This window comes from Dermacentor variabilis, chromosome 3 (genome assembly GCF_050947875.1).
Source record: "Dermacentor variabilis isolate Ectoservices chromosome 3, ASM5094787v1, whole genome shotgun sequence".
Classification (NCBI taxonomy): Eukaryota; Metazoa; Arthropoda; class Arachnida; order Ixodida; family Ixodidae; genus Dermacentor; species Dermacentor variabilis.
In genome coordinates, this window is record NC_134570.1 from 142,480,269 (window position 1) to 142,530,794 (window position 50,526).

Below are 50,526 nucleotides of genomic sequence, written 5' to 3' on the forward strand. Positions count from 1 at the left end.
AAATGAGACGCATACCGGTAATAAAGAACTGCGGCACATGCCACTTCACGCACGATGCGCATGAAATAAATGTGGTACTTTTTGCAATTTTGAACAAATCAACGAAAGTTCACAGCACAACGGATTCAGACACTGTCAGCGCATAGGTAGAGCAAAGGACGAGTGCTTCCTCCCATGGCTAAAGTGTTACCAGCAGCTGAATGGAAAAATGACTGCAAACACGTCCATTAAATCACTCTAGACATTGCAGAATACATTCACAAGCTGGACAATCTGTAATTTCCAAATTAACAGTAATTTACACGGAAAGTGAAATCGCGGCATCCTGGGCCAACGATGTTGTTGAAAAGCAGGTGTAATCAGTTCGGTAGGTGCACGTAGGTAGCTGACGGTAACGCTGGGACATTGTTTTAAAAACGTGAACATGCTCCGGTAGTCCCAAATCTACGAGTCGTACCACTCCAACAATTTTGAGTGTGGTTAAAAAGCCTGTGCGTGGCAGCAAGAAGCGGAACAAGGGACACAGAAAGATGACGAGAAGCGCTTACTGCCAACTAAGATTTTATTGTCTGATACAAGGTTTTCTATAGAAAACGACAGAATGAAAGAAAACATAAAAAAGATGCCATCACTGCTCACTGTCCGCACTGGCGTTGCCTAAGAATGCCAACTCCCTTCTAGATAAGGCCTGGGAAGGGTTACTTATGCATGGGCATCCTGCACGTGCTAAGCTAGCTGATTCAACAAAGACGCACGCGCGAGTTCTGAACAGACGTTACAGGAAAAGAAAGTCGATGGCAATTACAATTACTTCTTTCCAAAATATAATTGATTTCCGTTAGTAATTACCGGCTGCAAAAGTAATTGCGCAGTTACAAAAACGTAATGGATTCTTTAACGTTACTTTCCACCTTATATTTTTGACAATGCACAAATGCAATAGCACGAACTGCAGTGGCTCTTTCAATGTCTCCTTTGCAGCCTTTAACACGTTGCTTACCTTCACTAAGCGTTCCTTTTGAAAATTGTATTCGGTAACCTTCCCTCATTCTCTTGGGGACACATCTGGCAGCGAAACTGAGAACTCGCTCAATGTGCCAGCTGGACAGAGGACCTTGTATTATAGTGTGGAGACCTTGCTCAAACGACTGGGATTACTCAATACGGGGATGCGTGGCGCTGGGTTTCATGTGAAACGCAGAGCTTCATTTTTGCTGGGGATAGGAGAAGGCGTACGCGACAGGTCCCCTGAAAAACTGAAAACAAGAATTGCCTGTGGTTTATCTTTGGTTAACCCAGTGGCGTAGCTGGGTCGTCTGGCACCCGGGGCCCATAGGTCTTCTGTCACCCCGTTTCCCCATCCACTCTCCGGGGTAGATTTGCGTCGCTACTAGAACTAGCCCTGGTTGCGTTAGCGAGCACCACCACTCACAAACCTTGGCGGCAGATGTGGAACATCCTTTCTGCCGTAGGCGTCACGAGTACGTTCTCGTGAGGTACGAAACAATTGCGGCAATTAGACTAATCTATATTTTTCATTTTCAATTAGTAAGTGCAAGTAATTTCTATGTGTCCTTGGTGTCTGTTTGTTAGCTTCTTATAATATGATTAATAAAAATTGGGCCGCAATTTTCCTCTCGTTCAATGACCGACATAGGTGCACAAAGACTCAGGTCGGCTAATGCTCGGCGCATGGCTGCATGACAGGGAGATGGCAGGGGCTAAACGGTTATTTAAGCGCGGTCGGAACTGAAGCGGGACAGGACAAGCAGCTTCAAGATCGTGACAAACGATGCTCGTTAGGTTCTCGCAGGAACAAGGTGCAGTCACAAAATGGGCACAAGATGACGTATCAGCCGTATTAAGCAGACGAGAATATTGAAGAGTTACACAGCGCCTCTTGGACACTGTAACTGCTGTCGTCTCTTGGCCTGCTTGAAGTAGCAGCATTCCTGGATATTGGCTTGGATGGTGGAGACGTTGGTGTAGTACATCAGTAAGCGAAAAGCTATAGCCGCTATGCTTTTTAATATGAGACTAAGTGTGTCACTCTAGGCTATATTGTTCTCCATTTCTTGGCAGATAGCGAGTACGTCTTATATGCAGCAGTTCACGACTCGGTAGAAGACTGTGCACGCGTAGCGAGCTCGTTTCGTGCGGCCAGCTGGCGATCTGGAAAGTTAAGGTTTCGAAGCTTCTAATCGAAAGCTGGCCAGCTGTTATTTTCGTCATGCGTATGCAACGATACATGTATTCAAGCCAAGTTGAAGATTGCATAAGCAAGCATGATGGTAGAGTCTCTCTGGTTCGAGTGCCTGACACATTTGTTGTGGGGCTAACACACTCGTTGTGCTGACTCCTGTGTCTTTCACCAAAGGAGACCGCTGCTATACGAATGCTTGGTTTACTTTAACTTACTACACCTCATTCTTACGTTCTATTTCCCCACGCTGACCTGTACATTTTACCTTTATTGGATAATATTTTGAAGCCAATAACGCGCTGATTGCACAGCACAGTATTTAGTTATTTATTTATTTATTCATTTATTTTCATACTCTCAACCAGAGGGAATTACAGAGAGGAGTGTTCTAATCATAAATTGTTAATCGCATCTATCAAGGCGGCAGTGTTTTCGACTGCAGCGACGGGGGCGGGCAGGTGGTTCCAGTCACTGCTTGTTTGTGGCAAAAAACAGGAATGACAAGTGTTAGAATTTTAACATTGAGTTTATGATCGATCCGCGAGGACATGTAAACTGGAGGCAGGAAAATATTGTTTTAAATGTTGGGTTAGCGTAAAAGAAATTTTGATAGAGGTATAGGCGGAAGTAATGGCGGCGTGACCGAAGTGCGCCAGACTTGAGATAGCTTTCATTGAAGAAACGCTGGCGTAGCGAGAGTAATTAGAGAGCAGATATTGGGCAGCCCGGTTCTGAACGGATTCAAGGGCGGCGATTAATGCGGAGCTAAAGGGGTTCCAAATACAGCAAGCATGTTGTAATTTTGATCTAACTAGAGTTGCGCACAACCTAATATTTAAATATGAAGGTAAATAACGAAAAATTTGCCAAACTCGCCAAAGGTCATAGGTCTTAATTTCGCCTCAATTAACGCCGCATGCCGTAGGTTCGACTCCCACAAAAAGTAGAGGGTTCGACTCTCTATAAATTTTGGTGTATGACGCTGGACATCGGATTTGGCGACCTATGAGCCATCTGAAGCTTTCGCCTTCATGCTCTTTAGCGAAGACGCAAGCCTGCGCGCTCACGAGATATTCATGAAATTCTTTATATTCTCATTCGAATGCGTTGTGACTCCCTATTACTTCTTTTGTTCCACCAATAATCGTGAGTTAGAGTGCCTTAATTAAGATTGTTATAATTAACCATGCTTATATGCTTCGCCTTAATAAGACGTACTCGTAGACGTTGGACAAGACGTTGAACTCGTAGAGTCCGTCTGGTGTTGCAAAGGCTGTCTTGTCCTTGTCCGTTTCGTGCATGGGGATTTGCCAGTACCTGGATCGGAGGTCTAGACTAGAGAAATATTCTGCACCCTGGAGGGAGTCAATGCCGTCGTCGATTCTTGGCATCGGACATACGTCTTTGCTCGTGATCTTATGAAGGGTTCCGTAATCAACGTAAAATCGTACAGAGCCGTCTTTCTTGCGAACTAACACAACAGGAGATGACCAAGAAGTAGACGATGGCCGAATTATGTCTCTTTTGAGCATGTCATTGACGTTATCCGCAATGATTTCCCTTTCTGCGGAAGACACGCGATACGAGTGGCGGCGTACAATCGAACCGCCTTCGGTTTCGATGCGATGTACTGCGACGGAAGTGCGCGCCAGAAGCTTGGAGTGAACGACAAATAAGGCACTGTGTTTGAGCACGAGTGCCAAAAGGTCTTCCTGCGCAGCCATCAGATCTCGATTTATAGCGGCCGTTAAAGCAGTGGCGGCAGCATGATCATCAGTTGTGGTAGACAAAGGTGGTGATTCGGTGTGAAGCGATGCCAACGAAAGAGGTTCGGTGTCAGTAAAGCAAGTCACAGTAGTGCCCTGGGAGAGCACAACTGGCGAAGAAGTAGGGTTGCGAACAGAGACGAACACTCTACCGTCCTGAAACCGCAAAAGGCTAGGAATAAGGCTAAGCCCACCAGAAATGCAGCGACCGCTCGGCGCAAGGAACACACTGACTTCCGACACCATTAACGATTGTGTCGGAAGTCAGTGTGAGAATATGCTCATGGCGCGCGGAAATGAAACAGTCGGTAGACGTGACAAAACCTAGGCTCTGAGCATCGAGAGCGGACGATGATTCAGTATCCCTCATATGAATAGTTTGCTTACGGCAGGAGATGAAAACTGAGGCGGAGGACAGGGCGTCCGATCCAAAAATCTTCGTATGTACACGAAGACAGCACGCCAAACTGAATGTGGTGATGGATGCCTTCAATGAAAACACGCGCAGTGCAAACACCGGAGGGCTGAACAAAAACTGCATTGGCACAAGGAAGGGGAGGGCCATTAAATGGTGTCTTCACTTTTCGCAATCGAGAACACAAGTCAGTACTTATAACTGAAAGCGATGCGCCTATGTCAACCAAGGCTTCGGTTCGGACACCTTCAACACACACCATAAGTACATTTGATGGGCGCACCGGAGGAGTTTCACGTTGACCGAAGAATGCAGCTTTCCCTCCTGAAGCGGCACAATTTAGTTATCCGGGCGGCAATCGGAGGACTAAGTAGCCGGTCGAAGAGGCGAAGAGTAGCGCCGCATCGGTGATGGAGAGCGACAACGCGGGAATCGCAATCAACCGGCAGCGTTGAAGTCCTCTGGAAATGGGGAACGTCGTGAATAACAATCATAGTAAGAACGCCGACGTTGTGGTACAGGGCCAGAAAACGCATCCCTTTCAAACCCGTCATAGCCACGCCTTTCATCTTGCTCACGGCGTCGGCAAAACCTGAAAATGTGACCGCGGACGCCGCAATAGTAGCAAACTGGTCGAGGTGGGCTCCATGCTTCGTAAGACGGAGGAGGTGGTGGTCTTGTGGTGATAGGATTCAGGGAAATGTGTGGTGCAGGTGCCTGTTGTGGTGGCTGCTGTGAGGGTAGCACTATAGAGGCAACCTGAGCGTATGTTGGCGTAGGGGTAGGGTGCGGGCTCGGGCCTTGCAGGATAGTCAAGGCAACGATGTCTTCCCTCACAAGGTGGCGTAGGCCGCCACCAGGAGGCGTTTTATGGACCTCAGGAGGGATTGACCAACCTTGGCCGTGCAGTTACTCACGGACGATGGAGCGAATCAAGGCACATAGCTCGCTGTCGTTGTACGCCTTGAAATCAGAAGTGTCTGAGTTTAAGCGGAGCATGTGAAGCTCATCGAGACGCTGACACGTACTGATGATGTACTGACGGTAGTGAGGTTCAGCACTACAAGAGCATTGAATGCCACAGTCCTAATACCCTTGAGCAGGTGGCGCACACGGTCACTCTCTGCCATCGAACTTTTCACGCGACGGCAGAGGGCGAGGACGTCCTCTATGTACGAAGTGTACGACTCGCCCGAGTGCTGAACACGATCCATCCGCAAGCTCCTTCTTGGCGGACAGACGAGCTTGCGAAAATCTGGCGTAGGTGGTGTTTAAGGGTACTCCAGTGGTCGAAATCGAGCTCATGATTGTAAAACCAAGTTTTCGCACCGCCCGTTAGGTAGAAGGCGACGTGAGCAAGTTTTGCAGATTCCTTCCAGTGGTTAAAGTCACTCACGCGCTCGTATAGCTGTAACCAGCCTTCGACGTCATCACCTGGAAGTCCAGGAAACACCGGTGGATCCTTCTGAGGGGTGGTGACCGTCCAAGAAGGGGTTCCCGCAGGAGCAGGCAAGGTGGATGTCGTGGCATTGGTCTGCTGGTCTTGGGACATGGTCGAGTGCAGTTGATAGAGGCGGCGACCCGAGCGGAGCTCCAGGGATACAGCGTATGCGAAGCTGAAGGGAGATCGGGAGCGAGATGACGAAGAAAACGTACAGCACACTCCACCACATGTGAGACAAGGTTTAGGCAGCCAGCCTCTTCTCTATTAGCGCGAGTGAGAGCCCCACATCCAGGCGCCAAAATGATATATATATATATATATATATATATATATATATATATATACGTACGAACGTTTTCTTGGAGTCGGCGATTGATATTCCTTTTCAACACGGCGACTAATCTACGCAAACGACGTATTTATTTCCGATGTTCCGGCGGCCTAGGTCCTGCCTTTGGTCGGACTTTTTCCAATTCAAAAATGGCGAGGAGGTATCTATAGATCAATAATTCACACAACATGGCGTGATTCCACCCGAAACGTCGAAAATGAGCCCATTGTTTCGAAAGCACAATGCGCGCGAGTACCGTGATCGGAAAGTAATGTTTATTGCAAGAACATGGCGTAACAATAGCACTAGCACTAGCACTAGCGTAACAATAGTCTAGCAAAATCTGTTGAAAGCGAATACGATGCACGCCTTCGGCACGTGGCGCGAAAACAAAATAATGTGCTCACGCAAGAGCAATCGTTGCTAAATTGAAGGGAAACACGGCTATATACGGTTTTACAAAACTTAGCAAAACACAAGAAATCAGAAAATGTCTAGCGAAGGGGTCCAGCAGTGTTCCACTACTGGGAGTTATGCCGTCATATGCAAGGCCCAGGCTCCGCGAGTCATCCGAGATCAAGTTACTTTCCGTACGTGCATTCACTATGTTGTGGTCGCAAGAAGAAAGCTGTCAATACTATTTGGGCAATATAAAACACGCACAGTGATCAGGAGGAAAGACATTGAATTTCCCATTCACTCTTCAGCACCTATAACTGGATCAAAGTTGCCTTCTGTCCCAGATGTCATAGCTATGTATCCTCCGGGCTGCTTGGAATCCCAGTGTTCACAAGGAAGCGTCGAGGGTTTCTTAATCATGAAAACCTTTGCCCCCACTCCCCAAGCGCCTACCATCTATGAGTTTATCGGCGTCGTCACTCGTCTACACCATCCACAGTTTAGCAAGCACCGCGGAACTGTAGAACACTTATGACATTTGATGCTTTATCATTTGGATAACAGTTGTACTGAATCTGTTATGCGACACGGTTTTTAATGAGTCACTTCATAGATTAAGTGTATTGTGTTCTTATACATCATATGAGGGAGAGAAAATTTCAGGAATACATAGAGGCCTTTGCAGTAGTAAGTACGACGCAATGAGCGTTGGAACAAGAAGTGTTGGGTGACAGGAAGACTAGAGCTGGGGTTTAAAGATCAAATAGGGGTAGCCAATGTTCCAATTCAGATTAACAGGGAAAATGCAGCTTGGAAGACCATGTTGTGCACAGGGTGGTAAACTCGTGGTCTATCAGAGTTACAGAGTGGCTGCTAAGAGATAGGAGGTGACCAGCAGAGATTTATGTTGTTTTATAAAATGAGGAAATGTTCTCGCATGAGATGGGTTGAGTTAACCTTAGACAGGTAATTGGAGGTAGCTTGGAGACATCTCCATACTGTTGTGGAAGTAAATATGTTGATTTAATTATGATTTAAATTGCCTAAAAAGCGAACTGCAACAAAATTTTCGACTGGGTTTAAAGCCCAGTTTCAAGTAATATAAACATAGAGTAGTCTTTGTGTGAAATTTTACCCTTGAATCGTGTGTCGGTGCGGCACAACACCCTTCCAAAATGAATGTCTTACGCGCAAGCATATCTTGCCAGCTAGTGCAATTGGCGAATGTATGCTTGAAGCCAGGAAGGAAGCGAAGGAGGAATGCAGTCGCTAGCAGGCAAACCGCGAGGTGCGGGAAGGGCCGTCGCGAAGCGCCGGGAACAACCTGAACAAATCTGGCAAAATGCGCAGGCTTCACATGCCCAGCAGACTCCTGAGGAACGTTCTAGACAGCTTGCGACAATGCCGATATATCAGGTAAGACGCCGTACCTCAAATCTCTTAAACAGGGTGAACCCCGTTTGGAAGCCCAGCGCTGTGTCTTGCGCGAATCCCGATAGCGCAACACCAGGCAGGGTGTAATGATTGCGATATGAAATTAGTAGACAGCTATAGGAAGTAAGGATAGTAGATTTATCAGCCGTAAGCATGTCTAAGCATTCACTTGCTAACTAAATTACCAAGCAGAGTGTGAGCACCCACAGGCAAACATGTGCCCATCACATTCGATGACCGCGGGCACTCGCTGTCAAAACGCTGCCGTGAGCAAGCGCGGCAGCAGGAGCGAGTGAGTGCCATCTGTGCTGTCAATCGCTTCAAGGCAAACTAAGCGACGAGAACACAGCACCCATGCACCTATGAGCCGTCGGCGCCGTCGGTACGCCTGCACTCTGCCGAGCGCTTTGAAGATAACGCACGCGCCCCTGAAGGCGCAGTGACTGGTGGAGTACAAAAGCTCCCCAACTACCCTATACGTACCTTCCATCCCCCCGGGACCACGTACACGACGGAAGACAGCGCACAGCGCACTGCCTCCACGCTTACCTCTTCTGCAGACGCGAGATAGAGCCGCGATCGTCGGCTCGCCGTTGCACTCTTTCACTCGCACATACAGGATACGGCGCATGGGGTCGATGTTATCGCCCGTGGACATTGCGCGGAACATCGAAGCAACGACGACGGTAGCAATGTGGCTCGAATGCGTATGCAATTATTATGGTAAATATTTAAGGAGTACACCCATACACTTGCATGTAACCGGTATTCACGAAATGAATCATCACTGTAATTTTTTCATAGCAAAATTAAAAAAAACGTCGCTATTACTACTTGCAGTAGGTCACGTGCCACTTGATGTGTTCAAAGCTAGTGCCCATTTCGCCTACTTGCCTTAATTGTACAGTTCCCGTGTATGAACGAACAAGTCCCGTGTGTATGTTAGCCACAACAGTTACGATCACACTATGTACTCGTATTATACTCTGTTAGTTCCTTCGTATGCTGTGCCAACGCCGTTGCGTGCCCCCGACGCTACGTATTATCTGTGTCGCGTTGTTTCTAAGTTCAACAAGAAGAGCCCCAATGTGTTCTGTCTCCGCTCGGAGATGAGCTCGTTGGCATAGAGAAAGGATTAAACAAGAACGGACCCTCCCGTAGAGCCTAGAGGCCAAATTTACTTCAGCGCACGAAGCCGTCGACATGAGCACCTGAACCACATATCCGGTTTCGGTTCTGGCCGCGCGTTTTCAATGCTAGCTGGAGCGCGTTACGCCGGCTGCGCTGATCAGCGCGGCATTTGTAACTCCCCGTTTCGCAATAAATCCGGCGTCTAGCGTCTGAATGTTATTTCGGCAAAAAAAATTTCGAACCACCCATACCGAGGCCTTCCATGTGGCGCAAGGAAGTTACTGTTCTAATTGTATTTATCAAGAGGAAAGACGTAGAAAAATCCTAAATTCCGACCTACACACAACCTGCAGACATGATAGCGTCAGATTGTAATTTGAATATATGACAAAACATATTTATGTTACACCAAAACTGAAATTTCTTTTAAAAATTTCGCGAGCCGCAGCCGCGAGTCGCGGCTGCGGCTCATGTCATGGTGTCGTTCATGGCGTCATGGTGTCGGCTCATGTCATGGTGTCGTTCTGCAGGCGACTACGTGAAGTTGTCTCTCTCTCTCTCCCAGCGTTTCTACCATTCGTATACCGGGCAAGGCGTCCGCAGTTTGCGCGCCCCGATGCGTTCACGGAGCGACGCGCCCGTTTCCTTGACACACTTCGAGGTAGCGCTCGCCTCCACCGCATCGGGACCCACGCACGAGCGCGTGTTTCTACCGGAAATGCCGCGTTCGTACGTAGCGTTCGCCACGAGCGTTTTCCGGAAAACGTTATGGTGACATGCGCTGTAGTTGACGTGAAGCGTGAGAAGCAGTCAGGGATGTTTGAGTGCTATCGGCGTTCCACTCCTAATGGCGAAGGTTAAGCGTCGTTCAATTTTTTTTTATTCTACTGTTAAACCGCGTGTCGCCTTCGTGCGGAATCGCTTTTTCAATAAGTAAAAATGATTGCGAACAATCTTTAGAAGCCTCCATCACGTGCAATTTCACAAAGAAGACGAAATACGCCTTGTCAAATGAGCAAATTTCATTTTGCTCTGTATGAATGCCCGTTCTGGGATTTTTCTGAATTTATCCAACGTTCTGGCGCCAGGGAAGCATCAGTAGTTCCCGTACGAAGCTTCACCGGAAGAAGTTTGTTGAAAAAATAAATAAGAAGCATGTGTCATTTTGGTATTAACAACTTATAAGAATAATGCGTCTAGGGCGACATTATAAATAAAATCAATTCGCTTTTACATACATGGCTTCGAAAATACCCGACTAATTCAAAGCCATTCAATAAATCATAAAAAAACACCTGATTCCCAAGCATTTTCCCCTTCCCGGGCATCATTTCCTGCACTGTAAGAGTACAAATGCACGGGCGCCTGCACGTTTCCAAAATAACTAGGCCTCAGCCGACGCGATAGTACGCTAGATACACAGAGATGGCCACAACACAGGCTCCCAGCCAGACCGCGCTAGACTCTCGCAAAATGTCTTCTACTCGCAGTCAAAGGTACTTCGTGGGCGCCAAGCCTTTTTTCAGAACACAGAATTTTCGTGTTCTGGAGTTTTGAGCTCCTCGGCGTTACCTTTTGCGCATTCTGCCGGTGCGAGCAACACACGCCAATGTTATCACCCTTGGCAATTGCTCGCCGCGCCTTCGACAACCGTGAGTACCGTAAGAAGATATATGTTGCAGGGCCACTTAAAAGCGTCACAAATTTGTCTCACTAAGATTCAGTACACGGCTAACTGTCCTTACGGCAGGCTTGCTTTTTTGCTAACTGCTTCGCAGCCCCACGTGCGGCGAGCATGCCTCAAAAGTATTCCAAAAATTTACAAAATTATTCACAATAATTTTGGCAGTCAGAAAAAGCGCAAAAGCTTGTCCTGTTGAGATTCAGCACGCGCGAAGCTGCGTCACACGGCCGAGCTGCTTTTCCCTAACTGCCTCGCAAAGCCGGGTGCGGCGAGCGTGCCCAGAAACTACCCAAATAAGTTATAATAACGTTAGGGCTCATAGAAAGGGTCGCCAACATCTCCCAATACGAGTCATTAACTCAAATCAACTACGCCAGGACGGCGGAGCTGTTTTTCGATAACTGCCTCACAAGTCTCGGTTGCGTGCCGTAAGAAGCTAAAATTGCTTGAAATGTGATGCAGAATGCGCAAAAAATTTCTCACCTTGCCTTAGTCCAAAAGTGCAGTGGTGTCGTGTCCAAGTGCAGAAGCAATGCAAGAATATGACGGGAGGCCAACAAACAAGCTACATCAGCTTGTTGATAGGTAACGCAAAAAAAAAGTCTTAAAGTATGATTTGTTTTATGCTCAAAACTTTTTAGTTTTAACGGGAAAGACTAAGAAAATAAACGTTGTCTGTAAGTTCATTTCCCATTACGTTTTTACGATGCTCGCGTCAAACAAAGGATGCGATTTACGCTAGGGTTGACGTGCTTCCTGCTGCCAGTTTTCTCCGAGTGTCCCCACTGGTTGAATTGCTTTCTCTATGCTTGAATGATGACATGTGTTGAGAAATAGTGATCAAGCACGTCGCGACATGTGCTCGCAAGAAAAACGTGGTCTATAAGGGCCTGCCGTGACTTTGCGCCGTTCAGTCGGCTTAGTTCAAAACTGCGTTTCACTTTTGACAAGGGGCGTTTGCCTCGGCTACGATAGCGATTAGTTTCTTTAAATAGGTGCAATCTTCAAATTTGGTAGTAGAAAGGTGCATTAACATAAGACTGCTTCCAAATTCGCCATGTGAACAAATTTCTTCGATGTTCAAATAAAAATGTATTAATATTTCTGGTAAATATGTTTCTCAACAGTCTTTCCGTCTCGCTTATGAACTTCTCGGTCAGAAAGCTTCGCTCGCTAGCTCATAGCCTTTTTATAAAAACAAAATGAAAAAAAAAACGTGTAATCTAAGAAAATACCTTGTAATTATGCTAAGAGGGTGGTTCAATGTTGAGATCCCTGCAAGATCACGTTGCAAGTATGAGTGTTTGTAATGCCTTTACGGTGTAATCATTTTTAGGTTTCACGCAACTTTACACAATTGCTTGTGGTAAATTGCGCAATTCTTGCCCTTGAGCTGCATTATTCGGAGAAGGAGACATTACTAGCACGGGAAATCAAAGTACATATTCAACTAATTACAGAAAATTCACGAAAGCGCTTATACTTTACGGCACATATTGCATTTGAAGAATTGTAGCCGGTGGGTTTCCACGATGTATCCACTTCAAATGAATTTCCAGCATTACATAAGTTTCGTGATATTAGTTCCAAAACTGTGAGACGAAACACATAGGCTTTCCAGATAGTTCCCTTTATCAAACCATAAAATAGCGTTTTGTTAAAGTGAAAGGAACTGCAGTGCATTTTTTTCATCGAATTTGGTGGCGCATACTCTTCAACTGGCATAATTCTGGAAATTTGAAGCGGATAGGCCTTGCACTCACCAGCTACAGTTCGTAAATTGTCCCATGTAACGTAAGTAATATTCAAGAAATTAATTAATTCAGTTTGGCAATGAGACCAATATATGCTTAGACTTCTGGTGCAAGTAACGTCCTCCCTGAATAGTTCAGCTCAAACAACTGGAATTAGGTTATCTGCAACGGGCGATTTTTAAAATGTACTATAACGCTTAAAAATGCTCACCCAGTACAGTTCCTCTAAATCACAGTATAAGCGAAATTGCACATTATTAGTCCCGCAGGCATCGTTCGCTTCCGCTGCTGCCTTTCATATATGGCGCGCTTCGGCGCTTGTGTCTCGTCCCTCATGCTGTGAGCTGCGAGATTTGAGGAAAAAGAAGAAGAATAAAAAAAAGTTTCTTCTGCTCCTGCCATGCATTAAAACGGTTCTAAAGTCCTTCGCTCGCTCACTCTCAGCACCTGTGTCCCGAGAAATCGTTGTCCGGCAATCCTGTCAGTGGCATAGGAAGGCGACTTGTAGTACGGCAAGAGTCACCGGCCGCCATCAGCGACTGCCAGCAGCAACGTTTCCCTGCGGGCTCCAAGGGCAACAGCACTGACGTGCGTTGGCACCAAATTCGCTGCGATACCAGCAATATTCGATGCGACGAGGGCCACAACAGGAGCTGGAGTGGGAAGGTAATCTTGAACGGCAATCGCGCTCGCGCTGACGATGGTGGGTAGGTGACCGCAGTGCAGTTCTCCTATCAGCAAGTTCTCCAATCATTTGTCAAGACTGCCGAGCTTGGTGAAGAAACAGCGGAAGGGTTGTTGATGCCACCGTACCTCTTGCTGAATACTGAGCAATGCGATCAGACAGCGCTGCTTGATTGTCGAGAGACACGTCTTCTGGAGTGGTAGCCAAGGTGAACCCCCGATTCTGCGGCAGGCGCTGAAGCAACAGTTCACGCAGCAGCGGGCTATTTGCGTTCAGCCTGAACTCACTGAGAAGCAGCCACATACGGCTTCGAAATTCCAGCTGACGATGGCGGCCTAGCTCCTCTTTGTTGAGTAGCTGCTGGAGGTGCCTGTGCAAAGACAGAAGCTTTCGTTCTAGCGCCGTCGCTTTGAAGTTGTCGTAGGGGGTGGTGTCGTGTGGTCCGCAATGTCTTGGAACTCTTCAACTACTCTTGTAGATAGTGCCGAGACAGCGTGGAGGAACCTCGCTGTGCCCGAGGTAATGCGCCGAAGGTGGAAGATCGCCTCCACCTGAGCACGCTAGGCTGCAGGACTTGGTGGCCAAAAGGACGGCAGGTGAATCTGCACCGTGGGGAGCCCCTCTGCGCTGGTCATCGGTCTCCCGTTCGTGCCCTCGTCTATGATGTCATGATCGCCGTACAATCACGTCCGGGTCCTCACGTGATAGGGACCGAGGTTAGTTCCACTATAACAATGTGGGAGTCAGAGAGCGAAAGACCTGAGAACCATGCCCACCAATGAACGGACCGGAGAGCCTCCTTCTTGCTTTTTCTTCCTTTTCCTACATTTTCGGAGCTCGCAGCACGAGGCACGAGACACAAGTGTCGGACCGCGCCATATATGAGAGGCGGCCGAGGAAGATGATGGCTGCTGGAATTAGATTTATTTTTGAGTTATAGCCTAGTGGTTTTATTTACTGATGTTACCTTTATTAGCGGCATTTAAATTAAGCTTATGGCAAGTTAGTGTTTAAAAGCAGTGGTGCATGTCTTCTGTACATATTGTGCAACACCAATTGTTGCCTATAAATTTAAGCGTTTTCTCCGCCTCGCCTTGATTTTATTCTTTATTCATAGAGTTTTGTTGAAGAAAACATTGATGTAGAAGGTTCAAATGATGACTAACTTGCGTGAAATACGAACGAAGAATATTTCTTGATATCCTGCTACGACAAGCTGTAACCAAGTCCACAATATTCTACATGGCATAGTGTCCTGCACGTATAAAGAAGTCATTGCATTGCATTTGCATCAACGCTAAAGTAGTACAACTGTAGCATTTCTTCTTTTAATATTAGCGAACACTTATGTGCGAAAAGACACTTCGCTCTTTATCCTTATAATTAATGTTTCCACTGTTCGGATAGGAGCTTTGTCAGCTTCTTTCCGTAGGACTGTTGCACGCTTATGCATTAGAACGTTGCAAGCCTCTAGTTGTGATGAAGAATACAGCCTTCTAAGACTACCGCTACTATTAATAATTAAGTACACCTCGAAGGACAGCTTCAGGCATGCTCTTTATGAGAGATTACTGCGACCGAATAACGTTCATTGGTTGAATCTCCTATGAGAAAACGATTGGAATTGTGCGTTCGGAATACGACCATCAGCCATCCACTAGTAAGCCAAAGGGAAAAGAAGGCGTTTGTTTCGGAATTGTTAGCCGTACATTGGGCTACTTATATCGAAAATAGTAATGAGAAAATGAAATATGCTCAGTTTTTGTGCGTACAGGGATGGTTCTCGGCCTTAGCATAAACTTCTTATATGAAAGCTTGGTGGCGAAATGACCACTCTGCACGCTTTGGGGCGCATCAGTATTGAGTACGTGTTGAAGCCTTCACGAGAAGGGTAGTCAAATCACAGACCAGGAGAGCGCTGTTAGTTCATGGTCGAGAATGCGGGCCTTCTCCAGTAAATCCTTCGCATCAGTCTTCTGGTGTAAGGTGTCGGATCGAAGGCTTTACTTGCAATGCGTGCCCTTGTTGCGACGTTTGTCCGGGAAATATGTGAATTATATCGGGAATGAGCGCTTAATGGCGAAAGGAGGGCTTGCACATCTTCGTCGTTAAATTGCATAGAAGGCCGAAGCTGCCGCTTTATTAATGAGTCGTGAACGCCCTGTACTTCCCGAGCGAGAGCATGTTCGAACGTAGTGGGGTACCATCGTGTACTCATTGCATACATCTGCGATTGTAATAATTGTCTTTTTACTGTATTAAACTGGTACGCATTTCGCAACTTGTGTTTCATCTTGCTTAAGAAGCGACTTCCACTTTGCGTTCGGATTTTTTCGATGTTTCTTCGGGCAAAACGTGAAATGTATCGGGAATAAGTGCCTGTTGGCGAAGCGAGAGCTTCGCGAATTATTCGCATATGCTGCCAATTATCCCGCTTAAATAGTAAAGGGTTGACACTCTGCACTGCTCGACGCAGCAGACGTTCGAATGTCCTAGAGTACCAGAGCGGCGGTAATGTGTATAGTGACGAGGATCCTTTCAATATGTGTAAAGAGTAAGTAGTTTGGAATTCTGGGTTCACATTGCCTGAGAATCCATATGGTCTCTGTGTCCAGGAAAGTATGTTCGTGCTCAGAGGGCTGGGCAGTCTGATCTGCAGATCCCGAATAAATTTCTGGTAATTGACATACAGAGGTCCTTTTAATTTTGAAGAAACAACAAGCTGTGGTGTCCCTCCGGGCAGTTTATGAGAAAACCTTGTGGCTTGTGTGATCTGCAAACGGGGCCTCAAGCTCATGAATGAGGAATCCTGAAATGGAATTATTTCTGTTACAGCTACAGGAGTAGTACTACCGACGCCATTTCGTTGGAGTGTTGGCTGGGAACTATACGCAATGTTCGCTCTGAGCGGCAAGTTCTTATTCTTGAAAAGCCGAAAATTTCTATTGATTATACTTCTTGGCACCGTTACCTTATTCGGTGTAGTTAGTGGAGAAGTGCCAGATACAGTAGGCACTGTTCCTGAATGTCCGCTTTGTTTCTTGGTAGTGGCACTGCTTGATAATATAAAGTTGTTACTACGAGCTAGCTCTGGCAGAATCATTCTGGTAATAAGGGGTAATCGGGACTGTAATGCGCTGCTGGCAGCCTGAGTTTCTGACTCAGGAAGACGAGTTTCAGCTTTAATAAATGGTTTCAACATTGTTGTCGATTCAAGCGAATAAGTTTTGGTTCTTAACGGCATGTTAGTTAAAAGCCGTTTACTCCCGCTCTTGGAAATTCTTGTGTCGCTCGAAAATGGTTTTGAGTGCCGAAAACCAGCTTGCTCTGACAACATCTTTACCCCTGGCCTTGAAATGACTGTTGACATTTCGTGGACAGAGGGGTGTTCAGAGGTAAGAAGTAAATCTTCAATACCTGAAACTGGCTTGGAAACTTGCTTAACGGCACCAAATGTAGACGCGGATAAATGTATGAAAACTGTGGGTACAGCAGACGTCTTCTTACAGATCTCTTCATTTCGTTTGGTTGAGATATCAATTTTGGGGGATAAAACTTTCGAAAGGAGCAGTTTCCTTTTGCCATGTAGGGATCTTTGCGGTTCGTTTGCAACTGTAGCGACATTTGAAGGTGCAGCTGTAGGCGGAGGGAGCGCTTCAGTTGCGGACGGTATTTTTGAAACCTTTCCTTTATTGCTTTTTCTTTCGAGATCTGCGGCAATTGGTGTAAACTTTGATATCTGTTTTGAAAGTTGCGCAGCGAAAGGTGCTCCAGACGCCAAAGTTCCATTCATTGTTTTTTCTGTTGTATGCACGTCTTCTGGCCCCAAACGAGACTTGGAAAGCTTTACAATTGGCTTCCAAGCTCTCGATTTACTATTAGCGCGAGGAATATGTGAAATGACTTGAGATGGTATTTTATGTGGATGCCGTTTATCTGAAATTTTCGAAACAGCTGTCTCAGAAGGAAATTCCCCAAAGCGGGGTTTAGGGTGTACAGAGGTATCATGCTTCTTTGACGCGGCCGTGTTAAGCCCACCGCTACGTGTTAAAACCTCAGGTTTTGTGGCCAGGCCTAAAACTGTCAAAGTAGTCGTTGTGATGGCCATTGGAAATTTGGGTCCAGACGACAGCATCTCCGAATGCGTGTTAGAATCTTTCTTCGTAGACAGTGCCTCAGTCGGCCTAACCATAAAACTTGGTTGCACGGTTTTTTTTGAAGGGAGTATTAAAGCAATTGTTGCCGTCTCCGTAGCTGTCTTGCGGTTATTTTGACTTCCGTGTGCGCGACTGAAATTTTTCATTGAAAGAAATAGGATATCTTCAGCTTTCGGCGGAGAAACTTTCAGTGCAGCCGGCGCCGTTTCAGATAATACTTCGCCTTCTTTTGACAGTAATTCGCTAGCTGTCGGCGAAGATCTGAAGCTCAGATGAACCGTCTGTTTTGAGAGCGGGGCGGGATGCGTGTTTGGAAATCGTGTCGAAACCTTGCTATTGCTTGTCGCAGTTTTTGTCCTGACGTAAGCATTTTTAAGCGCCAATTCTGGGGTTGTCTTTGCTGGAGGTATAATAGGCGTACTGGTTGTCGCCTGGTGAAGTTTTGAACGTCGCATCATTTTGGTAATTATTGAGCCTTCTTTCGTCATTAGTGAGGTTTCGGTTGGAGTCGCTCTCAATCTAGGTTCAAAAGTTGGCTTTGACAGCGATGCTGAAGGCTTGGTTACAAATCCAGTTACCGTCTTGCTATTGACTATAACTGGAACTGGAGATACTGATTCTGTACTTCGTAGCACTACAATAGACCCAGTGGTCTCCTCTGAAAGTTTTGGTGAACGTGGCATCGATTCGGAAACTGTTTCGCCTTCTTTCGTCAATACTGCAGATACTGATGGCGGCACTCTCGGGCTTGGTTGAACAATTTGTTTTGAGAGTGACACTGAAGGTATCACTTTGCTATTGCCTTTGGGAGTGATTTTTCTTCCCGGTTGAACTGATGGACTTGAGAACAGTGCTAGTAGCGTGTTCTGTAGTGGTCTCGCTGTCTTGCTTGTGCCAGTCACATTTCCACGCACCGTAGGAGCATTATTAAAGGAAGTCTCTGAAACTGTCTTGGGTGCAACTGCTGTAGGCACAATGGTCGGTTGCAAGAGTTTTCCTGAGAGCGTCCTCATTTCGGTCCCTACTTCGCTTTCCATTTTCAGTGCTCCTGTCTCTGTCGTGGCACCTTCTTTCATTCTCGGTTGAATGCTTTTCGTTGAGAGCGTTGGTAAGGAATCAGTTGCAAGTCGTGTCACTGTCTCGCTACCACCTCTCACATTTTCTCGCAAAGGAGGAATATTATTCGCACATTGCGAAGCTGTCCTTTTTGCCTCTACGATAGGCGAAATGTTCGGCTGGGAAAGTATCGGTGAAGGCAGCGCGATTTTAGTAACTACTTTGGCTTCACTTGGTGGCAGAGTCTGCTTGGAGATCAATGCTCTAGGCGTATTCTGAAATGCTGTTGCTGTTTTAGTCGCGCTAGTCAAATTTTCACGCATAGGAGAAATGTGAATGGCAGGTAATGAGGCTATATCTGGCACAGCTACTATGGGCAAAATGGTAGGCTTGAAAAGTATTGGTGATGGCGTCACGATTTCGGTAACTACTTTGGCTTCCTGCTTCAGTGCTCCGGTTTCTTCCAGTGTGACCTTTAATGGCGCCGTGATATTCTGCCTGGAGAGCGATTCTTGAAGCTCCCTTGCAAATCCAGTCGCCGTCTTGCTACCACCTGTACCATTTTTTATATTACGAGTATTAGGTGTCGCAGATTCTGAGGCTGCCTTCGGTAACGCTACAATAGGCACACTCGAATACTGATAATGTGTTGATGAAGGTACCTTCATTTCGGAAACTACTGTGGCTTCTTTAGTGATTGGTGCGGTGACTCCGTGGGGCACTCCTAAGCTCAGTTGCACAGGCTGCTTTGAGAGAAGTATTGAAGGCCTGGGATGAAGTACTTCCGCTATCTCGCTACTAACAGTCACATTTTCAGGCATAAGAGCAGCATGGTCAATTGCAGATTTTGAGGGTATCTTTACTACAGTTACAATATGCGCATTGGTCGGCTGAGACAGTTTTAGTGTAGGCGGCTGCACTATGCTCACTACGTTGTGTTCATTCGTGAGTATTTTGACCTGTGCACGTGATACTTTCAAGCTCGCTTTCACAGTCTGCTTAGCGAACGCTGCTGAAGACATGTTCTGAAATGCTATTGCGGTCTTGCTGGCACGAGTCACATTTTCAAGCGTATTAGGAGCATTGTGCATCGCATATTCCGGGACTCTCTTTGGTTCAGTTACAATATGCACATTTGTGGGCTGGGAAAGATTAGACGAAGGCGGGATCATTTTGGTAACTACAATGGCTTCCTTCGTGATTGCGCCGCTCACTCTGTGTTGTACTGTGAAATTCGGTTTTAGAGCCTTCGTTATCACCAATGCTGAAGGTGTGTTCTGGAATGCTGTCGCTGTTTTTCTAACGTCAGTCACGTTTCCGGGTGTAGGAAGAGTAGTGTTGTTTGTAGATTCTGACGCTGTATTTTTTACCTCTGCTATAGGCGGACTGGCTGGCGGAAGGAGTTTTGGAATGCGCGGCCTGATTTCGATAACTGCTCTGTCTTCTTTCGTGAGTGTTCCCATCTCTCTCTGTGAAACTCTCATGCGCGTTTCCACAGTTTGCTTTGAGAGCAACGTTGAACGCGTGTTTTGAAATAGCTTTGCGATCCTGTTACTGCCAATTCCTTTTTCAAGTGAAAAATGAGCGTTATCAAGCCCAGTTTCTGAGGGCCTCTTTGGTAGAGCTTCACTAATCACACTGGTCAGCAGAGAGCGTTTTGATGAAGGAAGCAGAAATTCATTAACAGCCTTATCTTCCTTCGTTGGTATTCTAGTAAGGGTCAGCGGAGCTTTGAGGCTCGACACTGTCTGCTTTGAGGGCAGTGCTGAAGGTGTAGTCTGAAAGGGTGTCGCTGGCTTGCGACAGGCCGCAAAATATTTAGGAGTCGCAGAAGCATTACGACTAGCAGTCTCGGAGAATGTGTTTGGAACAACTACTATAGGTGCAGTGGTCGCCTTAGAAAATTTTGGTGCGGGAGGGTGTCCCATGGTAACTTCATTTGGTTTCTTTACTAATGCGCTCGTTCTGAGTTTGACTTTTATTCCCGGCTGCACTGTTTTCTTTGAGTGCGATGCTGTAAGCTCGGTTTCAAATCCCGTCGCTGCCTTGCTACCCCTTGTAACATATTGTAGCGCAGCAGGAGAATTATAAATCGCAGGTTCTGGACCTGCCGTCAAAATAGGATTAATAGGTGCACTGGTTCTCTGACTAAGCTTTCGTGAACTGGACATCATTGCGGTATCTGCTTTACCGTTCTTCATTAGCCCAGTCTCTGTTTTGGGGGCTTTAAAGCTCGTTTTCACCATCTGCTTTGAGACCGATGCTAAAGGCAAGTTTGGAATTTGTGACGCTGATTTTGTACGCTCAGTCATATTTTCATTTATAACATGAGGGGAATTATCAAGCGCTGATTCTGAGGCTATGTTTGGTACAGATATAATAGTCGAAGCTGTCGCCTTAGAAAATTTTGGTGAAGACAGCGCCGATTTGGGGACTACTTCACCTTCTTTCTTTATTACTCCGGTCACGTGCTGCGGGACTACTAAGCTGGAATTGACAGTTGGTAGTGAGAGTGATGACGAAGACCTGAGTAGCGCCTCGCCTTTTGGAAGGACCCTCAAGCCAGGTTGGAGAGTCTGCCTTGAGAGCAATGCTAATGGCATGCTTGTAAGTGATGTAGCTGTCTTGACACTACTTGTAGCAATATCTGGTTTAGAAGCATTACCAACCAGAGATCCTGAGGATCCTTTTTGGAAAGTGTTAATAGCAACACTGGTCGGTTGGCTAAGTTTTGCGGCTGGTGACATTATTTCCGGAACTAAATTGCCATCTTTTGCGAGTACTCCATTTATTTTCTTTGGCACTTTCAAGCCCTGTTGGAGAATCTCTGCTGGAGAATCTTTTAAGCTCGGCTGAGCACTCCACTTTGGAAGCAACGCTAACGGCGTGTTCGCAAATGCTACCGTTTTCTTTTTACTTTCAGTGATATTTTCCGGCGTATAACGAGCAATATAATCCGGTGTTTCGGAAACTGCCTTTATAACATCTACATTAGGCATATTGGCCCCATGTGAAAGTGGTGGGATTGACGCCATCAATTCAGAAACAACTTTCCCGACTTTCGTTAACTTTTTGACTTCCACCGGGTGACTTGTCAAACCAGGTTGAATCGTATGCGTTGAGAGAACTGCTGTAGCTGTGCTCTCAAATGCTGTTGCTCTCTTTTTACTACTGGTAACATTTTCAGGCTTAGGAGGAGCACCATTTTTAGCATATTCTGAAGCTTTCTTCGGTAAAGCTACAATGCCTGTATTAGTCGGCTGAAAGCGTCGTGATCCAAGGGGCGCCAATTTTATGTATACATTTCTTTCCGACGGCTGGACGCTCGCATTCTCTTGTAATAGTTTTTTTGATAGAATGGCTGAATTCATTCTTTCAAACTCTTCCACAGCCGTGTATCTGGGATTGACATTTTCAGACAAGGGAATATTATTAGTATGGCCAGAGGGTGGTTTCTGTGTAGATAGAGTGGGCATAGTGTCTGATAGAGATAGTTTTATGAAAGGCAGCACCATTTTCGAATATACTTTGGCTTCTGTCGACGGAGCACCTTTGTTTGCCGGGAGAACCCTCCAGCTAGTTTGACTAGCTTGGTCAGAGGGCAATATTGTGAGCCTTGATGCAGCTGCCGCCTCGGTCTTGACATTACGACTGTCATTTAGGCGAGAGTTCACCGCATTTGGATGCTCCGACGGCTTGGACAAGGTTAATGAATGCTTAACAGGCAGCTGTGAAATTTTACGCGTAGAGGCTTGGTAGAATAGATGATCACCGTGATCTTCTGTCGAAAGGGTTTGCTCTGGAGAAAGAACCAATGATGACGGTGACAGAATTTGTTTTCGGAACGGATTTGTCGTTCCTGAAGCAACGGTAGTGAATAAACCCCGGCCAGGTTTAGCTCCATGGTTTGTGACAATAGTTACAGGTTTCAATGACCGCTCGAAGGGCTTGTGAGAGTTCGGTGTAGCAGAGAGATAAATTTCAGTTTTAGATGTCCTGTTCGGTGGTTGAGCTTTAACTTCTTTCATTGAGACATTCTTATTTGAAGTGAAGGCTGTGTTCATATTTATAGGTTCATCTGATTGCACTGCGGGTGGTTGTGTTGAACGTACACATTTTTTCTCGCATTTCACATGTAATTCTCGATGCTTTGCACGAGTAATTGCTAATTCGGGAACAGGTTCCGTGACCTTTGATGCATCCTCTCTAGTAAGGTCCGTAGCATCTATTCCAGACGATTTCGGTGGAGAAAATGTCTCGCCTTCTCTCTTCAACAAAGCAGTTTCACTCGTAGAAACATCTAAGTTCCGTGACTTAATTGTCTCTGATAACAGGTTTGACGGCCTGAAAAAGCTAGTCCTGTTGTTGGTGTCTACACTGTTTTCTGACCACCTAGGCGTTGGAACTGCTTTCATTACTGACTTCAAGACGTCAATCGGCATCTTTGGTGAAATCCGAGACGTGTCCACTGTGTTTATTAATTTAGTGGATGGTTCTTTTAGCTTGTTCGGAAGAGCTTTCTCCAGCAGAGGATATTGCGCATTCGTTGCCTTTGAGCCCCATGGCGTTAGCAACGAATCCGCGAATTTGGTTGACACCCTGCTACTTACAGGTGCATTTTTTTCAGGCATAGCTGTCGCTTCTAGCATTAAGCCTGCCTTTGGGGCGTTTGACTTAATGGTTCGTTGGGGAAGCATGTTTGATGGAAAGCGTAAGTCATTCTCATCGGAAGAACTTGTCAGGAGCGATGGAAAGTTGGCACCTGACTTTAAAGACTGCTTTTGGAACAATATTGATGAATTTGTTGGCTTGGAACTCTTTGCTTTTTCATTGATTGCTGTATATTTAGGTGCTACAGTATTTATAAATGTAAAAAGTGGCGCCGATGTTCCCAATGTTGTCACTAGCGGATACCTAGTGTTTTCGTTTGGAGACATCAACATTGTGAATTCTTTGTTTTTCTTTCCCGAAAGACGGGTCCCGGATAAAAGAGTTTCCGCAGTTGCAGATAATGATGTCTGTGGGAACGCTCTAAAAGGAGCAGTGCTTACGCCTGTCGAAAACTCTTTTCTTGATGTTGACTCGAACATACCATACATATCTTCTATAGGGGGAGAGTTTTTTGGATTGGTGACCTCCATTCCTAGAACAGCATCATGCTCATTCTGCGAACTTAGTAAGGTGGATGATCTGGAATTATCACCTAGCACATGTGACACAATTCTTTTTCTATGAAGGTCTTTAGGAGCCGAACTAAGGAAGTGACCAGTATGAAAGCTTTGGTGGTGCGTTGTTGCTACTGGCTTATTTTCTGCTACTATGAAAGTGTTTTCAGGCGTGTGAGTTGGTGTTGGCCTGCGAATGGCCGATCGTGGATGCGTAGTCGGCCTCGGTTTAAAATTAGGGTAATAAGGTGCCGTTCTCTCAAGATTTGAATTTGGCGTGGTTATTCCGGTAGATAATTCTGAATCAGTTTCTACTACATGTGACTCGTTCAATCTGCCAGGAACAACTCTAGGCTGTGAGCTGAAAGATCTGTCGTTAATAAAGATCTCATTATGCATTGTCACTGCCGGTTCATTCCATGGTTTACTGAAAATATTTTTGGATGGTACGTTTGACATATTAGTGGGAGATCGCAGCAGAGTGGTTGCGTTCCGTCCAATATCGTTGAAATAATTCCCCCTTGGCTCAGCACTTTCACTTAGGGAAGTTAGCGCGGTAGATAATTCTAGATTGTCGTCTGCAACATGTGATTCGTGCATGTTGCCAAGAAAGGCTTCAGCTTCGGACTTGAAGGTTACGTCAGTATTATAATTCTCCTGGCGCCTTCTCACTGCTGTTTTATTCTCTGGCCTTGTGAATGGTATGTTTGGCGATATTATCGCCGATGGCGGAGGCGTGCCAGGTTTCACTCCGATATCCAACAGATAAGCCTTTGCTGGCTCAAGCTTTTCACTTCGGGAAGTTACTTTACTGGATAACTGCAAATTCGATTCCGGTACATGTGACTCGAGCATTTCACCAGGAAAAGCTTCAGGTTCTAAACTGAAAGATGCGTCAGTATTAAAGCTCTCATGGCGCGTTGTCATTGCTGGCTCATTCTGTGGTTTTGTGACATAATGATTTGTTGTATGAGTTCGTAAGCTTAGTGAAGTGATGGTCGATCGTGGGGGCGTATTAGATCTCAGTTTGATATCAGGTAAGTAGGGCCGTGATGGCTGATTGTATTCATTTGGAGAATATATTGCTCTAGACAACTTCGAATTAGTTTTTGATACACGTGAGTCTGGCAGTTTTCTAGGAAAGAGTTTAGGCTTTGGACTGAAGAATGATCCCATATTAAAGTTGCGGTGCGTCATTCTCACCGCGGGTTCATTCTGTTGTTTTGTGAAAATGTTTTTGTGTGCGTTAGCTGCTGTACTTGACCAAGTCGGGGCCGACGGCGGGGGCGTGTCAGGTTTCACTCCGATATCGGACGGATAAGCCTCTGCTGGCTCACGCTTTTCACTTGGGGAAGCTAGTGCACTCGATAACTCCAGATTGGATTCCGCTACATGTGTCTCGAGCATTTCACCAGGAAGGGCTTCACCTTCTAAACTGAAGGATGCGTCAGTATTAAAACTGTCAGTAGGCGTTGTCATTGCTGGTTCATTCTGTGGTTTTATGACATAATGATTTCTTGTATGAGTCGGTACGGTCCGTGAATTGATGGTCGATCGTGGGGGCGTATTAGATCTCAGTTTAATATCAGGCAAGTAAGGCCGTAATCGCTGATTATGTTCAGTGGGGGAATATAGTGTGCTAGACAACTTTGAATTAGTTTTTGATACGTGTGAGTCTGGCAATTTTTTAGGAAAAACCTTAGGTTCGGGACTGAAGAATGATTCCATATTAAAGTTGCTGTGGGTCATTCTCACCGTTGGTCTATTCTGTAGTTTCGTGAAAATGTTTTTGTTTGCGTTAGCTGCTGTGCTTGACCATGTCAGGGCCGATGGTGGAGGCGTGTCAGGTTTCACTCCGATATCCGATAGATAAGCCTCTGCGGGCTCACGCTTTTCACTTCGGGAAGTTGGTGCACTGGATAACTTTAAATTGGATTTCTCTACATGTGACTCGAGCATATCACCAGGAAGGGAATTAGGTTCTAACCTGAAGGATGCGTCAGTATTAAAGCTGTCATGGCGCCTTGTCATTGCTGGCTCATTCTGTGGTTTCGTATCATAATGATTTGTTGTACCAGTTGGTGAACTCCGTGAAGTGATGGTCGATCGTGGGGGCGTATTAGATCTCAGTTCGATATCAGGTAAGTAAGGCAGTGACGGCTGATTGTATTCATTTGGAGAATATATTGCGCCAGACAACTTGGAATTAGTTTTTGATACATCTGACTCAGACAATTTTCTAGGGAATACTTTAGGTTCTGTACTAATGAATGATTCCGCATTAAAGATATGGTGTGGCATTCTCATTGGTGGTTCGTTCTGCGGTTTTGTAAGACTGTTTTTATGTGTTTTAGTTTGTATGCTCGACCAACTAGTGGCCGATCGCGGAGGTGTATTAGAATCCAGTCCGATATCAGAGAAGTAAGACGACGATGGGGGGCGATTACTGTCGATTGGCGAATTATATTTTGATACATATGATTCTGGCAACTTGCTAGGAAAGACTTTAGGTTCTTGATTGAACAATGATTCTCTATTCAAGATGTAGTGGGGCATTCTATGTGCTGCTTCATTCTGCGATTTTCTGAAAATGTTTTTGTGTGCATGAGCTGCCACGTTTGACGACGTGATGGACGATGGCAGAAAAGTTGTAGCTTCGGAACCAGTCGTATCGAGATAGGACTCTGTTGTCGCCCGATTTTCATTTTGCCACGTTCTCCCGGAGTATAACTTGGAATTATTTTCAGGCTCACCTGACTCTATTATTTTGTTCGGAAATGCTCTGAGCGCTGGACTGTAGGATACGTCACTGTTAAAGTTATATTGTCGTGTTCCCATAGCAACTTCATTCTGTGGTATTGTGAGTTTGTTATTTGCTATGTTTCTCCAACTGGTGGCAGATGGCAGGGAAGTAGTAGCTCTTAGTTCGCTATTCGAAAGGTAACGTTGCGTACGCGGACGAAAATCATTGTCTGGTACACGAAATACAGGCTTTGGAGAGGATTCGAGAGGTGGTGGCTTGTAAACTGAAATAGTGTCCACGCTTTGCTTTCTGTTATTCGTGTCATCAGCGTTATCTTTGGATAATTTTAGTAGGCTGTTCATATTACTGTATGCATTTTCAATCATTAAAGGGGAACTTGATCTGAATTTTGAGTGAGTTGAAGAAGGATGCTCCTTGTCAGCCATGAAGTGAGATGATGTACGTGGCTCGCTGCTTGTTCCAAAATCAGGTGCGCTCATTCTGGCATCTTTTGCGGCCTCTTCATTCAGATTGCTTCCAAGGCCATCTGCGCCCATGTTTCTATCACTGAGCTTTCTTGGTGGTGCGAAGATTACAACTCTCGAGTTTTCTTCTTTGTTACCATCCCACCACGGTGTTTCACTGGTGCTTACTCTCTTAATGACTGATGGCATGCCTAATTTTGATTCAGGCCATGCGTTTTCAAACTCGCTATCTGTGTTTACTTTGTGTCTGCTGTCTGTATTGACTTCACGTTCGTTTTCAGATGATGCCGTGGCTTTAAGTGAGGAACTGCTTGGTGTTTCAGGCATCTTCGGCATGCTCCAAGTCGCAGAAGGTTGTACAGCGTTGCCTCTTAAGAATTTCCCAGAATCTTTTTCAAAAGCATCATGCGTCCAGTCCTCATTTACGCGTTCAACATTGTGCCCTGCAGTCTTCACATGGTTTATGCCATTCTTCAGGCTATTTTTGACGAACTTATCAAACGCGGTCGTCACTTCCGTTACTTTTTCCTTCAATGACTCACGCTGACGATTTTGCTCCTCGTTTGCCAAAGGAAAGCGTTCTCTGAGAGCCTTTATATCCGCTCCTCCCTTGGTCCTGAACTTATGCCAGAACGAGCCTGCACATAAAATAAAGAATCAGAATAAATATTGAGGATTGCCAGATTTCATTTTCAGGTTCATGTCCTATACATTGCAGCGCGTTTAACACGCATCTTGGACAGTTCCTTTGGTCGGAGTGCTTCAATCCTAACGCAATGTTACAAGAAGTATAGAGAAACATGTGCGCAGGAGGCGCATAAACACGCCATGGTACAGACTACAATGATTATAGCAGGCCATACGCACTTTAAGCAAACACAATTGATCACATATTTAGTGCAATGGAAAATCTCGCGTAAATGTTCAGTAAGCTACTACTGATTCATCTGGATACGAGGAATGACAACTCCGTCCGTTTTCTTATGGCATCACGGCCGTCGTTTTCATGCCATAGATAAAATGGCGCAGTTTCGACCGAAAGACGAAGTATTGATTGCGATAGCAAATTAGTGGACAGCTATACGAGGTAAGGATAGTACATTTATCGGCCGTATAGACTTGAAAACATTCGCTTGCTAAGTGAATTAACAACCGTGCTGTCAGCGCACACAAGCAAACATGAACACATCCCACTGCATGAGCGCAGACACTCCCTGTCAAAGCGCTGGTGTGATCAAGCGCGGCTGCGAGCGAAGTGATCGTCACGCCTTCTATCGCCTCAACGCAGGAGCGGCTCGAACAGAGCGCGCGCAAAGGTATGAGCCGTTCGCAGATCGCTTAAAAGATACGTCGCACGCGACTGCGCGCGGCCGTGCAAAGTACGCACTTGGTGGTGGAGTCGAAGCTGCACCCCTTCCTCCAGCACTACCTCCCCGTTTTCCTCTATATATAGCGCGCGCGATTGAGCCGATATCGTCAGTTACCCTTGCGCCCGGTCATGAAATGCGCCGTTGATGCCGGAGCAAAACGCTGCCACCACCAGTACCTCCCTCCCAACCCCCACGGGCCTTTCGCGCGGCGGAAGGCGGCGCGTTTTGCTATCCACTTTCTCCTTCACGCGCGCCAAATAGATCCGCGGTCGTCGACTTCCCTCGCGTGCTTTCACTCGCAAATACAGCATACGAGGCGTGGCGACGGTGTTATCGCCCTTGCACTTTATACCGAACATAAAGGCGACGGGAAAAACCTCCTTGGGGTGTCCATATATTTGTTGTCGGAATAAAATTTGAAAAAGGTCAGTTTTTTTATATACTTACACTTTAGGTCTCTGCTGTGCGCTAATTTTCTTAATGGGCTGCCTTTTAACCTCAGTGAGCATGTTGTGCTTCTGCTATCCGTAACATCGAAGATAGGGGACATATCATAAATTATGTTATTCGATTGCGCACATAGCTATTTCCACTGCGTATCGGGTAACATTCCTAAATTATACCGACATGCTCAAAGTTACTTCTCGAATATTCACCCGGTACAGTATATAGAAAGGATATGGAAAAGAAAAGAGGAAATAACTAATATTTCATCAAGTAACTTCAGCGGACCTTTAAAAAATGCAATAGTACATATTCTACTTTTATTTACTTTGACAGTATTAATTTCGGCTCATGTTCTCTTTCTTTCTGGTCACTCTATATGGTTTGCCGTAAGAATGATGGTACAAGAAAGACAGTATAGATATCAAAGAGAGAGCTTTCGAAGGGAGTTGCAAAACATCTTTGTGGGTCTTCTACAGTTGAATTGCGTGTTTATGAACACCGCAAATGATTTTTAAACGAAGTTGGGTGGGGTCCCTGATTCATTCGTGACCAGTACATTCAGGTAGACTGGTGGTCACTTCACGTTTACGGTTCCACTGAGGCTCATAACGCTCGAATTTGGGACACTTTCAACGATCTATTCAGCGATTCTATTGCGTGAGCGAAGTCAATTACCGCAGTAGGGCTTCGCTCAGATGCGCCAAAGTGAAATACAAAAAATGGCTAGGCATCGCGTGGTACTATTCCGTCCATTCGTCTTGACATATTAGCATGTGCATTTCATACAGAGGTACTTGGATCTGCCTATCTGCTGCTTTTCCTGTTTGCCCCTATGCCTCTGCGTCGCACCATTAGATGTATAGACGACAATTAATCTCTTAGATATGTAAAAATGATTTTTTCGCTACCTAAAGATGGGCTCCGCTTCATGCGGAGAAGTTCATCAGAATCTCGCAATTCACGTTGATGGACGATCTCATAACCGTCAGAAGCTGCGTCGATGTAACATTTTCCGTGTACACATATTCCTGGTTTCGGCGCCTGCAAGAGGAACGTTCGGAATGTCGTGTACAATTTTACTTCGTTTGAGCAATCATAGGCGTATTTCAAGATAGTTTCCACTATGGTTGTAAAGCTCTCACTTTGCCAAACGTCTACACAGTGTTTTTTATGTGCTAATGACCCGCGTATCTCGGACACAATTCGTTGGTTTCGTTATTTCTCGAAATGTTTGCTTATTTTTCAAGTAATAAGCGTGATACACGGAACAACGCTGACAAGAAATCTGGAGAAGTCTCATGGTTGTTGGGAAAAAATGTCTTTGTGCCCATCCCCATCGAGCGCCGTATTTTTCGTTACGTGTCCATCGGTTATAACAAAAATCAGCAGTTACTCCTAAGACGCACAAGTTACTACCTACTTTAAGAAAGCCTAAGTTTCACAACTGCTCCATATTGATGTCCGCACTTGTTTGTACTGTTTCGAAAACCTCATTTAACTGGCTTACGAATGTTAAAAGCTACCCGCCGGGGTGGCGTAGTGGCTTCGGCGTTCGGCTGCTAAACCCGAGGGCGCAGGATCGAATTCCAGCCACGGCGGCCGCATTTCGATGGGGGTGAATTTCAAAACCGCCCGGGTATCGTGCGTTGGATGCACGTGAAAGAACCCCGGGTGGTAAAAAATTAATTCGGCGTCCTCCACTAGGACGTGCCTCATAATCATGTGGTTTCGGGAGGTAAAACACCAGAATTTATTTAAATGCTAAGGTTATCGCTCATTCAGGGCAAGAGGTGCATTCGTCTATCGGAAGACTCCGGAATCCTATCGCAGGTTCGGTTTGCCACCGAACCTTGTGTACTGAGACTGTATGCGCAAAAAGTATTGTCTAGTACATTCCTGGAACGTGCGCGGACAACAGTGATTATGCTGTACCCTTCGACGAGTCATATATAAAAGCCGACGCGCTTCACCAGCAGATCAAATTTCGACGATCGCCGCCAGCATACGCCGCTACTTTCGTGCTTGAGTGTTAATTGCATGGTCAGCAGAAGTTCGCCCGATAAAGGGTTTCCTGACTGTGCAGTTGTACCACTGTTTCGTTCCCCAATTTCGCTACAACGTGACACCTGCTGAAATTGCTTTTCCTGTGCACTGGAAACCCTCTGAAGGCCCGGCAAGCCAAAGCCGATAAAAAAACGTCAACGTCGCCACAGACAAGCGATCTAACCGCAACCTGCAACGATCACCACAAAGTACCAACTTGTACTCTACAAGACCAAGAATATTATGATCCAGCCGATGGAGTGGAATTGTGAAGTAACTATCCAGGGAGCCACTACCGTCCCGCGTACCATCGTTTGAAGTTCACGAGGGTTGCAATGTGGCCCTGTTGGTAATGCATGATTGTTCATCTGTTCACGTGGCTGTGACTCACGTTCGCTGAGTGTATAAGTACCACATGTTTTTTGTTGTTAGTTAACGCTGTGTGTGTCCCTGTGTGTCTTGTTTGGTCCCGCCTTTTAATCGCGCTACCGAACACCCCTTGAAAATCGTTTGAAGACCCGGATTGGTAGCTGGAGACGTTGGAAAGGCTTTCAGCATTTAAAAACCGGAACTTGGAGGAATTGAATTGTATGCTGGGGCTTTACGTGCCAAACCCACGATTTGATTGTGGAGAACGCCGTAGATGGGGAACCTCGGAATAATTTTTGGAGCACCAGAGAACTGCACCATGTGTACTTTTCCTCGGAGGATGCCGAAAAGATTTAGTTCAGGAACCGCGAAGCCACTCTAACAGCATGGGACGTGTTTCAAAGCAACTTCCTTGCAATTTCGTTATGAATTATGCTCAGGTAAAGTTCAAATGTTGGGTGTAAGTACGAATTTTGGTGCGTATCACGTATGCAACCGTTCTGGGGCATTATAAATGTTATTTCAATTGACGCAATTCTTAGATTTGAGAGAACAGTAAATGTCACCAAGTCTAAATTTGGAGTAAATGGCGGATCATTATAGGCAATGTGAATGTAAAGGTGAAAATTTGTGTCGACAAATGACAGTCTTTGCGAAAGGAGTCTTAGAGAAATGCTTCAAAGCAGTCTACTGTATTTATGAGGTGTCTCTCTGCATAAAGAGAGAATTCTGCGTAACATTGGGTTGATATTTAAGGGGGGAGGAAGGAAAGAATGTTCATGGCACTGTTTGGCGAAACATACTTGTTATTGGCGTAACTACGAGCCCTTCAAATAACTGCTAAATTTGGTTCTGTCCCTTTTTCCCATGCGCAGCAATGCGCCTGTTCTAACCTGTCTGAACTAAACGGTTCAGTTTACTTTATCCTATTTCGGAGAATAGGGAACAGAGTATGGACGATGCGTAAAGAAAGTTGAAAGTTTGTTGGCTAGTTACGGCCTTTGTAGGAAAATACTTATTCGAGCGCTCCAGAGGGTACGTTAAGAAAGGTACAGAGTTTGCGGAGAGTTTGCAGAGTGCATAGCTTTATTGGAAGGGCTATAATAGCGACTGCGATGAAATTTCGTGAAAGTGGTAGAAACAGTAAGAATGATGTACATGGGAAATTTAAAGTGTGTAGCAATTAGGTACGGTTTTTGCTAAAACGTTCCGAAGCAAGTTCTCGAAAGTGTTATACGCATAAAAGGTATCAAATGGGTGTCATATATAAGTTCACGCTTCGAACTCTGTTGTTAATTACCAGTAACTGAAACTGCTAATGCAACTGCTGATGCAATGATGTGATGCAATACACAAGGGCAGTTGTCAGTCAGCGTTCATGTAGTGTTTTTCTTGTACCAGCCTACGTTTATCGGGATCCATTGCACACATTCTAAAATTAATCATCTAGCTCAATGCCAAAACGGCAAGTGGAGTGACAAGGTAGGTTAACTTTGCGAGAATCAAACACCGAACTAAAGCAAAAAATGCACAGAACCAAAGAGTGCTTGAGTTATCTGATTCCTTTCGCGATGTATCATTTTGGCGATGTTGCAATTCAAAATATTTTTTTTCGCTCAGAAATACGAGTGCTCGTCATGAAACAAAAAAAGACGTGCTAGCATAAGTGCAACATATGTGAGCTTAATAGCCGTGTTGTGACGGCGCTTACAGGCGTGCATAGTTGCTATTGAAATTCTGCCGAAATATGCAGCATTACCTCAGAAGTGGCAATCAGCATCACGTAAGTACATCTTTAAGAACCGCGTCAATTCCACAGTTCATAATTTTTTTTCCACCTCTGTCATTCACCAGTGTGCGTATACTAGAATGTTACACATCATCACAGCACTTGGTTATTACCTTGTGTTTTTCTGTTTGGTGCTTCCCATATAACTTATTTGACATGGCCATACTTGGTTTCCATCCAAAATCAGTTCAACATCTTCGAATAAATATGTTTCAGCTTGCCCTTATCCAGTCTCCGTTCTCTTTCGCGTGTTCATTTGCGTTTCTTCCATCAATGTCTATTAAAGGCCCACCTTTGTTTTCGTACCTTTCTGCTGTTTATGCGATAATTGTTCATATTGTATACCCGTACACATTCAAACCATGCTTATGGTTAACTTTCACTTTTCACATTATTTATGCTAGACTAGCATTTCAGATTAATATACACATGCTCATGCACCAAATATATCTCTTGAATGAACAATTAAGGGCAATTGCTTCTTAGTAGAAGGATGTCAAACGACACACACACACACACACACACACACACACACACACACACACACACACACACACACACACACACACACACACACACACACACACACACACACGCACGCACGCACGCACGCACGCACGCACGCACGCACGCACACACACACACACACACACGCGCGCGCGCGCGCACACACACACACATACCCAAACGCGATCACAGGACAGGCACAGAACGCGCCACGGAAGAAACATTAGCACTTGGCGCGTGTATAATCCATGATAGCTCAGTAGCTATGACATTCCGTGGCTGAGGATCAGATTGAGGATAAATTTCTCGTCCGTGGCTGTTGGATGTCGTTGGGCACAACATGGAAAAACGACCGCGTACATATATTTAGGTGCAGGTTAATGAACCACAGGCGGCTGTAAGTATATGGTAGCTCTACACTAGAGCATATCTCTTAGCCAGATGGTTGTTTTGCGACATTAACTAAGACAGATTAATAAACAAAACAATTTTACAGAATAATATTAGAAATAACAACCCAATGTTACGATATTACATTTCTTCGTAGCTACTGAGCGGCGTTCGCTGCTAGATATATATGGGAATTGTGACCCAGCCATGTGATTGCAGCAAAAGCACCGCAGGCTTCGACGATCATGCGCATTGCATGTGCGCCTTGGGAACTTAATCATGGGAACATACAATGTTGCTTAGTGGGTTTACCATGTGCTTAAATATACACAACGAATATGTAAAGCTGTTGTCACTAAATGACCAGTTCTATCGAGAATAAATATTTTTTTTATTGTGGCGTGCATGCCTACACACAAGAAGCACTAAAAAAAGAGACAGCTTGCCTAGATAAAAAATATCCATTGTTTTTTTTTCACTCGTTGCCGTCAATTTCAAGCACGGAAACTTTGACACTTACGTTTTAGCCATTTCTCTACACCGATCTTAAATCAAACTAAACTAAGATCAGCGTTAAACATACCCAACACTTCGTGCCATCCAGTTCTCGACGTTGCAGCATGTGTGTGCCTGCTCTCCCGGTAGAAATGGAGCATGAGTAGTAACAAGGTGTGAGTCTTGATGTCTGAAAGCGTAAAAAAAGGTGTCGTACTTCCACGGGTAAAGTCATGTAAGCCATAGTAATAACGAAGTAGTCTATATGTGATGTCACGTGTCGTTCCTATACAGCGCATACGAATGGACGCGCTTCTGAAATAAAGACCAAATTGTGTGATTAACGCAACAATCTCAAGGTAGCTTGCATCCGGAAGATGTAATATTGACTTGAAAATGCAATAAATGCCTTATGCATTTAGTCGTCAAGGTGCGTCAATTCATGAAGTAAAACAGGCGTCTTGAAGGCACTTATATATGCACATATTCCTTCGATTAATGGAAAGAGACAGTTAACGTTAACAAGTATTTTGAAACTATTATGGCCAGAATGCTCTCTTGATGCATGAAAGTCGACTATATTTTCCAGTCTCCACGGCATACGCAGGAATTTTTCGAGTGCACCTTCCCGACGAAAATTACCATCCTGCAGAAAAACTTGATCGCTCAAATCTGGAATATGCAGATACCATCTCAGACCTTTGTCAATCCACATGTATTGGTTTTTTTGGATCTAATCAAAGTGGCCGAGCCACGCTTAAAACTGCCCAATCAGTTTGGTCACGCCTGAGCTACAGAAGACAAGAGAACACTGGCTTCAGTAGCTCATTCCTGATGCCGTAAATTTTCTCCTCTATGCACTTCACTAAGCTTTGCGCAAAAATACCTTCTTAACGTAAAATAAAACCACAAGTTAGTTTATACTGCTAAAACACTCGTTAAAGCCTCTATGTTCATGCGTTTCGTAGTAAGATGTTTCTCACTAAAAGAGACAATGGAGACCAGCGAGCCACTGTTTGGACTTCGCACTCAAACCAAAGTGCCTGTACGGTGGCGTGACGTCGCGGATCTCAAAGTATTTTCTCCTATATGTGCCGTTGTGGTGGTGCAAATGTTTGCGAAGCTTCTAATGTTTTGTCTTTACCGAAAAGTATATTTACCCGAGAAGTGCGCCCTCCGCGTTAACCCATTGGCTATGGCATGGCGTGGCTCAGCTCGAGGTCGCGAGTGCGTTTTCGACTGGGCCTTTCGCATTCCAATAGGTGCCGAATGCGAAAGCGCTCGGGCGCCGTGCCGTGCATTGGATGGACCGCAAATTTCCCAAGGTAGCGAAAATTAATTTGCAGCCTTCGTGCTACAAGATGCATGAACAACCAAGATGGTGGCTTTGCCATAGAAAATTCCGGCATTTAAATAATTTAACAATGCTTTCATGCGGGATGCATAGCTGGAGACAAGATATATCGGAATCGGCGAGCGCGTATTAAACAGCATTTTCGTGCCCTCTGAGGAAGCAAGAGCACGCTGTAGAGACACGAGACTGCCCATGGCGGGTCTTCACAGGTTCGTATGCCTACTTATATGCCCACTTCTGGCAGCCTGCTGTTGGAATTAAGATGAGTGCAACAGATTGCGCTAGAACATCAAACTATCGCGCGTTACCAACGTCACCTAGATGGCACAAGGCTTGCGAACTCTTATTCATGGCGTCATGCTACTTGGCCTGACCGCCGTAGGATCTAATGGGGATGCTTCAAAAGACGCAGCAGTGAACTTGACGTCATCGCTTTCGTCACACTAATATTAGCAATGCCAAAAACAAGCAAGGGGCTGACAGATGGAATAGCACACTCTGGTATAAAGTTTGTAAACAGGGATAATGTGCCTCAGAAAGGCTGGCCAACGTTTCGATAGGGGGGCCTATCTTCATCAAAGGCGGCGTCGTCATCCTCGGCGTGTTAAGGCTCAACCAGACGTACGCGTTCCAATGCGTCCGCACACGCCGCGCTGACTCGACGTCGCGTGGCGCCCGACGGAGGAAGAGGGCGCGCACCCAAACGATGCACGAGTTGCCGCGCGTAGCTGCGCGTCTCGTCGCGGCGGCGCAGTGTTGCTAGCTTGCCATGTTCAAGGCAGTCTAGCCTTCGCTTAACGGCCACGTTAAGCAATGTGTTACATATTAGACAGCTTTAGTTTAGCGTCAGCAACTATAGCGTACGCTATACGCTGTAATATAGCGTACGCTAAGCAGCGCACGTTTTCTACAATTTTAGTTGACCGGCGATATCTTCGAATCTCAGAGGCCATATGCCGTTGTTGCGGCTATTTCGCGCCATTAGCGACAGGTGGCGCTGACATCTCGAATGTTTCTTTCGTTAGGCTTCGACTCGTTCGAAACGAGAAGCGATCTCGAAAACACCACGAGGTTATCCATAATACTCTGTCGTCGAAGCGGCCTGAGACTAAGCGAAAGCCGTTTACACAGTCATTTGCTACGAACGAAGTGCATTTTACAGAAGCAACGCCAAATTCAATTCGAAGCGGGCAGCCGGGACCTCCGCCATGTTTCCCGCAAGCTCCGCAAACCCCGCAACAACGCTAGGGTGACCCGGGCTTGCATGAACGTCGCGCGAAGAGTCGTTCCGGAAGTGACGTTGGCTTGCAGTGGTCATGTGAGGTGTGTCATGCTACTGACTCGAGCGGCAGCTTCCGGCGCGGGCGCAAAAATTCTAGCGGTTGTAGGTCTCCACGCCGCCGCGCGCCGACACGCGAAACAGCCTCCGCGCCTGACGCCGTACGCGCCCAGGCGTGGTGCGGCGCGTGCGGGCGCATTGGAACGCGTACGTCTGGTTGAGCCTTTAGTTTTAAAGAGTTAGTGCAGTGATGTCACGTGCGGGTGTTGTCGCTGGCGGCTGGTTTTAAAGAGAGAGACTACCAGAGGAAACGAGTGCTGTCGTCCGACGTCTGTCGCTGTCGTCCCCAAGCCCCCGTCTTTCTTAAAATTTTGTTTTGTCTTTCTTGTTGTTTCTCTCTCCCCCTTTTTTTCGGTCCTAGTGCCGCCCTGGCTTCCCCCTTTTTATTCTTTTTTCCTTTTTGTTCTCTGCTTTTCTTTCTTTTCTTTTCTCCCCGCATGCGCACTCTCCCGCTCTTGTCCCCTCGTCTTGGGAACGAAGCTCACAGACGTCAGACGACAGGGCTCGTTTCCTCTGGTACTCTCTCTCTTTAAAACCAGCCGCCAGTGACTGACAACACCTGTACGTGACGTCACTGCACTAAACCTTTGAAACTAACACGCCGAGGATGACGAGGCCGCCTTTGACGAAGATAGGTCCTCCTATCGAAACGTTGGCCAGCTTTTCTTGGGCACCTTATCCCTGTTTACAAACTTCATATTAGCAATGGAAATTTGTGACATAGCATTATGGCCTTATAAAGAAGAGTACACATAAAGCACTTGCCCCACAGATCTGATTTTTGACCATCGCCGACTGTGTTCGCCGCCATTGTTGTGCTTTGCGTGTAGCCTGTTTTACTGCGCACAGTGTCGACAATAGAGAGTTAGTTTCGTCATTCTCTTTTACAGAATTGTTTTCTTCATCGTCACTGCAACGTAACGTCTGGTGGAGGTGTTTTTGCTTTCATGCACCGGCCGCCTGGCCTACGGCGTGCTTATCTTTTTGGGCCGCACGATCAGTAAATCTGTAGTCCGCCCTGATCCGCAGAAGACATCTGCCGTCGCTAACTTCCCCAAGTCCACCGACAAAAAATGAGTGCGGAGATTTCTTGGCTTGTGCGCCTATAACAGGCGCTTCGCCAAGAGCTTTTCGCGCATCGCCGAGCCGGTAACTCCTTTCACAAAATCAGACGCCTATTTCAAGTGGCAAGTATGTCTCTTTCTATACATGAGTCATTGAAGGTTCCAGAACGATCGCTGGTGTCCATGTATCGGCCAGGAAGTACTACACAATTCGCGTCGCGCATACAGTCAGATTACACAAGGTTCGGTGACAGCACACAAAGGATAGAACCATCGATAACATTCCAGCAACTTCCGATACATGCAGGGGCGTCCTGCGCTGAGCGATAACGTTTAACCTTTGTTAGTCGGTGAAAAAGCGGTCACCTGAGGAAGATAAACAAGCACACTTGTCAATAATTGCTAATATTGAAGTGGCATTTACTATAGAAGTGGTCCGCTTATTGGCGGTGAAAGCTAAACAGGAACATCAAATAAGGCAAAGAATCTCACCAATATCTGAGGCCAAATGCGGTAGCAATGCTCCTTATGCGCTGGAAGTTGCGTTAGTGATGGGACCGCCACTAAATACCACAGCAAGAGTGAAAAGAAAAGAAAGTTGTGCGATAAGTATCGACTAACAAGAAGCTATACCGTGAAAGAGAAGACCCTGCTAAAGTAACCTATAGCCTACATTTCTCTTTTTTTTTTGCGTTTTACGGCAATACAAAGCTTGACGGTCATAGTGCAGAAACCTAGAGTTACTGCGCTGAGAGCGGCGTGGAACATGTTCCAACACATATTTTTAATCAGTAGTCTCAATGGTACTTATGGAAACCTGCACTTCAAAGAAACAGCAGTAAGACTGAGAAAGCGATTATGCGGCTGCGTTGATAAAAGGAGAAAACATATGCGATCCCAGATATCAAACACTTGGTTTTCCCATTAGTGTCGAATGGCGTGGCGTATTCATCGGTAACGCGAGGTAGAAAGTAGTTCTCGCAAACTTGCGAGTTCTATTGTTATGGAATTTGCAACGCAAAATCAATATTTCCTTACATTACAGGGCTGGGCACGAATTTGTGCTCAAGGAATAAGCAACAATACGAAGTGACAGCTCGGCTCACTTCAAGCTACCCGCGCGCAGCATTGTTGTGTGTGTAAGCGAACAGCCGGCCCTCGAACGTGCTCTGACACCAGCGGTTTGGGGCATCTGAAGATTTACATGCTGTGCAGGAGCGCTCCGAAAACAGCCACGTCCTTTTCTCGCGCGGCCTTATCCGACGTTGGCAGGTGCAGAAGAGGCCTCAGGCTGCCACTACAGGTGTTCCTGTCAAAGCTTAAGCTCTTTACGAAATTTCACAATGAAAGAAGAAACGCTCCCTAGATGTCCTTAGAGCACCAAATATGCGCCCTAAAGTGCACTTTTCGCTTAATAAATCGAATAGCTGTCTAAAACTGTTCGGAAATTCGCTTTCACTTAGAAGCATCGTCGATGGTTTCTCAAAGTTTTTTCTTATTTTGCTAGTTAGAGTTTTGTAGCAGTAATGCGTGCTATCCTTTCGTGAAAGTATATCTCTACAGTAATAAATGCGCTTTCTTTGTATTTTTAATCATATAGTTTATGTTCCAAGCCAAACCGAGTTACGTTTATGGCGTTCGTAGTGCTTGCTCGCTTGGCATTGCGGACACACTTTTACTAAAGCAGCCTTGACTACGCGATCTGAATGTGTTTTGTGCCTGACAAAGAGGGAACAGATCACAATAGCGAACACTGGAGCCCCGCATATTCGAGTGGTACAAAAGCAGTTATACGAATGGCCATGCTACGGCGGACGCCACCACCCTCTGCTGCGGCACTTATCCCTGCGGACACAGCGTCTCTTGGAAACGTGAACTTTTCTTGCATGACAACACGAAGGAAAAGTGAGCCATTGTGTAAAAATATAACCAGCAAATTTTTACGCAAACGTTATGGAGCTGAGCTACGCCCACCGAGCCGATTATGTAGGGGCTCCACGTGACTGCATCAATATTTGACGGTGGAGCACCGTGGCCCGCAGCTCTACGCCAAATGTAAAAAAGAAAAAAATATTAGTGTTTATACTTGCAAAATGCTACCTGATACTACCAATGTAAGAGCATTCTCTTCATTTTCTTCGTAACCTGGCCACATATTTCTTCATTTGTTAGTCAGCCTTGCGAATCGCAAAGAATTTGCAAAATATTGTTCAAATATAGCACCAGACAATCTAGTAAACCGGCTAGTCCAGTGAATACCTGATACTGTTTTATTACCAGCTCTTGTATGGCACCTAAACTGATGAAACGATGGTCGTCAGATATCTCTCACATATCTGAACATGACTTCCAAGCAATTAAGCGGCCCGCAGTCGCTGCCACATCTCGAAAAACTTCATTTTACTTACATTCATTGGCATCAACCAAGAAGTGAGCTAATCGAACATTGGCGGTGCATTTACATAACGGGCTGCATTTTAGCGAACACTAGCTGCACTGCTCTTGGACGTTGATTTGGGTCACGGGCAGCACTTTTAGAATGTGTTACTTAAAGGTGCAGAGTGATTGCTAGCAGGATAATGTGGGCCATATTGAAATGCATTTGAATGACGAAGCTACTAACACGACTGAGTTTACTGAACACTATCTACGAGATTTGGAGCAGCCACCTGGTATTGGCAATCTTGTATGGGAAGTGTACAACTGAATGAATGGACCAAGAAAAGTGTGTATACAGGCATGCTCATAAGGTGAGACCTCAGTTGTCAGCGTGCAAAAAATATATTTAAAAACATGGTTTCAACTTTATTGTTTCAGGCAACGCGATCGTACTTCCCACGAGACAATGTATATGCCAGGAGCATTTATAAATTAGGTGCGCATAATAAGTAAAAAAACGTGGCTGCGATTACATATATTTACAGGAGAGAGCAAGAAAAAAACATTCAGATCCCACAGTCTGGGAATCTACTTAAACGAAGCTTTTTCTAGTGTTTGCGACAATTGCTGCTATTGTTTAGCGAGCATTTGCATGCAGAATGCACAACTAGGAACTCTGACACATTTCTGTCTTAAACGCCTCGCTCTACATAAACTTCGGGCCCTCGATCATGCGTATCCCGCACATGACGACGATGGAATGACCCCGACGAAACGACTACCACGGTGTGACGACGACACAATGATGAGCCTAAAAGAAGGAAAACGGACGACCATGAATGTAGGTGACGATGGAATTAGGACAATGACATGACGACACTGCAATCAGTAGCACAGAATATGACGACAACGGAACAATCACGTTTGAAGGACAACAGCATGATGATGTTGGACTCTCCACGACAGAATGAGGACCATGGAACGACTATGAGGTCATGACGACGATCGTAAGAGGACGACACAATCACGACAACGCCCTGACAATAATGAAATAATGCCTTTGGAATGCCTAAAACTCATTGACGACAATTGAAGTACGAGGACGGCTTAATGACAGCATTCCTACAATGTGATTATGACACGGGGACAAAGATATGTAGACGGCAGCAACGATTACAAAGATGGAATGACGACGACGGAGTGAGGACAACCGGATGAAGACGCTGGAATGATTACGATGGTATGACGACAACGGTGTAATGACAATGAAGCGAACACGATGTCATATTGAATACTGCATGAGAAGGATGGTATGACTGGCACTGCATAAACGCAACAGTACTGATGCCCGCACGAGGACAATAATATGACGAAGGCGGAAGGAATATAACGACAATAAGATAATAATGATAATACCACAGCGTAAAAAATAAACCCATCCCTTAGGTAATACGTTCTCGGTGGTCTTTAAGGAAATAAAAATTTAATTAATGAATGATTTGCGTAATGACTGATGACGATGGACCCACAAGAACTGCGTGACATCGAAAGCATGACTGCAATAATATGACGGCCCTGAAATCACGACGACAGAATGACGACGACATAATGTGAACAATGTAATGCGAAAACAGTACGACCACGACGATGGGACAATTTCGGCGTGATGATGACAGGATTACTACCCAGGGATGAGAGCAGAGAGAAAACAGGAAAAGTATGACGAAGACATGGCAACGAAAAACAATCAGAATGGCATGATGGCAATGACGCAATGATGTTTGCTCTGGGTCTTGTACCAGCCAATCGTGCAAGACAGAGGCCGCTGCCAGTGGCCTCCAGCCTGCACCCAAAAGGAAGGAGGACGAGGCGAATAAAGCTTTGCTTTATAAACACTGAGTTCACTGCAGTGGAAGCGATATTAATATTAGGTTCAGAAAATCGGGCTGCGTGATACTAGTACGAGATATGAACGCGCACATGGAAGATCTACAGAGATATAGTGATTATAAATTAAAATTAGAATCTGGGGTCTTACGTGCCAAAATAAAATCTGAATAGGAGGTAAGTAGCTGTGGGGCAAGCACGTATCAATTATCTACCTGAACTTAGTTAACGTAAGGCTTAATGTAAGTACATGAGCGTTTTGCATTTTGCGCTCAGAAAATCGCGGCCACACAGATCGAGATGGAACCTACGGACTTCGAGCTCCGTAGTGCTCCACAACGACTGCCCTACTGCGGTGGGTACCGGTAGTAACGGTTCTCTATAAAGATTGTAAAAATTCCACTGAATACAACGGCCGCACACTTAAGAGGAACTCAACCATGTAGTTGACAACCAGGAGCACAAATGTCCTGAACTAAAAAAAAGGAAATTGTAAAGAAACAGTCAAGCTTCGACTACACCATGGTCTCAGAAATGGCGACTGAACATAGTTGAAGAAGGATAGCTTTGGTAACAATGACTAACGTATGAGCCTAAACCTTGCAGAAAGCCACAGCAACAGAGCAAACCGAATCATAAAAAAAATCGCAGAGGTGGTAAAAAAGCATGAAGAGGAGAACGAGATCACTACATATAGCGATCACGAATCACGAGGAGCTGGTAAATAACTTGCAGCAGATAAGACAAACATGTCTCGAAAGCTGTTCGTAACAAGTATGCATAAGAACGCTTTTCTTTCATTAAAATTCTTAGCTTGAAACAGTTTCATAAAAAAAAAGAAAACGATGTTAGCGTTCATTATAAGAATCTTAACTGTATACATAAAAGGTACGGAAGCATTGCGGGGAGTATACCAGATGAAGTCTATAACAGATAAAATTTGTTCGTCCAATACAGGCCTAAAAATATCGGCAAATAACGTACTGATTAGTGTTACTTATTTGTGAATTGATGATTACGATTAAAAAGCGACTGAGAATTAACATTTACTTACCTGCGACTGAAAACGAGATTGTCATAAAATAGGAGTATAACATGGAGCGTCTCTGGGGCAACTCCATCGTTTCATGTGTTCTATTGTCTATGAAAAGGGACAGACATGGACAAGAGCGTACGCTTCTACGTTGCGCGTATTTCTGCCATGTATGCATTGTGTAATGGCAGATGAATGTTTCTGGACAAGGAAAGACATGACCTCTCTTACAAGGCCGGATATTATTCGGACTTTTCGCCTACATTGACGTCTGAGGCACTGAAAGGTAATCATTGGAGTTTGAAACAATTTTTTTTTACATCCAAATATTCTTATGCACCATATAGCAGCAAGTAACCTACTTTATATACGGTTAGAGGCCACGTAGAGTTAGCATTTAGGACTTAACGTTTTGGATGCAGTGAATTTAATATTATTTGCATCTCATTGTCTGAATGTGGCTGCGTCCTCACTCAGCACGGCGCTTCAGTGAAAACAAAAGGCAGCAGACTTGCGTGACCTTGAGAATTCGCAGACCAACTTGCAGAGAAACTCCTTTTTTCTAGCAGTTGCATTAAGCAGTTAAACTGCCTTAAAACATACCACACATTTTGAATTTTCCGTTGCAATGGCTCATGTCCTAGACTATACTATGTGACAATTTTAACTTCATGTTTCATTTCCTTATCTTAAGACACTGAGAATGCATGCGAATAACGTTTCTGAATACATTAATTAACGCACCTGCACACATTAAACTTTGCATGAGCGTCAGAGCTAACAGGTTCCCTTGATTCCCTAAAAAGAACTGAAATATGCGCGAGTGTCAATTCTTCTTGGACAGCAGGCTGACAGTGCTGGAACTTCGTATAAGGCCTAATATATAGAAAGAAACAGATATTTCTGTCGTGATCTCTGAAAACGCATAATTAGGCCACAAAGGGTGAACTTTAGGGACACATTACTCTTAATGCATTTGCTGTATATGTCAACCCAGTGCGACGAACCGTTCCATCAAACACCGGGGAACTATACACATAATGACCCTATACTATTCCGAGAATTGTTTTACCAGGACATTTAATCAGCGCACATTTGCCTCAATATGCGTGTCAGCCACATTGTTCTGCTGATTTTCGCTAATTTCATCTCGATGGCTGGTACAATTTTTTTAGGACAGCAGGCTAAATTCCGCGTCACTCTTGAAGCACATAACACTAGAGCACAGGGACAAGTAATTATAGCCAGATTTTTAGACGTTCCATTCATTCCGAATTTCTCCTACGCATCACGAATTCTGTGTCCATCGTACGCACCACCCTGCGCACGTACAAGTGCGTCGCTTAGAACACTAAGAAACCCTAAAATATACTAGTCGCCTCGTATAAGGCTATAAAATATGCACAAAAGGAAAATTCTGTAATTACTTTCAGTTCCCGTAATGAATACAGAAATGCAAATGTTTCAGGTCATGCTATCCTTAACATGCTCCGCATTTCTAGAACTCGGAAACTTGGTTTGCTGTACAGTTCTCTCAGGACGCTGGAAAATATTTGAATAGCGGCAGAATAACGCACTTCGATACTTCCGTAAGAAACGTTTCTCAATGACCGTGATCTATGAGCATATACAAGCACGCGCCATTACATAGTGCCCACATTTCTTATTTTTATTTCGTCTAGGTGACCGTTATATTTGGCCCGGGATCGCGAGCTAAATTTTAGGACAGGCAGGTACGCAGGTAGGTCGGTCTATTGGCAGGTCCGCAATAATACCAATCAATTTGAACATTGTCTGTACGTCATTCAGCTCGTGTTTGCTTCGACAGTTTGGTGAACTTATCATAATAACCTAAAGAGCTTCTTGAACTGTTTGAAAATAAGCCCGCTATGTATGTGTCACGTAAATATAACATCAAATCAAGCATCTCACGAATATAACACCCTATTTAACTTCTGGCCTTAAGTACTCTTTCTGATTTTGCGCTGTTATCACTTTCGCTAGCACCATGGTGGTAGCTAATCTTCTTCACGGTTTAAATTCGCGCCTTGCACATGACGCAGATTACATAATCACCTAAGCTACACGCGCAACTACAGGAACACATGCGCATTCAATGGGTCTTGTTAGGATTGGGGGCTCAATCCCATCGCTCGTAACCAGTTGTCAAGATTGGAATCGGGCATGAATTAGAAGGTAGCTGGCCCATGCCGTCGTCCAACTTATCCGCGCTGAGGATGTTCTTGAAGGGAAGGACTGCTTCTCATCGAGAACGAGGAATATGGGTTTATTTACAGTATCTACATAAGGACGTTGCAGTTCATCAGTCTAACATGACCGCGAGAGAAAGTACACTGAGCAGCCCCACAACAGCGGTTTATAAACACTCGGTACTCCCTCGATCCCAAGGTGAGGGAAACGTTTGACCAGTCATCGTAAACGAGTCGCCTCTCTGCGGGCGGGACACACACACTCACACAAACACTTCTTTGCTCGAGGTTCACGGTCCCCAACCGAGGTCAGACGGACTTCCTAGAATTCCGGGCTTACATCAGGAGAGGTGCCTTTTATTCCCCGAGCTGACCCCCGCAGCGCGGCCGGTTGCCCATTGTCTTGCGTCTTGAACGGCACGGGGGAAGGGACCTCGAACTACGTTCCCCCGGGGACTCCCTTCTCCATAGCAGACCACGTTGGTGGTGGTGGGTTCCGGCACAAAGCCTGCTTCGTCGCACTCATCTTGGCTCCAGCGACGGAGAGTCGAGGACGCGCGTATTGTTCTCCACACACACTCGACTTAGTGACGCCGTGACTAGAGGGTTGCGGCGGCCTTCCTGGAAAAGTTTGACGCCGCTGTCACATGTGGCTGCCAAAACTTGCACCTCAGCAGGCCGTTCTTAACAGTCTGCGGATATGGCATTCTCCATGCCTTCGGATATGGAACAAGTTATTTATATGATTCCTACAGAAATCCTGATAAATTCCACTACCTTAATGTTAATATTTCCCTGCATAATGATCACAAAAATCACAATGTCCTTTTTTCCAATTTTAAGCAGTTTTGATGCTATTTTGATGTATTATTGAGTTTATTGTTCTGCTTTTTATTTGTATGCATTTGATCCTGAAGTTGGAGTGGGTACTTTTGTAGATCGTTATATTGGTTGCTGTATGGACTGTATGTTTTTTTCATTTTTTTGCCTAATATGCACAATAGCGCTCACTACCTTTTTGTGGAATGCTCTTCGATTGATTGTATATGTTTTATATACATAAATGTAGTGTGCATATATTATGCGCGTATATCGCGTCTTGGTCAGTTAAATTTGCTGCCCCTCTTCCCGAATGCGTCATAAGAGGTCGGTAGGAAACTATCAATTATAAAAATTTTAAACATGTTTATATTTACGCTAAACCTAAGCAAAACACAATGATTAGTTAACCGACGACAGCAAGAAAACGTACTACGCGCCCTACACAATGCACACGAAAATTGAGAAAATCAGCGATCAGTAATGATTTTCAAAGTTTATGATTGCCATCCACATTTGCCAGTAGAAATAGAAAGAAAAACGAAGGAAAAGTCATGGAGGTTAATCCCATTGATTTCAGCAATTGATGTGAGTAATTCATAGCATTTTAAGTGCTTGCGAACATCGTAGAATTTAGCTGCATATCCTGGAAGGAATATAACTGCGCCCTTTGTCTGTTGTTTCTGCAAGGGCATCAGGGCAAAATATCTGAGCGTTTCACGTTACGCTCCCAAACGGGCACAGAACGATCGTATTGCGTTTTTCATTTAGCGCTTAATTTTCATCTGCACTTCAAAATTTACAAATTGATTTTTTTAAATATCTCTGCCATTCACTCTAAATAAAAACTGGGGGAATGGTGTAGTTTTCTCAAGCAACACGCATGCAACATAATGCACGAGTACGGCGTTTAAGAACGCTTGCAGGCTTGTTTGAACTCAGAAAGGAATGTGAGCGTTCGCTTTGGCGGCACAAAACTTTGGGTTCGAAATTCGCAGTCTCCAGTTCTGCGGCTTATACTGAAATGTTGGTTCATATGAAGCCTACTGAGTTGACAGCTGATTCCGGACGTTTGCATGCTATGCGCTAATGTGTTGCCAGGATCAACGCTTGCGTGTCGGTTGTTGTGAGATCGTTGGAAGCAAGCATTCTGAGTTCGCAGTTGTTGCAGAGAGCCAAGCCATCTCCTTGGTCACCAGGCACTCTCATCCTGACCAGCGAGTGTTAGCACTGACCATTTGAGATTTTCCGGGCCGTGGAGGGGCTCTTAGGAACCGCCAACGGGGGCAGCGACATTCGAACCTCTCCTGCTGTCCTGAGCCGATTCACTTCAGCTTTGTGGAGCTCACAACACGTCCCACCAGCATTGCCCAGACGGCGACGAGGCCCGAGGTAGACTGTGACGGCTCAGCAAAGGAGCTCAATTCGAGGCGATAACAGCTACCGCCTTCCGGCGAAGCGGTAACTACAACGAAACCAACCGGACTTTCTACCTGAACCGGACTCTGGCATGAGGAACGTCACGAAGAGCCCACTAATTGATCAAAGTAGTGAACGTCTCGGACTTCCGTGGGAACGGCGTCGACATCCAGTCCCCAGTTCACCACCTCGTTGCCTCGTATGCGGGGGAGATCGCGCTGCCTTGGAGGCAAAGTCCGGCGGTAACATGCGACGTCATGCGCGGAATTTTGCGAACGCTAAGGAGATTGTGACTGGCCGAGACACAGCCATCAGATTCCATAGTCTAGTTATCTAGGGAAATGAACTGCTTTAAATGCAGACGCATTTGAGGCAGTGAGAGTGCGCTGATGTATGTTGACGTGTCCTTGTGGGCTCTCCGAAAAGATGTTTGCTCTGACTTGTACCTCATGCTACGAGAACGATGTATTGCACTCTGTGCTCCGGCCAATACGAGAATCCATCGCTTTGTAATTAAGTTTGCCTCTTCTGTGTAAATAAACCGCCTGTTCCGTTCCTTTAACCTGTAGACCTCGTAGCATTCACGAAAGAAGCAGCCCTCATCAGCGAAACTCGGACGATGGCGTGGGCCCGCTTAGCCTCCAATCGAGGCTCCGGTAGGGTAGTCCAGCTGCCCGCTAGGAGACGCACCGGAGGCGTAGGCTAAACAGCGACCCTCAGTCAATGCCAGACCCCGAGGCCTCGACCCACGAATCTTACAAGCAGTAGGAAGTGGTGAGATTGACCTCAAGGACCTTGGGACGTGACTGACCGGTTTCCCGATCAGTCATTCTGGTCACTCCTGTTAGTCAGTGGTCGTTCCCAAGGCGACTTCGGAATGACCACCTTTTGCAACTGTCTGGATATGGCGGAGGACTGGTGACATGGTGCTGCTTCTGTGGGTAAGCGTTTGATTTGGGCTGTAAGGTTTACCTAGATTCAATTTCTCTGGGTTATTATATTTGAGCCGCTGGGGATATTTTACGTCTATTCCAATTTGCTTGGGTATCGTAGCAACTGTTACGGGACTGTCACAATCCGCCCGGGTTCGTGAACGAGGGAGGGCTCGAGGCAGCCTCCGTTAGGCAGATGCTGCGCAGCGTGGTGGTGATGAACGATGACTGATCGCCGAGCCGCTGTGCTCATCGGTGTTACTTGTGTACGGTGCCCAGTGTTTCCTACCGAGCATGGCAGGCCACCAAGCCTGGCGGGCCAATGAAGATTATGCCCGAGGGGGCCTCATATGCTTGTTACACCCCCTTACCCCTCGTTTGTTTGTAGATAACTAAAAAATAAACGTCCTAGTTCAAACCACGAGGCTCTTCCTCCGTTCTATCCGGTCTACAATGCCTGCTACCCAGGCGAGTAACGGTCCGGTGGCACCGGTGTTGACGGGCCGGGTGTGGCAACGCCTGGCGCTGCCTGAGACAGCCTCGCTCGGTCCGGAGTGTCCGCAGTGGTCTGCCTTGTGAGTGGTACCGGGCTCGACACCGGCCCAATGGACACTGCACCACTGGCAACGCTTGCCAGTGGTGCTTGGAAGAAGGAGCAGGACCGGGCCTTATAGCGCAGCAAGGAGCTAGTCACCAAGACCTCAGTGCTAATACACTTGGATCCTGCCAAGCCTGTCGTGTCGTCCTGACAGTAGATACGTCGTCGTACGGCGTGGGAGCCGTCCTGGCGCACCGGGACAAGGATGGCCAGGAACGCCCCGTGTCGTTTGCTCGGAAGAACACGTGTACTTGTTCCTCGTAAATTCGCTAGGCGGATCCATCTCCCTCGAACGGCTTGCGCCTTCCATACAGGGGCATGGCGGCAACAACGGGGGTGGTGTTTCGCAGCTCGCGGCGGTGTGAAACGATCCGTGGGTACTCATCGCCAGTGTCATGATCCGCCCGGGTTCGTGAACGAGGGAGGGCTCGAGGCACCTTGTGTTAGACAGACGCTCCGCCGCGTTATGTGATGAACTGTGACTTACCGCCGAGCATCTGTGCTCGTCGGTGTTTATTGTGTGCGGTGCCCAATGTTGCCTACCGAGCATGGTAGGCCACCGAGCCTGGCGGGCCAACGAAGATTATGCCCGAAGGGGCGTCACATGCTTGTTATAAGCTACATGGATATCACAATGTGCTGGTTAGCAAGCCGTACACCGAAGCCATAGGGCACTGAACACGCCGCTTTGTTTGTAACAGATGGGGTGTTTGAAGGGCGTGGATTAATGGGGAAACGGAGTTGCAAATTTCTTCCTCACATAACTAAAGATTGGAATAAATGATTGGAATAAATTTTGTTTCTCTATCTGATTCGTCCATCTCTTTCCTCCCTGCCCACCTGTATACATGCTGTGATATGCGAGGAAACTGGTCACATCATGTATAGGGTACGTCTGTTTCTAACATCTTGCCTCGATCGTAGGTCGATCCCGGATAGTGAAGCCTCAAAAAAATGTGCGCTCATTCCGAAGGTAGTGTGGTCCTAAGTCCGATGCTGTCGCTACACCTTCACATGAGGCATGGCACGAAAGAGAGATGTGGGAGTAGTTGCGCGTTTAACACGAGTAGGAGAGCTATATTGTGCTCGCGCTGGGGCAATTTGAGCTCATGGAGGCAGCGGCATGGATAGCGACCAGCGTTCGCTCGCTCGCTACTCGACTTCGCATTGCAATTGCACGCCCGAAGAAATTTCTGACGAAAGCGGACCTTCAAGAACGCAAAAAGAAAT

General features: G+C 45.8%; 1 long non-coding RNA gene across 1 annotated transcript; it reads right to left on the minus strand.

Moving 5' to 3' along the window:
- Positions 1-14,345: 14,345 nt before the first annotated feature.
- Positions 14,346-43,534, minus strand: LOC142576347 (uncharacterized). Its single transcript, XR_012826830.1, has 5 exons — positions 43,340-43,534; positions 38,512-38,582; positions 34,351-34,452; positions 29,578-29,710; positions 14,346-27,490 (listed from the first exon to the last, which is right to left on the minus strand). It is a non-coding gene; the product is annotated as an uncharacterized LOC142576347 (long non-coding RNA).
- Between the last annotated feature and the right edge of the window lie 6,992 nt (positions 43,535-50,526).